Below are 71,695 nucleotides of genomic sequence, written 5' to 3'. Positions count from 1 at the left end.
GGTTTATGTTTTATAAGCATTTTTAATTTTATTGCTTAAATCGCATTTTCTCGGCGAGCTGAGCGCTTTTTGTGAATTGTGCCGCTCCCGTCACTCTGGTTTGGTTGGCATCGAAAAAAACGCTCTCGGGTGCTTTAGAGTGCCGAGTTATTCACTGCGCATGAAGAAATGACCACCTCCAACGTTTGGTTTATGTTTAATAAGCATTTTTAATTTTATTGCTTAAATCGCATTTTCTCGGCGAGCTGAGCACTTTTTCTGAATTGTGCCGCTCCCGTCACTCTGGTTAGGTTGGCATCGAAAAAAACGCTCTCGGGTGCTTTAGAGTGCCGAGTTTATTACTGCGCATTAAGAAATGACCACCTCCAACGTTTGGTTTATGTTTTATAAGCATTTTTAATTTTATTGCTTAAATCGCATTTTCTCGGCGAGCTGAGCACTTTTTCTGAATTGTGCCGCTCCCGTCACTCTGGTTAGGTTGGCATCGAAAAAAACGCTCTCGGGTGCTTTAGAGTGCCGAGTTTATCACTGCGCATGAAGAAATGACCACCTCCAACGTTTGGTTCATGTTTAATAAGCATTTTTAATTTTATTGCTTAAATCGCATTTTCTCGGCGAGCTGAGCACTTTTTCTGAATTGTGCCGCTCCCGTCACTCTGGTTAGGTTGGCATCGAAAAAAACGCTCTCGGGTGCTTTAGAGTGCCGACTTTATCACTGCGCATGAAGAAATGACCACCTCCAACGTTTGGTTTATGTTTTATAAGCATTTTTAATTTTATTGCTTAAATCGCATTTTCTCGGCGAGCTGAGCACTTTTTCTGAATTGTGCCGCTCCCGTCACTCTGGTTAGGTTGGCATCGAAAAAAACGCTCACGGGTGCTTTAGAGTGCCGAGTTTATTACTGCGCATTAAGGAATGACCACCTCCAACGTTTGGTTTATGTTTTATAAGCATTTTTAATTTTATTGCTTAAATCGCATTTTCTCGGCGAGCTGAGCACTTTTTCTGAATTGTGCCGCTCCCATCACTCTGGTTAGGTTGGCATCGAAAAAAACGCTCTCGGGTGCTTTAGAGTGCCGAGTTTATCACTGCGCATGAAGAAATGACCACCTCCAACGTTTGGTTTATGTTTTATAAGCATTTTTAATTTTATTGCTTAAATCGCATTTTCTCGGCGAGCTGAGCGCTTTTTCTGAATTGTGCCGCTCCCGTCACTCTGGTTAGGTTGGCATCGAAAAAAACGCTCTCGGGTGCTTTAGAGTGCCGAGTTATTCACTGCGCATGAAGAAATGACCACCTCCAATGTTTGGTTTATGTTTAATAAGCATTTTTAATTTTATTGCTTAAATCGCATTTTCTCGGCGAGCTGAGCGCTTTTTCTGAATTGTGCCGCTCCCGTCACTCTGGTTAGGTTGGCATCGAAAAAAACGCTCTCGGGTGCTTTAGAGTGCCGAGTTATTCACTGCGCATGAAGAAATGACCACCTCCAACGTTTGGTTTATGTTTAATAAGCATTTTTAATTTTATTGCTTAAATCGCATTTTCTCGGCGAGCTGAGCACTTTTTCTGAATTGTGCCGCTCCCGTCACTCTGGTTAGGTTGGCATCGAAAAAAACGCTCTCGGGTGCTTTAGAGTGCCGAGTTTATTACTGCGCATTAAGAAATGACCACCTCCAACGTTTGGTTTATGTTTTATAAGCATTTTTAATTTTATTGCTTAAATCGCATTTTCTCGGCGAGCTGAGCACTTTTTCTGAATTGTGCCGCTCCCGTCACTCTGGTTAGGTTGGCATCGAAAAAAACGCTCTCGGGTGCTTTAGAGTGCCGAGTTTATTACTGCGCATTAAGAAATGACCACCTCCAACGTTTGGTTTATGTTTTATAAGCATTTTTAATTTTATTGCTTAAATCGCATTTTCTCGGCGAGCTGAGCACTTTTTCTGAATTGTGCCGCTCCCGTCACTCTGGTTAGGTTGGCATCGAAAAAAACGCTCTCGGGTGCTTTAGAGTGCCGAGTTTATTACTGCGCATTAAGAAATGACCACCTCCAACGTTTGGTTTATGTTTTATAAGCAATTTTAATTTTATTGCTAAAATCGCATTTTCTCGGCGAGCTGAGCGCTTTTTCTGAATTGTGCCGCTCCCGTCACTCTGGTTAGGTTGGCATCGAAAAAAACGCTCTCGGGTGCTTTAGAGTGCCGAGTTATTCACTGCGCATGAAGAAATGACCACCTCCAACGTTTGGTTTATGTTTAATAAGCATTTTTAATTTTATTGCTTAAATCGCATTTTCTCGGCGAGCTGAGCACTTTTTCTGAATTGTGCCGCTCCCGTCACTCTGGTTAGGTTGGCATCGAAAAAAACGCTCTCGGGTGCTTTAGAGTGCCGAGTTTATTACTGCGCATTAAGAAATGACCACCTCCAACGTTTGGTTTATGTTTTATAAGCATTTTTAATTTTATTGCTTAAATCGCATTTTCTCGGCGAGCTGAGCGCTTTTTCTGAATTGTGCCGCTCCCGTCACTCTGGTTAGGTTGGCATCGAAAAAAACGCTCTCGGGTGCATTAGAGTGCCGAGTTATTCACTGCGCATGAAGAAATGACCACCTCCAACGTTTGGTTTATGTTTAATAAGCATTTTTAATTTTATTGCTTAAATCGCATTTTCTCGGCGAGCTGAGCACTTTTTCTGAATTGTGCCGCTCCCGTCACTCTGGTTAGGTTGGCATCGAAAAAAACGCTCTCGGGTGCTTTAGAGTGCCGAGTTTATTACTGCGCATTAAGAAATGACCACCTCCAACGTTTGGTTTATGTTTTATAAGCATTTTTAATTTTATTGCTTAAATCGCATTTTCTCGGCGAGCTGAGCACTTTTTCTGAATTGTGCCGCTCCCGTCACTCTGGTTAGGTTGGCATCGAAAAAAACGCTCTCGGGTGCTTTAGAGTGCCGAGTTTATCACTGCGCATGAAGAAATGACCACCTCCAACGTTTGGTTTATGTTTAATAAGCATTTTTAATTTTATTGCTTAAATCGCATTTTCTCGGCGAGCTGAGCACTTTTTCTGAATTGTGCCGCTCCCGTCACTCTGGTTAGGTTGGCATCGAAAAAAACGATCTCGGGTGCTTTAGAGTGCCGACTTTATCACTGCGCATGAAGAAATGACCACCTCCAACGTTTGGTTTATGTTTTATAAGCATTTTTAATTTTATTGCTTAAATCGCATTTTCTCGGCGAGCGGAGCACTTTTTCTGAATTGTGCCGCTCCCGTCACTCTGGTTAGGTTGGCATCGAAAAAAACGCTCACGGGTGCTTTGGAGTGCCGAGTTTATTACTGCGCATTAAGAAATGACCACCTCCAACGTTTTGTTTATGTTTTATAAGCATTTTTAATTTTATTGCTTAAATCGCATTTTCTCGGCGAGCTGAGCACTTTTTCTGAATTGTGCCGCTCCCGTCACTCTGGTTAGGTTGGCATCGAAAAAAACGCTCTCGGGTGCTTTAGAGTGCCGAGTTATTCACTGCGCATGAAGAAATGACCACCTCCAACGTTTGGTTTATGTTTAATAAGCATTTTTAATTTTATTGCTTAAATCGCATTTTCTCGGCGAGCTGAGCACTTTTTCTGAATTGTGCCGCTCCCGTCACTCTGGTTAGGTTGGCATCGAAAAAAACGCTCTCGGGTGCTTTAGAGTGCCGAGTTTATTACTGCGCATTAAGAAATAACCACCTCCAACGTTTGGTTTATGTTTTATAAGCATTTTTAATTTTATTGCTTAAATCGCATTTTCTCGGCGAGCTGAGCACTTTTTCTGAATTGTGCCGCTCCCGTCACTCTGGTTAGGTTGGCATCGAAAAAAACGCTCACGGGTGCTTTAGAGTGCCGAGTTTATTACTGCGCATTAAGAAATGACCACCTCCAACGTTTGGTTTATGTTTTATAAGCATTTTTAATTTTATTGCTTAAATCGCATTTTCTCGGCGAGCTGAGCACTTTTTCTGAATTGTGCCGCTCCCGTCACTCTGGTTAGGTTGGCATCGAAAAAAACGCTCTCGGGTGCTTTAGAGTGCCGAGTTATTCACTGCGCATGGAGAAATGACCACCTCCAACGTTTGGTTTATGTTTTATAAGCATTTTTAATTTTATTGCTTAAATCGCATTTTCTCGGCGAGCTGAGCACTTTTTCTGAATTGTGCCGCTCCCGTCACTCTGGTTAGGTTGGCATCGAAAAAAACGCTCTCGGGTGCTTTAGAGTGCCGAGTTTATCACTGCGCATGAAGAAATAACCACCTCCAACGTTTGGTTTATGTTTTATAAGCATTTTTAATTTTATTGCTTAAATCGCATTTTCTCGGCGAGCTGAGCGCTTTTTCTGAATTGTGCCGCTCCCGTCACTCTGGTTAGGTTGGCATCGAAAAAAACGCTCTCGGGTGCTTTAGAGTGCCGAGTTTATCACTGCGCATGAAGAAATGACCACCTCCAACGTTTGGTTTATGTTTTATAAGCATTTTTAATTTTATTGCTTAAATCGCATTTTCTCGGCGAGCTGAGCGCTTTTTCTGAATTGTGCCGCTCCCGTCACTCTGGTTAGGTTGGCATCGAAAAAAACGCTCTCGGGTGCTTTAGAGTGCCGAGTTTATCACTGCGCATGAAGAAATGACCACCTCCAACGTTTGGTTTATGTTTTATAAGCATTTTTAATTTTATTGCTTAAATCGCATTTTCTCGGCGAGCTGAGCGTTTTTTCTGAATTGTGCCGCTCCCGTCACTCTGGTTAGGTTGGCATCGAAAAAAACGCTCTCGGGTGCTTTAGAGTGCCGAGTTATTCACTGCGCATGAAGAAATGACCACCTCCAATGTTTGGTTTATGTTTAATAAGCATTTTTAATTTTATTGCTTAAATCGCATTTTCTCGGCGAGCTGAGCGCTTTTTCTGAATTGTGCCGCTCCCGTCACTCTGGTTAGGTTGGCATCGAAAAAAACGCTCTCGGGTGCTTTAGAGTGCCGAGTTATTCACTGCGCATGAAGAAATGACCACCTCCAACGTTTGGTTTATGTTTAATAAGCATTTTTAATTTTATTGCTTAAATCGCATTTTCTCGGCGAGCTGAGCACTTTTTCTGAATTGTGCCGCTCCCGTCACTCTGGTTAGGTTGGCATCGAAAAAAACGCTCTCGGGTGCTTTAGAGTGCCGAGTTTATTACTGCGCATTAGGAAATGACCACCTCCAACGTTTGGTTTATGTTTTATAAGCATTTTTAATTTTATTGCTTAAATCGCATTTTCTCGGCGAGCTGAGCGCTTTTTCTGAATTGTGCCGCTCCCGTCACTCTGGTTAGGTTGGCATCGAAAAAAACGCTCTCGGGTGCTTTAGAGTGCCGAGTTTATTACTGCGCATTAAGAAATGACCACCTCCAACGTTTGGTTTATGTTTTATAAGCATTTTTAATTTTATTGCTTAAATCGCATTTTCTCGGCGAGCTGAGCACTTTTTCTGAATTGTGCCGCTCCCGTCACTCTGGTTAGGTTGGCATCGAAAAAAACGCTCTCGGGTGCTTTAGAGTGCCGAGTTTATTACTGCGCATTGAGAAATGACCACCTCCAACGTTTGGTTTATGTTTTATAAGCATTTTTAATTTTATTGCTTAAATCGCATTTTCTCGGCGAGCTGAGCACTTTTTCTGAATTGTGCCGCTCCCGTCACTCTGGTTAGGTTGGCATCGAAAAAAACGCTCTCGGGTGCTTTAGAGTGCCGAGTTTATTACTGCGCATTAAGAAATGACCACCTCCAACGTTTGGTTTATGTTTTATAAGCATTTTTAATTTTATTGCTTAAATCGCATTTTCTCGGCGAGCTGAGCGCTTTTTCTGAATTGTGCCGCTCCCGTCACTCTGGTTAGGTTGGCATCGAAAAAAACGCTCTCGGGTGCTTTAGAGTGCCGAGTTATTCACTGCGCATGAAGAAATGACCACCTCCAACGTTTGGTTTATGTTTAATAAGCATTTTTAATTTTATTGCTTGAATCGCATTTTCTCGGCGAGCTGAGCACTTTTTCTGAATTGTGCCGTCCCGTCACTCTGGTTAGGTTGGCATCGAAAAAAACGCTCACGGGTGCTTTAGAGTGCCGAGTTTATTACTGCGCATTAAGAAATGACCACCTCCAACGTTTGGTTTATGTTTTATAAGCATTTTTAATTTTATTGCTTAAATCGCATTTTCTCGGCGAGCTGAGCACTTTTTCTGAATTGTGCCGCTCCCGTCACTCTGGTTAGGTTGGCATCGAAAAAAACGCTCTCGGGTGCTTTAGAGTGCCGAGTTTATTACTGCGCATTAAGAAATGACCACCTCCAACGTTTGGTTTATGTTTTATAAGCATTTTTAATTTTATTGCTTAAATCGCATTTTCTCGGCGAGCTGAGCACTTTTTCTGAATTGTGCCGCTCCCGTCACTCTGGTTAGGTTGGCATCGAAAAAAACGCTCTCGGGTGCTTTAGAGTGCCGAGTTATTCACTGCGCATGAAGAAATGACCACCTCCAACGTTTGGTTTATGTTTTATAAGCATTTTTAATTTTATTGCTTAAATCGCATTTTCTCGGCGAGCTGAGCACTTTTTCTGAATTGTGCCGCTCCCGTCACTCTGGTTAGGTTGGCATCGAAAAAAACGCTCTCGGGTGCTTTAGAGTGCCGAGTTTATCACTGCGCATGAAGAAATGACCACCTCCAACGTTTGGTTTATGTTTTATAAGCATTTTTAATTTTATTGCTTAAATCGCATTTTCTCGGCGAGCTGAGCGCTTTTTCTGAATTGTGCCGCTCCCGTCACTCTGGTTAGGTTGGCATCGAAAAAAACGCTCTCGGGTGCTTTAGAGTGCCGAGTTATTCACTGCGCATGAAGAAATGACCACCTCCAATGTTTGGTTTATGTTTAATAAGCATTTTTAATTGTATTGCTTAAATCGCATTTTCTCGGCGAGCTGAGCGCTTTTTCTGAATTGTGCCGCTCCCGTCACTCTGGTTAGGTTGGCATCGAAAAAAACGCTCTCAGGTGCTCTAGAGTGCCGAGTTTTTCACTGCGCATGAAGTAATGACCACCTCCAACGTTTGGTTTATGTTTAATAAGCATTTTTAATTTTATTGCTTAAATCGCATTTTCTCGGCGAGCTGAGCACTTTTTCTGAATTGTGCCGCTCCCGTCACTCTGGTTAGGTTGGCATCGAAAAAAACGCTCTCGGGTGCTTTAGAGTGCCGAGTTTATTACTGCGCATTAGGAAATGACCACCTCCAACGTTTGGTTTATGTTTTATAAGCATTTTTAATTTTATTGCTTAAATCGCATTTTCTCGGCGAGCTGAGCGCTTTTTCTGAATTGTGCCGCTCCCGTCACTCTGGTTAGGTTGGCTTTGAAAAAAACGCTCTCGGGTGCTTTAGAGTGCCGAGTTTATTACTGCGCATTAAGAAATGACCACCTCCAACGTTTGGTCTATGTTTTATAAGCATTTTTAATTTTATTGCTTAAATCGCATTTTCTCGGCGAGCTGAGCACTTTTTCTGAATTGTGCCGCTCCCGTCACTCTGGTTAGGTTGGCATCGAAAAAAACGCTCTCGGGTGCTTTAGAGTGCCGAGTTTATTACTGCGCATTAAGAAATGACCACCTCCAACGTTTGGTTTATGTTTTATAAGCATTTTTAATTTTATTGCTTAAATCGCATTTTCTCGGCGAGCTGAGCACTTTTTCTGAATTGTGCCGCTCCCGTCACTCTGGTTAGGTTGGCATCGAAAAAAACGCTCTCGGGTGCTTTAGAGTGCCGAGTTTATTACTGCGCATTAAGAAATGACCACCTCCAACGTTTGGTTTATGTTTTATAAGCATTTTTAATTTTATTGCTTAAATCGCATTTTCTCGGCGAGCTGAGCGCTTTTTCTGAATTGTGCCGCTCCCGTCACTCTGGTTAGGTTGGCATCGAAAAAAACGCTCTCGGGTGCTTTAGAGTGCCGAGTTTATTACTGCGCATTAAGAAATGACCACCTCCAACGTTTGGTTTATGTTTTATAAGCATTTTTAATTTTATTGCTTAAATCGCATTTTCTCGGCGAGCTGAGCACTTTTTCTGAATTGTGCCGTCCCGTCACTCTGGTTAGGTTGGCATCGAAAAAAACGCTCACGGGTGCTTTAGAGTGCCGAGTTTATTACTGCGCATTAAGAAATGACCACCTCCAACGTTTGGTTTATGTTTTATAAGCATTTTTAATTTTATTGCTTAAATCGCATTTTCTCGGCGAGCTGAGCACTTTTTCTGAATTGTGCCGCTCCCGTCACTCTGGTTAGGTTGGCATCGAAAAAAACGCTCTCGGGTGCTTTAGAGTGCCGAGTTATTTACTGCGCATTAAGAAATGACCACCTCCAACGTTTGGTTTATGTTTTATAAGCATTTTTAATTTTATTGCTTAAATCGCATTTTCTCGGCGAGCTGAGCACTTTTTCTGAATTGTGCCGCTCCCGTCACTCTGGTTAGGTTGGCATCGAAAAAAACGCTCTCGGGTGCTTTAGAGTGCCGAGTTATTCACTGCGCATGAAGAAATGACCACCTCCAACGTTTGCTTTATGTTTTATAAGCATTTTTAATTTTATTGCTTAAATCGCATTTTCTCGGCGAGCTGAGCACTTTTTCTGAATTGTGCCGCTCCCGTCACTCTGGTTAGGTTGGCATCGAAAAAAACGCTCTCGGGTGCTTTAGAGTGCCGAGTTTATCACTGCGCATAAAGAAATGACCACCTCCAACGTTTGGTTTATGTTTTATAAGCATTTTTAATTTTATTGCTTAAATCGCATTTTCTCGGCGAGCTGAGCGCTTTTTCTGAATTGTGCCGCTCCCGTCACTCTGGTTAGGTTGGCATCGAAAAAAACGCTCTCGGGTGCTTTAGAGTGCCGAGTTATTCACTGCGCATGAAGAAATGACCACCTCCAATGTTTGGTTTATGTTTAATAAGCATTTTTAATTGTATTGCTTAAATCGCATTTTCTCGGCGAGCTGAGCGCTTTTTCTGAATTGTGCCGCTCCCGTCACTCTGGTTAGGTTGGCATCGAAAAAAACGCTCTCGGGTGCTTTAGAGTGCCGAGTTATTCACTGCGCATGAAGTAATGACCACCTCCAACGTTTGGTTTATGTTTAATAAGCATTTTTAATTTTATTGCTTAAATCGCATTTTCTCGGCGAGCTGAGCACTTTTTCTGAATTGTGCCGCTCCCGTCACTCTGGTTAGGTTGGCATCGAAAAAAACGCTCTCGGGTGCTTTAGAGTGCCGAGTTTATTACTGCGCATTAGGAAATGAGCACCTCCAACGTTTGGTTTATGTTTTATAAGCATTTTTAATTTTATTGCTTAAATCGCATTTTCTCGGCGAGCTGAGCGCTTTTTCTGAATTGTGCCGCTCCCGTCACTCTGGTTAGGTTGGCTTTGAAAAAAACGCTCTCGGGTGCTTTAGAGTGCCGAGTTTATTACTGCGCATTAAGAAATGACCACCTCCAACGTTTGGTCTATGTTTTATAAGCATTTTTAATTTTATTGCTTAAATCGCATTTTCTCGGCGAGCTGAGCACTTTTTCTGAATTGTGCCGCTCCCGTCACTCTGGTTAGGTTGGCATCGAAAAAAACGCTCTCGGGTGCTTTAGAGTGCCGAGTTGATTACTGCGCATTAAGAAATGACCACCTCCAACGTTTGGTTTATGTTTTATAAGCATTTTTAATTTTATTGCTTAAATCGCATTTTCTCGGCGAGCTGAGCACTTTTTCTGAATTGTGCCGCTCCCGTCACTCTGGTTAGGTTGGTATCGAAAAAAACGCTCTCGGGTGCTTTAGAGTGCCGAGTTTATTACTGCGCATTAAGAAATGACCACCTCCAACGTTTGGTTTATGTTTTATAAGCATTTTTAATTTTATTGCTTAAATCGCATTTTCTCGGCGAGCTGAGCACTTTTTCTGAATTGTGCCGCTCCCGTCACTCTGGTTAGGTTGGCATCGAAAAAAACGCTCTCGGGTGCTTTAGAGTGCCGAGTTATTCACTGCGCATGAAGAAATGACCACCTCCAACGTTTGGTTTATGTTTAATAAGCATTTTTAATTTTATTGCTTGAATCGCATTTTCTCGGCGAGCTGAGCACTTTTTCTGAATTGTGCCGCTCCCGTCACTCTGGTTAGGTTGGCATCGAAAAAAACGCTCTCGGGTGCTTTAGAGTGCCGAGTTTATCACTGCGCATGAAGAAATGACCACTTCCAACGTTTGGTTTATGTTTTATAAGCATTTTTAATTTTATTGCTTAAATCGCATTTTCTCGGCGAACTGAGCGCTTTTTCTGAATTGTGCCGCTCCCGTAACTCTGGTTAGGTTGGCATCGAAAAACACGCTCTCGGGTGCTTTAGAGTGCCGAGTTTATCACTGCGCATGAAGAAATGACCACTTCCAACGTTTGGTTTATGTTTTATAAGCATTTTTAATTTTATTGCTTAAATCGCATTTTCTCGGCGAGCTGAGCACTTTTTCTGAATTGTGCCGCTCCCGTCACTCTGGTTAGGTTGGCATCGAAAAAAACGCTCTCGGGTGCTCTAGAGTGCCGAGTTTATTACTGCGCATTAAGAAATGACCACCTCCAACGTTTGGTTTATGTTTTATAAGCATTTTTAATTTTATTGCTTAAATCGAATTTTCTCGGCGAGCTGAGCACTTTTTCTGAATTGTGCCGCTCCCGTCACTCTGGTTAGGTTGGCATCGAAAAAAACGCTCTCGGGTGCTTTAGAGTGCCGAGTTATTCACTGCGCATGAAGAAATGACCACCTCCAACGTTTGGTTTATGTTTTATAAGCATTTTTAATTTTATTGCTTAAATCGCATTTTCTCGGCGAGCTGAGCACTTTTTCTGAATTGTGCCGCTCCCGTCACTCTGGTTAGGTTGGCATCGAAAAAAACGCTCTCGGGTGCTTTAGAGTGCCGAGTTTATCACTGCGCATGAAGAAATGACCACCTCCAACGTTTGGTTTATGTTTTATAAGCATTTATAATTTTATTGCTTAAATCGCATTTTCTCGGCGAGCTGAGCGCTTTTTCTGAATTGTGCCGCTCCCGTCACTCTGGTTAGGTTGGCATCGAAAAAAACGCTCTCGGGTGCTTTAGAGTGCCGAGTTATTCACTGCGCATGAAGAAATGACCACCTCCAACGTTTGGTTTATGTTTAATAAGCATTTTTAATTTTATTGCTTAAATCGCATTTTCTCGGCGAGCTGAGCGCTTTTTCTGAATTGTGCCGCTCCCGTAACTCTGGTTAGGTTGGCATCGAAAAAAACGCTCTCGGGTGCTTTAGAGTGCCGAGTTTATCACTGCGCATGAAGAAATGACCACTTCCAACGTTTGGTTTATGTTTTATAAGCATTTTTAATTTTATTGCTTAAATCGCATTTTCTCGGCGAACTGAGCGCTTTTTCTGAATTGTGCCGCTCCCGTAACTCTGGTTAGGTTGGCATCGAAAAAAACGCTCTCGGGTGCTTTAGAGTGCCGAGTTTATCACTGCGCATGAAGAAATGACCACTTCCAACGTTTGGTTTATGTTTTATAAGCATTTTTAATTTTATTGCTTAAATCGCATTTTCTCGGCGAGCTGAGCACTTTTTCTGAATTGTGCCGCTCCCGTCACTCTGGTTAGGTTGGCATCGAAAAAAACGCTCTCGGGTGCTCTAGAGTGCCGAGTTTATTACTGCGCATTAAGAAATGACCACCTCCAACGTTTGGTTTATGTTTTATAAGCATTTTTAATTTTATTGCTTAAATCGAATTTTCTCGGCGAGCTGAGCACTTTTTCTGAATTGTGCCGCTCCCGTCACTCTGGTTAGGTTGGCATCGAAAAAAACGCTCTCGGGTGCTTTAGAGTGCCGAGTTATTCACTGCGCATGAAGAAATGACCACCTCCAACGTTTGGTTTATGTTTTATAAGCATTTTTAATTTTATTGCTTAAATCGCATTTTCTCGGCGAGCTGAGCACTTTTTCTGAATTGTGCCGCTCCCGTCACTCTGGTTAGGTTGGCATCGAAAAAAACGCTCTCGGGTGCTTTAGAGTGCCGAGTTTATCACTGCGCATGAAGAAATGACCACCTCCAACGTTTGGTTTATGTTTTATAAGCATTTATAATTTTATTGCTTAAATCGCATTTTCTCGGCGAGCTGAGCGCTTTTTCTGAATTGTGCCGCTCCCGTCACTCTGGTTAGGTTGGCATCGAAAAAAACGCTCTCGGGTGCTTTAGAGTGCCGAGTTATTCACTGCGCATGAAGAAATGACCACCTCCAACGTTTGGTTTATGTTTAATAAGCATTTTTAATTTTATTGCTTAAATCGCATTTTCTCGGCGAGCTGAGCGCTTTTTCTGAATTGTGCCGCTCCCGTAACTCTGGTTAGGTTGGCATCGAAAAAAACGCTCTCGGGTGCTTTAGAGTGCCGAGTTTATCACTGCGCATGAAGAAATGACCACTTCCAACGTTTGGTTTATGTTTTATAAGCATTTTTAATTTTATTGCTTAAATCGCATTTTCTCGGCGAGCTGAGCGCTTTTTCTGAATTGTGCCGCTCCCGTAACTCTGGTTAGGTTGGCATCGAAAAAAACGCTCTCGGGTGCTTTAGAGTGCCGAGTTTATCACTGCGCATGAAGAAATGACCACTTCCAACGTTTGGTTTATGTTTTATAAGCATTTTTAATTTTATTGCTTAAATCGCATTTTCTCGGCGAGCTGAGCACTTTTTCTGAATTGTGCCGCTCCCGTCACTCTGGTTAGGTTGGCATCGAAAAAAACGCTCTCGGGTGCTCTAGAGTGCCGAGTTTATTACTGCGCATTAAGAAATGACCACCTCCAACGTTTGGTTTATGTTTTATAAGCATTTTTAATTTTATTGCTTAAATCGCATTTTCTCGGCGAGCTGAGCACTTTTTCTGAATTGTGCCGCTCCCGTCACTCTGGTTAGGTTGGCATCGAAAAAAACGCTCTCGGGTGCTTTAGAGTGCCGAGTTATTCACTGCGCATGAAGAAATGACCACCTCCAACGTTTGGTTTATGTTTTATAAGCATTTTTAATTTTATTGCTTAAATCGCATTTTCTCGGCGAGCTGAGCACTTTTTCTGAATTGTGCCGCTCCCGTCACTCTGGTTAGGTTGGCATCGAAAAAAACGCTCTCGGGTGCTTTAGAGTGCCGAGTTTATCACTGCGCATGAAGAAATGACCACCTCCAACGTTTGGTTTATGTTTTATAAGCATTTTTAATTTTATTGCTTAAATCGCATTTTCTCGGCGAGCTGAGCGCTTTTTCTGAATTGTGCCGCTCCCGTCACTCTGGTTAGATTGGCATCGAAAAAAACGCTCTCGGGTGCTTTAGAGTGCCGAGTTATTCACTGCGCATGAAGAAATGACCACCTCCAACGTTTGGTTTATGTTTAATAAGCATTTTTAATTTTATTGCTTAAATCGCATTTTCTCGGCGAGCTGAGCGCTTTTTCTGAATTGTGCCGCTCCCGTCACTCTGGTTAGGTTGGCATCGAAAAAAACGCTCTCGGGTGCTTTAGAGTGCCGAGTTATTCACTGCGCATGAAGAAATGACCACCTCCACCGTTTGGTTTATGTTTAATAAGCATTTTTAATTTTATTGCTTAAATCGCATTTTCTCGGCGAGCTGAGCACTTTTTCTGAATTGTGCCGCTCCCGTCACTCTGGTTAGGTTGGCATCGAAAAAAACGCTCTCGGGTGCTTTAGAGTGCCGAGTTTATTACTGCGCATTAAGAAATGACCACCTCCAACGTTTGGTTTATGTTTTATAAGCATTTTTAATTTTATTGCTTAAATCGCATTTTCTCGGCGAGCTGAGCACTTTTTCTGAATTGTGCCGCTCCCGTCACTCTGGTTAGGTTGGCATCGAAAAAAACGCTCTCGGGTGCTTTAGAGTGCCGAGTTATTCACTGCGCACGAAGAAATGACCACCTCCAACGTTTGGTTTATGTTTTATAAGCATTTTTAATTTTATTGCTTAAATCGCATTTTCTCGGCGAGCTGAGCGCTTTTTCTGAATTGTGCCGCTCCCGTCACTCTGGTTGGTTGGCATCGAAAAAAACGCTCTCGGGTGCTTTAGAGTGCCGAGTTTATTACTGCGCATTAAGAAATGACCACCTCCAACGTTTGGTTTATGTTTTATAAGCATTTTTAATTTTATTGCTTAAATCGCATTTTCTCGGCGAGCTGAGCACTTTTTCTGAATTGTGCCGCTCCCGTCACTCTGGTTAGGTTGGCATCGAAAAAAACGCTCTCGGGTGCTTTAGAGTGGCGAGTTTATTACTGTGCATTAAGAAATGACCACCTCCAACGTTTGGTTTATGTTTTATAAGCATTTTTAATTTTATTGCTTAAATCGCATTTTCTCGGCGAGCTGAGCACTTTTTCTGAATTGTGCCGCTCCCGTCACTCTGGTTAGGTTGGCATCGAAAAAAACGCTATCGGGTGCTTTAGAGTGCCGAGTTATTCACTGCGCATGAAGAAATGACCACCTCCAACGTTTGGTTTATGTTTAATAAGCATTTTTAATTTTATTGCTTAAATCGCATTTTCTCGGCGAGCTGAGCACTTTTTCTGAATTGTGCCGCTCCCGTCACTCTGGTTAGGTTGGCATCGAAAAAAACGCTCTCGGGTGCTTTAGAGTGCCGAGTTTATTACTGCGCATTAAGAAATGACCACCTCCAACGTTTGGTTTATGTTTTATAAGCATTTTTAATTTTATTGCTTAAATCGCATTTTCTCGGCGAGCTGAGCACTTTTTCTGAATTGTGCCGCTCCCGTCACTCTGGTTAGGTTGGCATCGAAAAAAACGCTCTCGGGTGCTTTAGAGTGCCGAGTTTATTACTGCGCATTAAGAAATGACCACCTCCAACGTTTGGTTTATGTTTTATAAGCATTTTTAATTTTATTGCTTAAATCGCATTTTCTCGGCGAGCTGAGCGCTTTTTCTGAATTGTGCCGCTCCCGTCACTCTGGTTAGGTTGGCATCGAAAAAAACGCTCTCGGGTGCTTTAGAGTGCCGAGTTATTCACTGCGCATGAAGAAATGACCACCTCCAACGTTTGGTTTATGTTTAATAAGCATTTTTAATTTTATTGCTTAAATCGCATTTTCTCGGCGAGCTGAGCACTTTTTCTGAATTGTGTCGCTCCCGTCACTCTGGTTAGGTTGGCATCGAAAAAAACGCTCTCGGGTGCTTTAGAGTGCCGAGTTTATTACTGCGCATTAAGAAATGACCACCTCCAACGTTTGGTTTATGTTTTATAAGCATTTTTAATTTTATTGCTTAAATCGCATTTTCTCGGCGAGCTGAGCGCTTTTTCTGAATTGTGCCGCTCCCGTCACTCTGGTTAGGTTGGCATCGAAAAAAACGCTCTCGGGTGCTTTAGAGTGCCGAGTTATTCACTGCGCATGAAGAAATGACCACCTCCAACGTTTGGTTTATGTTTAATAAGCATTTTTAATTTTATTGCTTAAATCGCATTTTCTCGGCGAGCTGAGCACTTTTTCTGAATTGTGCCGCTCCCGTCACTCTGGTTAGGTTGGCATCGAAAAAAACGCTCTCGGGTGCTTTAGAGTGCCGAGTTTATTACTGCGCATTAAGAAATGACCACCTCCAACGTTTGGTTTATGTTTTATAAGCATTTTTAATTTTATTGCTTAAATCGCATTTTCTCGGCGAGCTGAGCACTTTTTCTGAATTGTGCCGCTCCCGTCACTCTGGTTAGGTTGGCATCGAAAAAAACGCTCTCGGGTGCTTTAGAGTGCCGAGTTTATCACTGCGCATGAAGAAATGACCACCTCCAACGTTTGGTTTATGTTTAATAAGCATTTTTAATTTTATTGCTTAAATCGCATTTTCTCGGCGAGCTGAGCACTTTTTCTGAATTGTGCCGCTCCCGTCACTCTGGTTAGGTTGGCATCGAAAAAAACGCTCTCGGGTGCTTTAGAGTGCCGACTTTATCACTGCGCATGAAGAAATGACCACCTCCAACGTTTGGTTTATGTTTAATAAGCATTTTTAATTTTATTGCTTAAATCGCATTTTCTCGGCGAGCTGAGCACTTTTTCTGAATTGTGCCGCTCCCGTCACTCTGGTTAGGTTGGCATCGAAAAAAACGCTCTCGGGTGCTTTAGAGTGCCGAGTTTATTACTGCGCATTAAGAAATGACCACCTCCAACGTTTGGTTTATGTTTTATAAGCATTTTTAATTTTATTGCTTAAATCGCATTTTCTCGGCGAGCTGAGCACTTTTTCTGAATTGTGCCGCTCCCGTCACTCTGGTTAGGTTGGCATCGAAAAAAACGCTCTCGGGTGCTTTAGAGTGCCGAGTTATTCACTGCGCACGAAGAAATGACCACCTCCAACGTTTGGTTTATGTTTTATAAGCATTTTTAATTTTATTGCTTAAATCGCATTTTCTCGGCGAGCTGAGCGCTTTTTCTGAATTGTGCCGCTCCCGTCACTCTGGTTAGGTTGGCATCGAAAAAAACGCTCTCGGGTGCTTTAGAGTGCCGAGTTTATTACTGCGCATTAAGAAATGACCACCTCCAACGTTTGGTTTATGTTTTATAAGCATTTTTAATTTTATTGCTTAAATCGCATTTTCTCGGCGAGCTGAGCACTTTTTCTGAATTGTGCCGCTCCCGTCACTCTGGTTAGGTTGGCATCGAAAAAAACGCTCTCGGGTGCTTTAGAGTGCCGAGTTTATTACTGCGCATTAAGAAATGACCACCTCCAACGTTTGGTTTATGTTTTATAAGCATTTTTAATTTTATTGCTTAAATCGCATTTTCTCGGCGAGCTGAGCACTTTTTCTGAATTGTGCCGCTCCCGTCACTCTGGTTAGGTTGGCATCGAAAAAAACGCTATCGGGTGCTTTAGAGTGCCGAGTTATTCACTGCGCATGAAGAAATGACCACCTCCAACGTTTGGTTTATGTTTAATAAGCATTTTTAATTTTATTGCTTAAATCGCATTTTCTCGGCGAGCTGAGCACTTTTTCTGAATTGTGCCGCTCCCGTCACTCTGGTTAGGTTGGCATCGAAAAAAACGCTCTCGGGTGCTTTAGAGTGCCGAGTTTATTACTGCGCATTAAGAAATGACCACCTCCAACGTTTGGTTTATGTTTTATAAGCATTTTTAATTTTATTGCTTAAATCGCATTTTCTCGGCGAGCTGAGCACTTTTTCTGAATTGTGCCGCTCCCGTCACTCTGGTTAGGTTGGCATCGAAAAAAACGCTCTCGGGTGCTTTAGAGTGCCGAGTTTATTACTGCGCATTAAGAAATGACCACCTCCAACGTTTGGTTTATGTTTTATAAGCATTTTTAATTTTATTGCTTAAATCGCATTTTCTCGGCGAGCTGAGCACTTTTTCTGAATTGTGCCGCTCCCGTCACTTGGCATCGAAAAAAACGCTCTCGGGTGCTTTAGAGTGCCGAGTTATTCACTGCGCATGAAGAAATGACCACCTCCAACGTTTGGTTTATGTTTTATAAGCATTTTTAATTTTATTGCTTAAATCGCATTTTCTCGGCGAGCTGAGCGCTTTTTCTGAATTGTGCCGCTCCCGTCACTCTGGTTAGGTTGGCATCGAAAAAAACGCTCTCGGGTGCTTTAGAGTGCCGAGTTATTCACTGCGCATGAAGAAATGACAACCTCCAACGTTTGGTTTATGTTTAATAAGCATTTTTAATTTTATTGCTTAAATCGCATTTTCTCGGCGAGCTGAGCACTTTTTCTGAATTGTGCCGCTCCCGTCACTCTGGTTAGGTTGGCATCGAAAAAAACGCTCTCGGGTGCTTTAGAGTGCCGAGTTTATTACTGCGCATTAAGAAATGACCACCTCCAACGTTTGGTTTATGTTTTATAAGCATTTTTAATTTTATTGCTTAAATCGCATTTTCTCGGCGAGCTGAGCGCTTTTTCTGAATTGTGCCGCTCCCGTCACTCTGGTTAGGTTGGCATCGAAAAAAACGCTCTCGGGTGCTTTAGAGTGCCGAGTTTATTACTGCGCATTAAGAAATGACCACCTCCAACGTTTGGTTTATGTTTTATAAGCATTTTTAATTTTATTGCTTAAATCGCATTTTCTCGGCGAGCTGAGCACTTTTTCTGAATTGTGCCGTCCCGTCACTCTGGTTAGGTTGGCATCGAAAAAAACGCTCACGGGTGCTTTAGAGTGCCGAGTTTATTACTGCGCATTAAGAAATGACCACCTCCAACGTTTGGTTTATGTTTTATAAGCATTTTTAATTTTATTGCTTAAATCGCATTTTCTCGGCGAGCTGAGCACTTTTTCTGAATTGTGCCGCTCCCGTCACTCTGGTTAGGTTGGCATCGAAAAAAACGCTCTCGGGTGCTTTAGAGTGCCGAGTTATTCACTGCGCATGGAGAAATGACCACCTCCAACGTTTGGTTTATGTTTTATAAGCATTTTTAATTTTATTGCTTAAATCGCATTTTCTCGGCGAGCTGAGCACTTTTTCTGAATTGTGCCGCTCCCGTCACTCTGGTTAGGTTGGCATCGAAAAAAACGCTCTCGGGTGCTTTAGAGTGCCGAGTTTATCACTGCGCATGAAGAAATGACCACCTCCAACGTTTGGTTTATGTTTTATAAGCATTTTTAATTTTATTGCTTAAATCGCATTTTCTCGGCGAGCTGAGCGCTTTTTCTGAATTGTGCCGCTCCCGTAACTCTGGTTAGGTTGGCATCGAAAAAAACGCTCTCGGGTGCTTTAGAGTGCCGAGTTTATTACTGCGCATTAGGAAATGACCACCTCCAACGTTTGGTTTATGTTTTATAAGCATTTTTAATTTTATTGCTTAAATCGCATTTTCTCGGCGAGCTGAGCGCTTTTTCTGAATTGTGCCGCTCCCGTCACTCTGGTTAGGTTGGCATCGAAAAAAACGCTCTCGGGTGCTTTAGAGTGCCGAGTTTATTACTGTGCATTAAGAAATGACCACCTCCAACGTTTGGTTTATGTTTTATAAGCATTTTTAATTTTATTGCTTAAATCGCATTTTCTCGGCGAGCTGAGCACTTTTTCTGAATTGTGCCGCTCCCGTCACTCTGGTTAGGTTGGCATCGAAAAAAACGCTCTCGGGTGCTTTAGAGTGCCGAGTTTATTACTGCGCATTAAGAAATGACCACCTCCAACGTTTGGTTTATGTTTTATAAGCATTTTAATTTTATTGCTTAAATCGCATTTTCTCGGCGAGCTGAGCACTTTTTCTGAATTGTGCCGCTCCCGTCACTCTGGTTAGGTTGGCATCGAAAAAAACGCTCTCGGGTGCTTTAGAGTGCCGAGTTTATTACTGCGCATTAAGAAATGACCACCTCCAACGTTTGGTTTATGTTTTATAAGCATTTTTAATTTTATTGCTTAAATCGCATTTTCTCGGCGAGCTGAGCACTTTTTCTGAATTGTGCCGCTCCCGTCACTCTGGTTAGGTTGGCATCGAAAAAAACGCTCTCGGGTGCTTTAGAGTGCCGAGTTATTCACTGCGCATGAAGAAATGACCACCTCCAACGTTTGGTTTATGTTTAATAAGCATTTTTAATTTTATTGCTTGAATCGCATTTTCTCGGCGAGCTGAGCACTTTTTCTGAATTGTGCCGCTCCCGTCACTCTGGTTAGGTTGGCATCGAAAAAAACGCTCTCGGGTGCTTTAGAGTGCCGAGTTTATCACTGCGCATGAAGAAATGACCACCTCCAACGTTTGGTTTATGTTTTATAAGCATTTTTAATTTTATTGCTTAAATCGCATTTTCTCGGCGAGCTGAGCGCTTTTTCTGAATTGTGCCGCTCCCGTCACTCTGGTTAGGTTGGCATCGAAAAAAACGCTCTCGGGTGCTTTAGAGTGCCGAGTTTATCACTGCGCATGAAGAAATGACCACCTCCAACGTTTGGTTTATGTTTTATAAGCATTTTTAATTTTATTTCTTAAATCGCATTTTCTCGGCGAGCTGAGCACTTTTTCTGAATTGTGCCGCTCCCGTCACTCTGGTTAGGTTGGCATCGAAAAAAACGCTCTCGGGTGCTTTAGAGTGCCGAGTTTATCACTGCGCATGAAGAAATGACCACCTCCAACGTTTGGTTTATGTTTAATAAGCATTTTTAATTTTATTGCTTAAATCGCATTTTCTCGGCGAGCTGAGCGCTTTTTCTGAATTGTGCCGCTCCCGTCACTCTGGTTAGGTTGGCATCGAAAAAAACGCTCTCGGGTGCTTTAGAGTGCCGAGTTATTCACTGCGCATGAAGAAATGACAACCTCCAACGTTTGGTTTATGTTTAATAAGCATTTTTAATTTTATTGCTTAAATCGCATTTTCTCGGCGAGCTGAGCACTTTTTCTGAATTGTGCCGCTCCCGTCACTCTGGTTAGGTTGGCATCGAAAAAAACGCTCTCGGGTGCTTTAGAGTGCCGAGTTTATTACTGCGCATTAAGAAATGACCACCTCCAACGTTTTGTTTATGTTTTATAAGCATTTTTAGTTTTATTGCTTAAATCGCATTTTCTCGGCGAGCTGAGCACTTTTTCTGAATTGTGCCGCTCCCGTTACTCTGGTTAGGTTGGCATCGAAAAAAACGCTCTCGGGTGCTTTAGAGTGCCGAGTTATTCACTGCGCATGGAGAAATGACCACCTCCAACGTTTGGTTTATGTTTTATAAGCATTTTTAATTTTATTGCTTAAATCGCATTTTCTCGGCGAGCTGAGCGCTTTTTCTGAATTGTGCCGCTCCCGTAACTCTGGTTAGGTTGGCATCGAAAAAAACGCTCTCGGGTGCTTTAGAGTGCCGAGTTTATCACTGCGCATGAAGAAATGACCACTTCCAACGTTTGGTTTATGTTTTATAAGCATTTTTAATTTTATTGCTTAAATCGCATTTTCTCGGCGAGCTGAGCACTTTTTCTGAATTGTGCCGCTCCCGTCACTCTGGTTAGGTTGGCATCGAAAAAAACGCTCTCGGGTGCTCTAGAGTGCCGAGTTTATTACTGCGCATTAAGAAATGACCACCGCCAACGTTTGGTTTATGTTTTATAAGCATTTTTAATTTCATTGCTTAAATCGCATTTTCTCGGCGAGCTGAGCACTTTTTCTGAATTGTGCCGCTCCCGTCACTCTGGTTAGGTTGGCATCGAAAAAAACGCTCTCGGGTGCTTTAGAGTGCCGAGTTATTCACTGCGCATGAAGAAATGACCACCTCCAACGTTTGGTTTATGTTTTATAAGCATTTTTAATTTTATTGCCTCAATCGCATTTTCTCGGCGAGCTGAGCACTTTTTCTGAATTGTGCCGCTCCCGTCACTCTGGTTAGGTTGGCATCGAAAAAAACGCTCTCGGGTGCTTTAGAGTGCCGAGTTTATCACTGCGCATGAAGAAATGACCACCTCCAACGTTTGGTTTATGTTTTATAAGCATTTATAATTTTATTGCTTAAATCGCATTTTCTCGGCGAGCTGAGCGCTTTTTCTGAATTGTGCCGCTCCCGTCACTCTGGTTAGGTTGGCATCGAAAAAAACGCTCTCGGGTGCTTTAGAGTGCCGAGTTATTCACTGCGCATGAAGAAATGACCACCTCCAACGTTTGGTTTATGTTTAATAAGCATTTTTAATTTTATTGCTTAAATCGCATTTTCTCGGCGAGCTGAGCGCTTTTTCTGAATTGTTCCGCTCCCGTAACTCTGGTTAGGTTGGCATCGAAAAAAACGCTCTCGGGTGCTTTAGAGTGCCGAGTTTATCACTGCGCATGAAGAAATGACCACTTCCAACGTTTGGTTTATGTTTTATAAGCATTTTTAATTTTATTGCTTAAATCGCATTTTCTCGGCGAGCTGAGCGCTTTTTCTGAATTGTGCCGCTCCCGTAACTCTGGTTAGGTTGGCATCGAAAAAAACGCTCTCGGGTGCTTTAGAGTGCCGAGTTTATCACTGCGCATGAAGAAATGACCACTTCCAACGTTTGGTTTATGTTTTATAAGCATTTTTAATTTTATTGCTTAAATCGCATTTTCTCGGCGAGCTGAGCACTTTTTCTGAATTGTGCCGCTCCCGTCACTCTGGTTAGGTTGGCATCGAAAAAAACGCTCTCGGGTGCTCTAGAGTGCCGAGTTTATTACTGCGCATTAAGAAATGACCACCTCCAACGTTTGGTTTATGTTTTATAAGCATTTTTAATTTTATTGCTTAAATCGCATTTTCTCGGCGAGCTGAGCACTTTTTCTGAATTGTGCCGCTCCCGTCACTCTGGTTAGGTTGGCATCGAAAAAAACGCTCTCGGGTGCTTTAGAGTGCCGAGTTATTCACTGCGCATGAAGAAATGACCACCTCCAACGTTTGGTTTATGTTTTATAAGCATTTTTGATTTTATTGCTTAAATCGCATTTTCTCGGCGAGCTGAGCACTTTTTCTGAATTGTGCCGCTCCCGTCACTCTGGTTAGGTTGGCATCGAAAAAAACGCTCTCGGGTGCTTTAGAGTGCCGAGTTTATCACTGCGCATGAAGAAATGACCACCTCCAACGTTTGGTTTATGTTTTATAAGCATTTTTAATTTTATTGCTTAAATCGCATTTTCTCGGCGAGCTGAGCGCTTTTTCTGAATTGTGCCGCTCCCGTCACTCTGGTTAGATTGGCATCGAAAAAAACGCTCTCGGGTGCTTTAGAGTGCCGAGTTATTCACTGCGCATGAAGAAATGACCACCTCCAACGTTTGGTTTATGTTTAATAAGCATTTTTAATTTTATTGCTTAAATCGCATTTTCTCGGCGAGCTGAGCGCTTTTTCTGAATTGTGCCGCTCCCGTCACTCTGGTTAGGTTGGCATCGAAAAAAACGCTCTCGGGTGCTTTAGAGTGGCGAGTTTATTACTGCGCATTAAGAAATGACCACCTCCAACGTTTGGTTTATGTTTTATAAGCATTTTTAATTTTATTGCTTAAATCGCATTTTCTCGGCGAGCTGAGCACTTTTTCTGAAATGTGCCGCTCCCGTCACTCTGGTTAGGTTGGCATCGAAAAAAACGCTATCGGGTGCTTTAGAGTGCCGAGTTATTCACTGCGCATGAAGAAATGACCACCTCCAACGTTTGGTTTATGTTTAATAAGCATTTTTAATTTTATTGCTTAAATCGCATTTTCTCGGCGAGCTGAGCACTTTTTCTGAATTGTGCCGCTCCCGTCACTCTGGTTAGGTTGGCATCGAAAAAAACGCTCTCGGGTGCTTTAGAGTGCCGAGTTTATTACTGCGCATTAAGAAATGACCACCTCCAACGTTTGGTTTATGTTTTATAAGCATTTTTAATTTTATTGCTTAAATCGCATTTTCTCGGCGAGCTGAGCACTTTTTCTGAATTGTGCCGCTCCCGTCACTCTGGTTAGGTTGGCATCGAAAAAAACGCTCTCGGGTGCTTTAGAGTGCCGAGTTTATTACTGCGCATTAAGAAATGACCACCTCCAACGTTTGGTTTATGTTTTATAAGCATTTTTAATTTTATTGCTTAAATCGCATTTTCTCGGCGAGCTGAGCGCTTTTTCTGAATTGTGCCGCTCCCGTCACTCTGGTTAGGTTGGCATCGAAGAAAACGCTCTCGGGTGCTTTAGAGTGCCGAGTTATTCACTGCGCATGAAGAAATGACCACCTCCAACGTTTGGTTTATGTTTAATAAGCATTTTTAATTTTATTGCTTAAATCGCATTTTCTCGGCGAGCTGAGCACTTTTTCTGAATTGTGCCGCTCCCGTCACTCTGGTTAGGTTGGCATCGAAAAAAACGCTCTCGGGTGCTTTAGAGTGCCGAGTTTATTACTGCGCATTAAGAAATGACCACCTCCAACGTTTGGTTTATGTTTTATAAGCATTTTTAATTTTATTGCTTAAATCGCATTTTCTCGGCGAGCTGAGCGCTTTTTCTGAATTGTGCCGCTCCCGTCACTCTGGTTAGGTTGGCATCGAAAAAAACGCTCTCGGGTGCTTTAGAGTGCCGAGTTATTCACTGCGCATGAAGAAATGACCACCTCCAACGTTTGGTTTATGTTTAATAAGCATTTTTAATTTTATTGCTTAAATCGCATTTTCTCGGCGAGCTGAGCACTTTTTCTGAATTGTGCCGCTCCCGTCACTCTGGTTAGGTTGGCATCGAAAAAAACGCTCTCGGGTGCTTTAGAGTGCCGAGTTTATTACTGCGCATTAAGAAATGACCACCTCCAACGTTTGGTTTATGTTTTATAAGCATTTTTAATTTTATTGCTTAAATCGCATTTTCTCGGCGAGCTGAGCACTTTTTCTGAATTGTGCCGCTCCCGTCACTCTGGTTAGGTTGGCATCGAAAAAAACGCTCACGGGTGCTTTAGAGTGCCGAGTTTATTACTGCGCATTAAGAAATGACCACCTCCAACGTTTGGTTTATGTTTTATAAGCATTTTTAATTTTATTGCTTAAATCGCATTTTCTCGGCGAGCTGAGCACTTTTTCTGAATTGTGCCGCTCCCGTCACTCTGGTTAGGTTGGCATCGAAAAAAACGCTCTCGGGTGCTTTAGAGTGCCGAGTTATTCACTGCGCATGAAGAAATGACCACCTCCAACGTTTGGTTTATGTTTTATAAGCATTTTTAATTTTATTGCTTAAATCGCATTTTCTCGGCGAGCTGAGCGCTTTTTCTGAATTGTGCCGCTCCCGTAACTCTGGTTAGGTTGGCATCGAAAAAAACGCTCTCGGGTGCTTTAGAGTGCCGAGTTTATTACTGCGCATTAAGAAATGACCACCTCCAACGTTTGGTTTATGTTTTATAAGCATTTTTAATTTTATTGCTTAAATCGCATTTTCTCGGCGAGCTGAGCACTTTTTCTGAATTGTGCCGCTCCCGTCACTCTGGTTAGGTTGGCATCGAAAAAAACGCTCTCGGGTGCTTTAGAGTGCCGAGTTTATTACTGCGCATTAAGAAATGACCACCTCCAACGTTTGGTTTATGTTTTATAAGCATTTTTAATTTTATTGCTTAAATCGCATTTTCTCGGCGAGCTGAGCACTTTTTCTGAATTGTGCCGCTCCCGTCACTCTGGTTAGGTTGGCATCGAAAAAAACGCTATCGGGTGCTTTAGAGTGCCGAGTTATTCACTGCGCATGAAGAAATGACCACCTCCAACGTTTGGTTTATGTTTAATAAGCATTTTTAATTTTATTGCTTAAATCGCATTTTCTCGGCGAGCTGAGCACTTTTTCTGAATTGTGCCGCTCCCGTCACTCTGGTTAGGTTGGCATCGAAAAAAACGCTCTCGGGTGCTTTAGAGTGCCGAGTTTATTTCTGCGCATTAAGAAATGACCACCTCCAACGTTTGGTTTATGTTTTATAAGCATTTTTAATTTTATTGCTTAAATCGCATTTTCTCGGCGAGCTGAGCACTTTTTCTGAATTGTGCCGCTCCCGTCACTCTGGTTAGGTTGGCATCGAAAAAAACGCTCTCGGGTGCTTTAGAGTGCCGAGTTTATTACTGCGCATTAAGAAATGACCACCTCCAACGTTTGGTTTATGTTTTATAAGCATTTTTAATTTTATTGCTTAAATCGCATTTTCTCGGCGAGCTGAGCACTTTTTCTGAATTGTGCCGCTCCCGTCACTCTGGTTAGGTTGGCATCGAAAAAAACGCTCTCGGGTGCTTTAGAGTGCCGAGTTTATTACTGCGCATTAAGAAATGACCACCTCCAACGTTTGGTTTATGTTTTATAAGCATTTTTAATTTTATTGCTTAAATCGCATTTTCTCGGCGAGCTGAGCACTTTTTCTGAATTGTGCCGCTCCCGTCACTTGGCATCGAAAAAAACGCTCTCGGGTGCTTTAGAGTGCCGACTTATTCACTGCGCATGAAGAAATGACCACCTCCAACGTTTGGTTTATGTTTTATAAGCATTTTTAATTTTATTGCTTAAATCGCATTTTCTCGGCGAGCTGAGCGCTTTTTCTGAATTGTGCCGCTCCCGTCACTCTGGTTAGGTTGGCATCGAAAAAAACGCTCTCGGGTGCTTTAGAGTGCCGAGTTTATTACTGCGCATTAAGAAATGACCACCTCCAACGTTTGGTTTATGTTTTATAAGCATTTTTAATTTTATTGCCTAAATCGCATTTTCTCGGCGAGCTGAGCACTTTTTCTGAATTGTGCCGCTCCCGTCACTCTGGTTAGGTTGGCATCGAAAAAAACGCTCTCGGGTGCTTTAGAGTGCCGAGTTATTCACTGCGCATGAAGAAATGACCACCTCCAACGTTTGGTTTATGTTTAATAAGCATTTTTAATTTTATTGCTTAAATCGCATTTTCTCGGCGAGCTGAGCACTTTTTCTGAATTGTGCCGCTCCCGTCACTCTGGTTAGGTTGGCATCGAAAAAAACGCTCTCGGGTGCTTTAGAGTGCCGACTTTATCACTGCGCATGAAGAAATGACCACCTCCAACGTTTGGTTTATGTTTTATAAGCATTTTTAATTTTATTGCTTAAATCGCATTTTCTCGGCGAGCTGAGCACTTTTTCTGAATTGTGCCGCTCCCGTCACTCTGGTTAGGTTGGCATCGAAAAAAACGCTCACGGGTGCTTTAGAGTGCCGAGTTTATTACTGCGCATTAAGAAATGACCACCTCCAACGTTTGGTTTATGTTTTATAAGCATTTTTAATTTTATTGCTTAAATCGCATTTTCTCGGCGAGCTGAGCACTTTTTCTGAATTGTGCCGCTCCCGTCACTCTGGTTAGGTTGGCATCGAAAAAAACGCTCTCGGGTGCTTTAGAGTGCCGAGTTATTCACTGCGCATGAAGAAATGACCACCTCCAACGTTTGGTTTATGTTTTATAAGCATTTTTAATTTTATTGCTTAAATCGCATTTTCTCGGCGAGCTGAGCGCTTTTTCTGAATTGTGCCGCTCCCGTAACTCTGGTTAGGTTGGCATCGAAAAAAACGCTCTCGGGTGCTTTAGAGTGCCGAGTTTATTACTGCGCATTAAGAAATGACCACCTCCAACGTTTGGTTTATGTTTTATAAGCATTTTTAATTTTATTGCTTAAATCGCATTTTCTCGGCGAGCTGAGCACTTTTTCTGAATTGTGCCGCTCCCGTCACTCTGGTTAGGTTGGCATCGAAAAAAACGCTCTCGGGTGCTTTAGAGTGCCGAGTTTATTACTGCGCATTAAGAAATGACCACCTCCAACGTTTGGTTTATGTTTTATAAGCATTTTTAATTTTATTGCTTAAATCGCATTTTCTCGGCGAGCTGAGCACTTTTTCTGAATTGTGCCGCTCCCGTCACTCTGGTTAGGTTGGCATCGAAAAAAACGCTATCGGGTGCTTTAGAGTGCCGAGTTATTCACTGCGCATGAAGAAATGACCACCTCCAACGTTTGGTTTATGTTTAATAAGCATTTTTAATTTTATTGCTTAAATCGCATTTTCTCGGCGAGCTGAGCACTTTTTCTGAATTGTGCCGCTCCCGTCACTCTGGTTAGGTTGGCATCGAAAAAAACGCTCTCGGGTGCTTTAGAGTGCCGAGTTTATTTCTGCGCATTAAGAAATGACCACCTCCAACGTTTGGTTTATGTTTTATAAGCATTTTTAATTTTATTGCTTAAATCGCATTTTCTCGGCGAGCTGAGCACTTTGTCTGAATTGTGCCGCTCCCGTCACTCTGGTTAGGTTGGCATCGAAAAAAACGCTCTCGGGTGCTTTAGAGTGCCGAGTTTATTACTGCGCATTAAGAAATGACCACCTCCAACGTTTGGTTTATGTTTTATAAGCATTTTTAATTTTATTGCTTAAATCGCATTTTCTCGGCGAGCTGAGCACTTTTTCTGAATTGTGCCGCTCCCGTCACTTGGCATCGAAAAAAACGCTCTCGGGTGCTTTAGAGTGCCGACTTATTCACTGCGCATGAAGAAATGACCACCTCCAACGTTTGGTTTATGTTTTATAAGCATTTTTAATTTTATTGCTTAAATCGCATTTTCTCGGCGAGCTGAGCGCTTTTTCTGAATTGTGCCGCTCCCGTCACTCTGGTTAGGTTGGCATCGAAAAAAACGCTCTCGGGTGCTTTAGAGTGCCGAGTTTATTACTGCGCATTAAGAAATGACCACCTCCAACGTTTGGTTTATGTTTTATAAGCATTTTTAATTTTATTGCCTAAATCGCATTTTCTCGGCGAGCTGAGCGCTTTTTCTGAATTGTGCCGCTCCCGTCACTCTGGTTAGGTTGGCATCGAAAAAAACGCTCTCGGGTGCTTTAGAGTGCCGAGTTTATTACTGCGCATTAAGAAATGACCACCTCCAACGTTTGGTTTATGTTTTATAAGCATTTTTAATTTTATTGCTTAAATCGCATTTTCTCGGCGAGCTGAGCACTTTTTCTGAATTGTGCCGCTCCCGTCACTCTGGTTAGGTTGGCATCGAAAAAAACGCTCTCGGGTGCTTTAGAGTGCCGAGTTTATTACTGCGCATTAAGAAATGACCACCTCCAACGTTTGGTTTATGTTTTATAAGCATTTTTAATTTTATTGCTTAAATCGCATTTTCTCGGCGAGCTGAGCACTTTTTCTGAATTGTGCCGCTCCCGTCACTTGGCATCGAAAAAAACGCTCTCGGGTGCTTTAGAGTGCCGACTTATTCACTGCGCATGAAGAAATGACCACCTCCAACGTTTGGTTTATGTTTTATAAGCATTTTTAATTTTATTGCTTAAATCGCATTTTCTCGGCGAGCTGAGCGCTTTTTCTGAATTGTGCGGCTCCCGTCACTCTGGTTAGGTTGGCATCGAAAAAAACGCTCTCGGGTGCTTTAGAGTGCCGAGTTTATTACTGCGCATTAAGAAATGACCACCTCCAACGTTTGGTTTATGTTTTATAAGCATTTTTAATTTTATTGCCTAAATCGCATTTTCTCGGCGAGCTGAGCACTTTTTCTGAATTGTGCCGCTCCCGTCACTCTGGTTAGGTTGGCATCGAAAAAAACGCTCTCGGGTGCTTTAGAGTGCCGAGTTTATTACTGCGCATTAAGAAATGACCACCTCCAACGTTTGGTTTATGTTTTATAAGCATTTTTAATTTTATTGCTTAAATCGCATTTTCTCGGCGAGCTGAACACTTTTTCTGAATTGTGCCGCTCCCGTCACTCTGGTTAGGTTGGCATCGAAAAAAACGCTCTCGGGTGCTTTAGAGTGCCGAGTTATTCACTGCGAACGAAGAAATGACCACCTCCAACGTTTGGTTTATGTTTTATAAGCATTTTTAATTTTATTGCTTAAATCGCATTTTCTCGGCGAGCTGAGCGCTTTTTCTGAATTGTGCCGCTCCCGTCACTCTGGTTAGGTTGGCATCGAAAAAAACGCTCTCGGGTGCTTTAGAGTGCCGAGTTTATTACTGCGCATTAAGAAATGACCACCTCCAACGTTTGGTTTATGTTTTATAAGCATTTTTAATTTTATTGCTTAAATCGCATTTTCTCGGCGAGCTGAGCACTTTTTCTGAATTGTGCCGCTCCCGTCACTCTGGTTAGGTTGGCATCGAAAAAAAACGCTCTCGGGTGCTTTAGAGTGCCGAGTTTATTACTGCGCATTAAGAAATGACCACCTCCAACGTTTGGTTTATGTTTTATAAGCATTTTTAATTTTATTGCTTAAATCGCATTTTCTCGGCGAGCTGAGCACTTTTTCTGAATTGTGCCGCTCCCGTCACTCTGGTTAGGTTGGCATCGAAAAAAACGCTATCGGGTGCTTTAGAGTGCCGAGTTATTCACTGCGCATGAAGAAATGACCACCTCCAACGTTTGGTTTATGTTTAATAAGCATTTTTAATTTTATTGCTTAAATCGCATTTTCTCGGCGAGCTGAGCACTTTTTCTGAATTGTGCCGCTCCCGTCACTCTGGTTAGGTTGGCATCGAAAAAAACGCTCTCGGGTGCTTTAGAGTGCCGAGTTTATTACTGCGCATTAAGAAATGACCACCTCCAACGTTTGGTTTATGTTTTATAAGCATTTTTAATTTTATTGCTTAAATCGCATTTTCTCGGCGAGCTGAGCACTTTTTCTGAATTGTGCCGCTCCGGTCACTCTGGTTAGGTTGGCATCGAAAAAAACGCTCTCGGGTGCTTTAGAGTGCCGAGTTTATTACTGCGCATTAAGAAATGACCACCTCCAACGTTTGGTTTATGTTTTATAAGCATTTTTAATTTTATTGCTTAAATCGCATTTTCTCGGCGAGCTGAGCGCTTTTTCTGAATTGTGCCGCTCCCGTAACTCTGGTTAGGTTGGCATCGAAAAAAACGCTATCGGGTGCTTTAGAGTGCCGAGTTATTCACTGCGCATGAAGAAATGACCACCTCCAACGTTTGGTTTATGTTTAATAAGCATTTTTAATTTTATTGCTTAAATCGCATTTTCTCGGCGAGCTGAGCACTTTTTCTGAATTGTGCCGCTCCCGTCACTCTGGTTAGGTTGGCATCGAAAAAAACGCTCTCGGGTGCTTTAGAGTGCCGAGTTTATTACTGCGCATTAAGAAATGACCACCTCCAACGTTTGGTTTATGTTTTATAAGCATTTTTAATTTTATTGCTTAAATCGCATTTTCTCGGCGAGCTGAGCACTTTTTCTGAATTGTGCCGCTCCGGTCACTCTGGTTAGGTTGGCATCGAAAAAAACGCTCTCGGGTGCTTTAGAGTGCCGAGTTTATTACTGCGCATTAAGAAATGACCACCTCCAACGTTTGGTTTATGTTTTATAAGAATTTTTAATTTTATTGCTTAAATCGCATTTTCTCGGCGAGCTGAGCGCTTTTTCTGAATTGTGCCGCTCCCGTCACTCTGGTTAGGTTGGCATCGAAAAAAACGCTCTCGGGTGCTTTAGAGTGCCGAGTTATTCACTGCGCATGAAGAAATGACCACCTCCAACGTTTGGTTTATGTTTAATAAGCATTTTTAATTTTATTGCTTAAATCGCATTTTCTCGGCGAGCTGAGCACTTTTTCTGAATTGTGCCGCTCCCGTCACTCTGGTTAGGTTGGCATCGAAAAAAACGCTCTCGGGTGCTTTAGAGTGCCGAGTTTATTACTGCGCATTAAGAAATGACCACCTCCAACGTTTGGTTTATGTTTTATAAGCATTTTTAATTTTATTGCTTAAATCGCATTTTCTCGGCGAGCTGAGCGGTTTTTCTGAATTGTGCCGCTCCCGTCACTCTGGTTAGGTTGGCATCGAAAAAAACGCTCACGGGTGCTTTAGAGTGCCGAGTTTATTACTGCGCATTAAGAAATGACCACCTCCAACGTTTGGTTTATGTTTTATAAGCATTTTTAATTTTATTGCTTAAATCGCATTTTCTCGGCGAGCTGAGCACTTTTTCTGAATTGTGCCGCTCCCGTCACTCTGGTTAGGTTGGCATCGAAAAAAACGCTCTCGGGTGCTTTAGAGTGCCGAGTTATTCACTGCGCATGAAGAAATGACCACCTCCAACGTTTGGTTTATGTTTTATAAGCATTTTTAATTTTATTGCTTAAATCGCATTTTCTCGGCGAGCTGAGCACTTTTTCTGAATTGTGCCGCTCCCGTCACTCTGGTTAGGTTGGCATCGAAAAAAACGCTCTCGGGTGCTTTAGAGTGCCGAGTTTATCACTGCGCATGAAGAAATGACCACCTCCAACGTTTGGTTTATGTTTTATAAGCATTTTTAATTTTATTGCTTAAATCGCATTTTCTCGGCGAGCTGAGCGCTTTTTCTGAATTGTGCCGCTCCCGTCACTCTGGTTAGGTTGGCATCGAAAAAAACGCTCTCGGGTGCTTTAGAGTGCCGAGTTTATCACTGCGCATGAAGAAATGACCACCTCCAACGTTTGGTTTATGTTTTATAAGCATTTTTAATTTTATTGCTTAAATCGCATTTTCTCGGCGAGCTGAGCGCTTTTTCTGAATTGTGCCGCTCCCGTAACTCTGGTTAGGTTGGCATCGAAAAAAACGCTCTCGGGTGCTTTAGAGTGCCGAGTTTATCACTGCGCATGAAGAAATGACCACTTCCAACGTTTGGCTTATGTTTTATAAGCATTTTTAATTTTATTGCTTAAATCGCATTTTCTCGGCGAGCTGAGCACTTTTTCTGAATTGTGCCGCTCCCGTCACTCTGGTTAGGTTGGCATCGAAAAAAACGCTCTCGGGTGCTCTAGAGTGCCGAGTTTATTACTGCGCATTAAGAAATGACCACCTCCAACGTTTGGTTTATGTTTTATAAGCATTTTTAATTTTATTGCTTAAATCGCATTTTCTCGGCGAGCTGAGCACTTTTTCTGAATTGTGCCGCTCCCGTCACTCTGGTTAGGTTGGCATCGAAAAAAACGCTCTCGGGTGCTTTAGAGTGCCGAGTTTATTACTGCGCATGAAGAAATGACCACCTCCAATGTTTGGTTTATGTTAAATAAGCATTTTTAATTTTATTGCTTAAATCGCATTTTCTCGGCGAGCTGAGCGCTTTTTCTGAATTGTGCCGCTCCCGTCACTCTGGTTAGGTTGGCATCGAAAAAAACGCTCTCGGGTGCTTTAGAGTGCCGAGTTATTCACTGCGCATGAAGAAATGACCACCTCCAACGTTTGGTTTATGTTTAATAAGCATTTTTAATTTTATTGCTTAAATCGCATTTTCTCGGCGAGCTGAGCACTTTTTCTGAATTGTGCCGCTCCCGTCACTCTGGTTAGGTTGGCATCGAAAAAAACGCTCTCGGGTGCTTTAGAGTGCCGAGTTTATTACTGCGCATTAGGAAATGACCACCTCCAACGTTTGGTTTATGTTTTATAAGCATTTTTAATTTTATTGCTTAAATCGCATTTTCTTGGCGAGCTGAGCGCTTTTTCTGAATTGTGCCGCTCCCGTCACTCTGGTTAGGTTGGCATCGAAAAAAACGCTCTCGGGTGCTTTAGAGTGCCGAGTTTATTACTGCGCATTAAGAAATGACCACCTCCAACGTTTGGTTTATGTTTTATAAGCATTTTTAATTTTATTGCTTAAATCGCATTTTCTCGGCGAGCTGAGCACTTTTTCTGAATTGTGCCGCTCCCGTCACTCTGGTTAGGTTGGCATCGAAAAAAACGCTCTCGGGTGCTTTAGAGTGCCGAGTTTATCACTGCGCATGAAGAAATGACCACCTCCAACGTTTGGTTTATGTTTTATAAGCATTTTTAATTTTATTGCTTAAATCGCATTTTCTCGGCGAGCTGAGCGCTTTTTCTGAATTGTGCCGCTCCCGTAACTCTGGTTAGGTTGGCATCGAAAAAAACGCTCTCGGGTGCTTTAGAGTGCCGAGTTTATTACTGCGCATTAGGAAATGACCACCTCCAACGTTTGGTTTATGTTTTATAAGCATTTTTAATTTTATTGCTTAAATCGCATTTTCTCGGCGAGCTGAGCGCTTTTTCTGAATTGTGCCGCTCCCGTCACTCTGGTTAGGTTGGCATCGAAAAAAACGCTCTCGGGTGCTTTAGAGTGCCGAGTTTATTACTGCGCATTAAGAAATGACCACCTCCAACGTTTGGTTTATGTTTTATAAGCATTTTTAATTTTATTGCTTAAATCGCATTTTCTCGGCGAGCTGAGCGCTTTTTCTGAATTGTGCCGCTCCCGTCACTCTGGTTAGGTTGGCATCGAAAAAAACGCTCTCGGGTGCTTTAGAGTGCCGACTTTATCACTGCGCATGAAGAAATGACCACCTCCAACGTTTGGTTTATGTTTTATAAGCATTTTCAATTTTATTGCTTAAATCGCATTTTCTCGGCGAGCTGAGCACTTTTTCTGAATTGTGCCGCTCCCGTCACTCTGGTTAGGTTGGCATCGAAAAAAACGCTCACGGGTGCTTTAGAGTGCCGAGTTTATTACTGCGCATTAAGAAATGACCACCTCCAACGTTTGGTTTATGTTTTATAAGCATTTTTAATTTTATTGCTTAAATCGCATTTTCTCGGCGAGCTGAGCACTTTTTCTGAATTGTGCCGCTCCCGTCACTCTGGTTAGGTTGGCATCGAAAAAAACGCTCTCGGGTGCTTTAGAGTGCCGAGTTATTCACTGCGCATGAAGAAATGACCACCTCCAACGTTTGGTTTATGTTTTATAAGCATTTTTAATTTTATTGCTTAAATCGCATTTTCTCGGCGAGCTGAGCGCTTTTTCTGAATTGTGCCGCTCCCGTAACTCTGGTTAGGTTGGCATCGAAAAAAACGCTCTCGGGTGCTTTAGAGTGCCGAGTTTATTACTGCGCATTAAGAAATGACCACCTCCAACGTTTGGTTTATGTTTTATAAGCATTTTTAATTTTATTGCTTAAATCGCATTTTCTCGGCGAGCTGAGCACTTTTTCTGAATTGTGCCGCTCCCGTCACTCTGGTTAGGTTGGCATCGAAAAAAACGCTCTCGGGTGCTTTAGAGTGCCGAGTTTATTACTGCGCATTAAGAAATGACCACCTCCAACGTTTGGTTTATGTTTTATAAGCATTTTTAATTTTATTGCTTAAATCGCATTTTCTCGGCGAGCTGAGCACTTTTTCTGAATTGTGCCGCTCCCGTCACTCTGGTTAGGTTGGCATCGAAAAAAACGCTATCGGGTGCTTTAGAGTGCCGAGTTATTCACTGCGCATGAAGAAATGACCACCTCCAACGTTTGGTTTATGTTTAATAAGCATTTTTAATTTTATTGCTTAAATCGCATTTTCTCGGCGAGCTGAGCACTTTTTCTGAATTGTGCCGCTCCCGTCACTCTGGTTAGGTTGGCATCGAAAAAAACGCTCTCGGGTGCTTTAGAGTGCCGAGTTTATTACTGCGCATTAAGAAATGACCACCTCCAACGTTTGGTTTATGTTTTATAAGCATTTTTAATTTTATTGCTTAAATCGCATTTTCTCGGCGAGCTGAGCACTTTTTCTGAATTGTGCCGCTCCCGTCACTCTGGTTAGGTTGGCATCGAAAAAAACGCTCTCGGGTGCTTTAGAGTGCCGAGTTTATTACTGCGCATTAAGAAATGACCACCTCCAACGTTTGGTTTATGTTTTATAAGCATTTTGAATTTTATTGCTTAAATCGCATTTTCTCGGCGAGCTGAGCACTTTTTCTGAATTGTGCCGCTCCCGTCACTTGGCATCGAAAAAAACGCTCTCGGGTGCTTTAGAGTGCCGACTTATTCACTGCGCATGAAGAAATGACCACCTCCAACGTTTGGTTTATGTTTTATAAGCATTTTTAATTTTATTGCTTAAATCGCATTTTCTCGGCGAGCTGAGCGCTTTTTCTGAATTGTGCCGCTCCCGTCACTCTGGTTAGGTTGGCATCGAAAAAAACGCTCTCGGGTGCTTTAGAGTGCCGAGTTTATTACTGCGCATTAAGAAATGACCACCTCCAACGTTTGGTTTATGTTTTATAAGCATTTTTAATTTTATTGCCTAAATCGCATTTTCTCGGCGAGCTGAGCACTTTTTCTGAATTGTGCCGCTCCCGTCACTCTGGTTAGGTTGGCATCGAAAAAAACGCTCTCGGGTGCTTTAGAGTGCCGAGTTTATTACTGCGCATTAAGAAATGACCACCTCCAACGTTTGGTTTATGTTTTATAAGCATTTTTAATTTTATTGCTTAAATCGCATTTTCTCGGCGAGCTGAACACTTTTTCTGAATTGTGCCGCTCCCGTCACTCTGGTTAGGTTGGCATCGAAAAAAACGCTCTCGGGTGCTTTAGAGTGCCGAGTTATTCACTGCGAACGAAGAAATGACCACCTCCAACGTTTGGTTTATGTTTTATAAGCATTTTTAATTTTATTGCTTAAATCGCATTTTCTCGGCGAGCTGAGCGCTTTTTCTGAATTGTGCCGCTCCCGTCACTCTGGTTAGGTTGGCATCGAAAAAAACGCTCTCGGGTGCTTTAGAGTGCCGAGTTTATTACTGCGCATTAAGAAATGACCACCTCCAACGTTTGGTTTATGTTTTATAAGCATTTTTAATTTTATTGCTTAAATCGCATTTTCTCGGCGAGCTGAGCACTTTTTCTGAATTGTGCCGCTCCCGTCACTCTGGTTAGGTTGGCATCGAAAAAAAACGCTCTCGGGTGCTTTAGAGTGCCGAGTTTATTACTGCGCATTAAGAAATGACCACCTCCAACGTTTGGTTTATGTTTTATAAGCATTTTTAATTTTATTGCTTAAATCGCATTTTCTCGGCGAGCTGAGCACTTTTTCTGAATTGTGCCGCTCCCGTAACTCTGGTTAGGTTGGCATCGAAAAAAACGCTATCGGGTGCTTTAGAGTGCCGAGTTATTCACTGCGCATGAAGAAATGACCACCTCCAACGTTTGGTTTATGTTTAATAAGCATTTTTAATTTTATTGCTTAAATCGCATTTTCTCGGCGAGCTGAGCACTTTTTCTGAATTGTGCCGCTCCCGTCACTCTGGTTAGGTTGGCATCGAAAAAAACGCTCTCGGGTGCTTTAGAGTGCCGAGTTTATTACTGCGCATTAAGAAATGACCACCTCCAACGTTTGGTTTATGTTTTATAAGCATTTTTAATTTTATTGCTTAAATCGCATTTTCTCGGCGAGCTGAGCGCTTTTTCTGAATTGTGCCGCTCCCGTCACTCTGGTTAGGTTGGCATCGAAAAAAACGCTCACGGGTGCTTTAGAGTGCCGAGTTTATTACTGCGCATTAAGAAATGACCACCTCCAACGTTTGGTTTATGTTTTATAAGCATTTTTAATTTTATTGCTTAAATCGCATTTTCTCGGCGAGCTGAGCACTTTTTCTGAATTGTGCCGCTCCCGTCACTCTGGTTAGGTTGGCATCGAAAAAAACGCTCTCGGGTGCTTTAGAGTGCCGAGTTATTCACTGCGCATGAAGAAATGACCACCTCCAACGTTTGGTTTATGTTTTATAAGCATTTTTAATTTTATTGCTTAAATCGCATTTTCTCGGCGAGCTGAGCACTTTTTCTGAATTGTGCCGCTCCCGTCACTCTGGTTAGGTTGGCATCGAAAAAAACGCTCTCGGGTGCTTTAGAGTGCCGAGTTTATCACTGCGCATGAAGAAATGACCACCTCCAACGTTTGGTTTATGTTTTATAAGCATTTTTAATTTTATTGCTTAAATCGCATTTTCTCGGCGAGCTGAGCGCTTTTTCTGAATTGTGCCGCTCCCGTCACTCTGGTTAGGTTGGCATCGAAAAAAACGCTCTCGGGTGCTTTAGAGTGCCGAGTTTATCACTGCGCATGAAGAAATGACCACCTCCAACCTTTGGTTTATGTTTTATAAGCATTTTTAATTTTATTGCTTAAATCGCATTTTCTCGGCGAGCTGAGCGCTTTTTCTGAATTGTGCCGCTCCCGTAACTCTGGTTAGGTTGGCATCGAAAAAAACGCTCTCGGGTGCTTTAGAGTGCCGAGTTTATCACTGCGCATGAAGAAATGACCACTTCCAACGTTTGGTTTATGTTTTATAAGCATTTTTAATTTTATTGCTTAAATCGCATTTTCTCGGCGAGCTGAGCACTTTTTCTGAATTGTGCCGCTCCCATCACTCTGGTTAGGTTGGCATCGAAAAAAACGCTCTCGGGTGCTCTAGAGTGCCGAGTTTATTACTGCGCATTAAGAAATGACCACCTCCAACGTTTGGTTTATGTTTTATAAGCATTTTTAATTTTATTGCTTAAATCGCATTTTCTCGGCGAGCTGAGCACTTTTTCTGAATTGTGCCGCTCCCGTCACTCTGGTTAGGTTGGCATCGAAAAAAACGCTCTCGGGTGCTTTAGAGTGCCGAGTTTATTACTGCGCATTAAGAAATGACCACCTCCAACGTTTGGTTTATGTTTTATAAGCATTTTTAATTTTATTGCTTAAATCGCATTTTCTCGGCGAGCTGAGCACTTTTTCTGAATTGTGCCGCTCCCGTCACTCTGGTTAGGTTGGCATCGAAAAAAACGCTCTCGGGTGCTTTAGAGTGCCGAGTTATTCACTGCGCACGAAGAAATGACCACCTCCAACGTTTGGTTTGTGTTTTATAAGCATTTTTAATTTTATTGCTTAAATCGCATTTTCTCGGCGAGCTGAGCGCTTTTTCTGAATTGTGCCGCTCCCGTCACTCTGGTTAGGTTGGCATCGAAAAAAACGCTCTCGGGTGCTTTAGAGTGCCGAGTTTATTACTGCGCATTAAGAAATGACCACCTCCAACGTTTGGTTTATGTTTTATAAGCATTTTTAATTTTATTGCTTAAATCGCATTTTCTCGGCGAGCTGAGCACTTTTTCTGAATTGTGCCGCTCCCGTCACTCTGGTTAGGTTGGCATCGAAAAAAACGCTATCGGGTGCTTTAGAGTGCCGAGTTATTCACTGCGCATGAAGAAATGACCACCTCCAACGTTTGGTTTATGTTTAATAAGCATTTTTAATTTTATTGCTTAAATCGCATTTTCTCGGCGAGCTGAGCACTTTTTCTGAATTGTGCCGCTCCCGTCACTCTGGTTAGGTTGGCATCGAAAAAAACGCTCTCGGGTGCTTTAGAGTGCCGAGTTTATTACTGCGCATTAAGAAATGACCACCTCCAACGTTTGGTTTATGTTTTATAAGCATTTTTAATTTTATTGCTTAAATCGCATTTTCTCGGCGAGCTGAGCACTTTTTCTGAATTGTGCCGCTCCCGTCACTCTGGTTAGGTTGGCATCGAAAAAAACGCTCTCGGGTGCTTTAGAGTGCCGAGTTTATTACTGCGCATTAAGAAATGACCACCTCCAACGTTTGGTTTATGTTTTATAAGCATTTTTAATTTTATTGCTTAAATCGCATTTTCTCGGCGAGCTGAGCACTTTTTCTGAATTGTGCCGCTCCCGTCACTCTGGTTAGGTTGGCATCGAAAAAAACGCTCTCGGGTGCTTTAGAGTGCCGAGTTATTCACTGCGCATGAAGAAATGACCACCTCCAACGTTTGGTTTATGTTTAATAAGCATTTTTAATTTTATTGCTTGAATCGCATTTTCTCGGCGAGCTGAGCACTTTTTCTGAATTGTGCCGCTCCCGTCACTCTGGTTAGGTTGGCATCGAAAAAAACGCTCTCGGGTGCTTTAGAGTGCCGAGTTTATCACTGCGCATGAAGAAATGACCACCTCCAACGTTTGGTTTATGTTTTATAAGCATTTTTAATTTTATTGCTTAAATCGCATTTTCTCGGCGAGCTGAGCGCTTTTTCTGAATTGTGCCGCTCCCGTCACTCTGGTTAGGTTGGCATCGAAAAAAACGCTATCGGGTGCTTTAGAGTGCCGAGTTTATTACTGCGCATTAAGAAATGACCACCTCCAACGTTTGGTTTATGTTTTATAAGCATTTTTAATTTTATTGCTTAAATCGCATTTTCTCGGCGAGCTGAGCACTTTTTCTTAATTGTGCCGCTCCCGTCACTCTGGTTAGGTTGGCATCGAAAAAAACGCTATCGGGTGCTTTAGAGTGCCGAGTTATTCACTGCGCATGAAGAAATGACCACCTCCAACGTTTGGTTTATGTTTAATAAGCATTTTTAATTTTATTGCTTAAATCGCATTTTCTCGGCGAGCTGAGCACTTTTTCTGAATTGTGCCGCTCCCGTCACTCTGGTTAGGTTGGCATCGAAAAAAACGCTCTCGGGTGCTTTAGAGTGCCGAGTTTATTACTGCGCATTAAGAAATGACCACCTCCAACGTTTGGTTTATGTTTTATAAGCATTTTTAATTTTATTGCTTAAATCGCATTTTCTCGGCGAGCTGAGCACTTTTTCTGAATTGTGCCGCTCCCGTCACTCTGGTTAGGTTGGCATCGAAAAAAACGCTCTCGGGTGCTTCAGAGTGCCGAGTTTATTACTGCGCATTAAGAAATGACCACCTCCAACGTTTGGTTTATGTTTTATAAGCATTTTTAATTTTATTGCTTAAATCGCATTTTCTCAGCGAGCTGAGCACTTTTTCTGAATTGTGCCGCTCCCGTCACTCTGGTTAGGTTGGCATCGAAAAAAACGCTCTCGGGTGCTTTAGAGTGCCGAGTTATTCACTGCGCATGAAGAAATGACCACCTCCAACGTTTGGTTCATGTTTTATAAGCATTTTTAATTTTATTGCTTAAATCGCATTTTCTCGGCGAGCTGAGCACTTTTTCTGAATTGTGCCGCTCCCGTCACTCTGGTTAGGTTGGCATCGAAAAAAACGCTCTCGGGGGCTTTAGAGTGCCGAGTTTATCACTGCGCATGAAGAAATGACCACCTCCAACGTTTGGTTTATGTTTTATAAGCATTTTTAATTTTATTGCTTAAATCGCATTTTCTCGGCGAGCTGAGCGCTTTTTCTGAATTGTGCCGCTCCCGTCACTCTGGTTAGGTTGGCATCGAAAAAAACGCTCTCGGGTGCTTTAGAGTGCCGAGTTTATCACTGCGCATGAAGAAATGACCACCTCCAACGTTTGGTTTATGTTTTATAAGCATTTTTAAATTTATTGCTTAAATCACATTTTCTCGGCGAGCTGAGCGCTTTTTCTGAATTGTGCCGCTCCCGTCACTCTGGTTAGGTTGGCATCGAAAAAAACGCTCTCGGGTGCTTTAGAGTGCCGAGTTATTCACTGCGCATGAAGAAATGACCACCTCCAACGTTTGGTTTATGTTTTATAAGCATTTTTAGTTTTATTGCTTAAATCGCATTTTCTCGGCGAGCTGAGCACTTTTTCTGAATTGTGCCGCTCCCGTCACTCTGGTTAGGTTGGCATCGAAAAAAACGCTCTCGGGTGCTTTAGAGTGCCGAGTTTATCACTGCGCATGAAGAAATGACCACCTCCAACGTTTGGTTTATGTTTAATAAGCATTTTTAATTTTATTGCTTAAATCGCATTTTCTCGGCGAGCTGAGCACTTTTTCTGAATTGTGCCGCTCCCGTCACTCTGGTTAGGTTGGCATCGAAAAAAACGCTCTCGGGTGCTTTAGAGTGCCGACTTTATCACTGCGCATGAAGAAATGACCACCTCCAACGTTTGGTTTATGTTTTATAAGCATTTTTAATTTTATTGCTTAAATCGCATTTTCTCGGCGAGCTGAGCACTTTTTCTGAATTGTGCCGCTCCCGTCACTCTGGTTAGGTTGGCATCGAAAAAAACAGTCACGGGTGCTTTAGAGTGCCGAGTTTATTACTGCGCATTAAGAAATGACCACCTCCAACGTTTGGTTTATGTTTTATAAGCATTTTTAATTTTATTGCTTAAATCGCATTTTCTCGGCGAGCTGAGCACTTTTTCTGAATTGTGCCGCTCCCGTAACTCTGGTTAGGTTGGCATCGAAAAAAACGCTCTCGGGTGCTTTAGAGTGCCGAGTTTATCACGGCGCATGAAGAAATGACCACTTCCAACGTTTGGTTTATGTTTTATAAGCATTTTTAATTTTATTGCTTAAATCGCATTTTCTCGGCGAGCTGAGCACTTTTTCTGAATTGTGCCGCTCCCGTCACTCTGGTTAGGTTGGCATCGAAAAAAACGCTCTCGGGTGCTTTAGAGTGCCGAGTTTATTACTGCGCATTAAGAAATGACCACCTCCAACGTTTGGTTTATGTTTTATAAGCATTTTTAATTTTATTGCTTAAATCGCATTTTCTCGGTGAGCTGAGCACTTTTTCTGAATTGTGCCGCTCCCGTCACTCTGGTTAGGTTGGCATCGAAAAAAACGCTCTCGGGTGCTTTAGAGTGCCGAGTTATTCACTGCGCATGAAGAAATGACCACCTCCAACGTTTGGTTTATGTTTTATAAGCATTTTTAATTTTATTGCTTAAATCGCATTTTCTCGGCGAGCTGAGCACTTTTTCTGAATTGTGCCGCTCCCGTCACTCTGGTTAGGTTGGCATCGAAAAAAACGCTCTCGGGTGCTTTAGAGTGCCGAGTTTATCACTGCGCATGAAGAAATGACCACCTCCAACGTTTGGTTTATGTTTTATAAGCATTTTTAATTTTATTGCTTAAATCGCATTTTCTCGGCGAGCTGAGCGCTTTTTCTGAATTGTGCCGCTCCCGTCACTCTGGTTAGGTTGGCATCGAAAAAAACGCTCTCGGGTGCTTTAGAGTGCCGAGTTATTCACTGCGCATGAAGAAATGACCACCTCCAACGTTTGGTTTATGTTTAATAAGCATTTTTAATTTTATTGCTTAAATCGCATTTTCTCGGCGAGCTGAGCGCTTTTTCTGAATTGTGCCGCTCCCGTCACTCTGGTTAGGTTGGCATCGAAAAAAACGCTCTCGGGTGCTTTAGAGTGCCGAGTTATTCACTGCGCATGAAGAAATGACCACCTCCAACGTTTGGTTTATGTTTAATAAGCATTTTTAATTTTATTGCTTAAATCGCATTTTCTCGGCGAGCTGAGCACTTTTTCTGAATTGTGCCGCTCCCGTCATTCTGGTTAGGTTGGCATCGAAAAAAACGCTCTCGGGTGCTTTAGAGTGCCGAGTTTATTACTGCGCATTAAGAAATGACCACCTCCAACGTTTGGTTTATGTTTTATAAGCATTTTTAATTTTATTGCTTAAATCGCATTTTCTCGGCGAGCTGAGCACTTTTTCTGAATTGTGCCGCTCCCGTCACTCTGGTTAGGTTGGCATCGAAAAAAACGCTCTCGGGTGCTTTAGAGTGCCGAGTTATTCACTGCGCACGAAGAAATGACCACCTCCAACGTTTGGTTTATGTTTTATAAGCATTTTTAATTTTATTGCTTAAATCGCATTTTCTCGGCGAGCTGAGCGCTTTTTCTGAAATGTGCCGCTCCCGTCACTCTGGTTAGGTTGGCATCGAAAAAAACGCTCTCGGGTGCTTTAGAGTGCCGAGTTTATTACTGCGCATTAAGAAATGACCACCTCCAACGTTTGGTTTATGTTTTATAAGCATTTTTAATTTTATTGCTTAAATCGCATTTTCTCGGCGAGCTGAGCACTTTTTCTGAATTGTGCCGCTCCCGTCACTCTGGTTAGGTTGGCATCGAAAAAAACGCTATCGGGTGCTTTAGAGTGCCGAGTTATTCACTGCGCATGAAGAAATGACCACCTCCAACGTTTGGTTTATGTTTAATAAGCATTTTTAATTTTATTGCTTAAATCGCATTTTCTCGGCGAGCTGAGCACTTTTTCTGAATTGTGCCGCTCCCGTCACTCTGGTTAGGTTGGCATCGAAAAAAACGCTCTCGGGTGCTTTAGAGTGCCGAGTTTATTACTGCGCATTAAGAAATGACCACCTCCAACGTTTGGTTTATGTTTTATAAGCATTTTTAATTTTATTGCTTAAATCGCATTTTCTCGGCGAGCTGAGCACTTTTTCTGAATTGTGCCGCTCCCGTCACTCTGGTTAGGTTGGCATCGAAAAAAACGCTCTCGGGTGCTTTAGAGTGCCGAGTTTATTACTGCGCATTAAGAAATGACCACCTCCAACGTTTGGTTTATGTTTTATAAGCATTTTTAATTTTATTGCTTAAATCGCATTTTCTCGGCGAGCTGAGCACTTTTTCTGAATTGTGCCGCTCCCGTCACTCTGGTTAGGTTGGCATCGAAAAAAACGCTCTCGGGTGCTTTAGAGTGCCGAGTTATTCACTGCGCACGAAGAAATGACCACCTCCAACGTTTGGTTTATGTTTTATAAGCATTTTTAATTTTATTGCTTAAATCGCATTTTCTCGGCGAGCTGAGCGCTTTTTCTGAATTGTGCCGCTCCCGTCACTCTGGTTAGGTTAGCATCGAAAAAAACGCTCTCGGGTGCTTTAGAGTGCCGAGTTATTCACTGCGCATGAAGAAATGACCACCTCCAACGTTTGGTTTATGTTTAATAAGCATTTTTAATTTTATTGCTTAAATCGCATTTTCTCGGCGAGCTGAGCGCTTTTTCTGAATTGTGCCGCTCCCGTCACTCTGGTTAGGTTGGCATCGAAAAAAACGCTCTCGGGTGTTTTAGAGTGCCGAGTTATTCACTGCGCATGAAGAAATGACCACCTCCAACGTTAGATTTATGTTTAATAAGCATTTTTAATTTTATTGCTTAAATCGCATTTTCTCGGCGAGCTGAGCACTCTTTCTGAATTGTGCCGCTCCCGTCACTCTGGTTAGGTTGGCATCGAAAAAAACGCTCTCGGGTGCTTTAGAGTGCCGAGTTTATTACTGCGCATTAAGAAATGACCACCTCCAACGTTTGGTTTATGTTTTATAAGCATTTTTAATTTTATTGCTTAAATCGCATTTTCTCGGCGAGCTGAGCACTTTTTCTGAATTGTGCCGCTCCCGTCACTCTGGTTAGGTTGGCATCGAAAAAAACGCTCTCGGGTGCTTTAGAGTGCCGAGTTTATCACTGCGCATGAAGAAATGACCACCTCCAACGTTTGGTTTATGTTTTATAAGCATTTTTAATTTTATTGCTTGAATCGCATTTTCTCGGCGAGCTGAGCACTTTTTCTGAATTGTGCCGCTCCCGTCACTCTGGTTAGGTTGGCATCGAAAAAAACGCTCTCGGGTGCTTTAGAGTGCCGAGTTTATCACTGCGCATGAAGAAATTACCACCTCCAACGTTTGGTTTATGTTTTATAAGCATTTTTAATTTTATTGCTTAAATCGCATTTTCTCGGCGAGCTGAGCGCTTTTTCTGAATTGTGCCGCTCCCGTCACTCTGGTTAGGTTGGCATCGAAAAAAACGCTCTCGGGTGCTTTAGAGTGCCGAGTTATTCACTGCGCATGAAGAAATGACCACCTCCAACGTTTGGTTTATGTTTAATAAGCATTTTTAATTTTATTGCTTAAATCGCATTTTCTCGGCGAGCTGAGCGCTTTTTCTGAATTGTGCCGCTCCCGTCACTCTGGTTAGGTTGGCATCGAAAAAAACGCTCTCGGGTGCTTTAGAGTGCCGAGTTATTCACTGCGCATGAAGAAATTACCACCTCCAACGTTTGGTTTATGTTTAATAAGCATTTTTAATTTTATTGCTTAAATCGCATTTTCTCGGCGAGCTGAGCACTTTTTCTGAATTGTGCCGCTCCCGTCACTCTGGTTAGGTTGGCATCGAAAAAAACGCTCTCGGGTGCTTTAGAGTGCCGAGTTTATTACTGCGCATTAAGAAATGACCACCTCCAACGTTTGGTTTATGTTTTATAAGCATTTTTAATTTTATTGCTTAAATCGCATTTTCTCGGCGAGCTGAGCACTTTTTCTGAGTTGTGCCGCTCCCGTCACTCTGGTTAGGTTGGCATCGAAAAAAACGCTATCGGGTGCTTTAGAGTGCCGAGTTATTCACTGCGCATGAAGAAATGACCACCTCCAACGTTTGGTTTATGTTTAATAAGCATTTTTAATTTTATTGCTTAAATCGCATTTTCTCGGCGAGCTGAGCACTTTTTCTGAATTGTGCCGCTCCCGTCACTCTGGTTAGGTTGGCATCGAAAAAAACGCTCTCGGGTGCTTTAGAGTGCCGAGTTTATTACTGCGCATTAAGAAATGACCACCTCCAACGTTTGGTTTATGTTTTATAAGCATTTTTAATTTTATTGCTTAAATCGCATTTTCTCGGCGAGCTGAGCACTTTTTCTGAATTGTGCCGCTCCCGTCACTCTGGTTAGGTTGGCATCGAAAAAAACGCTCTCGGGTGCTTTAGAGTGCCGAGTTATTCACTGCGCACGAAGAAATGACCACCTCCAACGTTTGGTTTATGTTTTATAAGCATTTTTAATTTTATTGCTTAAATCGCATTTTCTCGGCGAGCTGAGCACTTTTTCTGAATTGTGCCGCTCCCGTCACTCTGGTTAGGTTGGCATCGAAAAAAACGCTCTCGGGTGCTTTAGAGTGCCGAGTTTATCACTGCGCATGAAGAAATGACCACCTCCAACGTTTGGTTTATGTTTTATAAGCATTTTTAATTTTATTGCTTAAATCGCATTTTCTCGGCGAGCTGAGCGCTTTTTCTGAATTGTGCCGCTCCCGTCACTCTGGTTAGGTTGGCATCGAAAAAAACGCTCTCGGGTGCTTTAGAGTGCCGAGTTTATCACTGCGCATGAAGAAATGACCACCTCCAACGTTTGGTTTATGTTTTATAAGCATTTTTAATTTTATTGCTTAATTCGCATTTTCTCGGCGAGCTGAGCGCTTTTTCTGAATTGTGCCGCTCCCGTAACTCTGGTTAGGTTGGCATCGAAAAAAACGCTCTCGGGTGCTTTAGAGTGCCGAGTTTATCACTGCGCATGAAGAAATGACCACTTCCAACGTTTGGTTTATGTTTTATAAGCATTTTTAATTTTATTGCTTAAATCGCATTTTCTCGGCGAGCTGAGCGCTTTTTCTGAATTGTGTCGCTCCCGTCACTCTGGTTAGGTTGGCATCGAAAAAAACGCTCTCGGGTGCTTTAGAGTGCCGAGTTATTCACTGCGCATGAAGAAATGACCACCTCCAACGTTTGGTTTATGTTTAATAAGCATTTTTAATTTTATTGCTTAAATCGCATTTTCTCGGCGAGCTGAGCGCTTTTTCTGAATTGTGCCGCTCCCGTCACTCTGGTTAGGTTGGCATCGAAAAAAACGCTCTCGGGTGCTTTAGAGTGCCGAGTTATTCACTGCGCATGAAGAAATGACCACCTCCAACGTTTGGTTTATGTTTAATAAGCATTTTTAATTTTATTGCTTAAATCGCATTTTCTCGGCGAGCTGAGCACTTTTTCTGAATTGTGCCGCTCCCGTCACTCTGGTTAGGTTGGCATCGAAAAAAACGCTCTCGGGTGCTTTAGAGTGCCGAGTTTATTACTGCGCATTAGGAAATGACCACCTCCAACGTTTGGTTTATGTTTTATAAGCATTTTTAATTTTATTGCTTAAATCGCATTTTCTCGGCGAGCTGAGCGCTTTTTCTGAATTGTGCCGCTCCCGTCACTCTGGTTAGGTTGGCATCGAAAAAAACGCTCTCGGGTGCTTTAGAGTGCCGAGTTTCTTACTGCGCATTAAGAAATGACCACCTCCAACGTTTGGTTTATGTTTTATAAGCATTTTTAATTTTATTGCTTAAATCGCATTTTCTCGGCGAGCTGAGCACTTTTTCTGAATTGTGCCGCTCCCGTCACTCTGGTTAGGTTGGCATCGAAAAAAACGCTCTCGGGTGCTTTAGAGTGCCGAGTTTATTACTGCGCATTAAGAAATGACCACCTCCAACGTTTGGTTTATGTTTTATAAGCATTTTTAATTTTATTGCTTAAATCGCATTTTCTCGGCGAGCTGAGCACTTTTTCTGAATTGTGCCGCTCCCGTCACTCTGGTTAGGTTGGCATCGAAAAAAACGCTATCGGGTGCTTTAGAGTGCCGAGTTATTCACTGCGCATGAAGAAATGACCACCTCCAACGTTTGGTTTATTTTTAATAAGCATTTTTAATTTTATTGCTTAAATCGCATTTTCTCGGCGAGCTGAGCACTTTTTCTGAATTGTGCCGCTCCCGTCACTCTGGTTATGTTGGCATCGAAAAAAACGCTCTCGGGTGCTTTAGAGTGCCGAGTTTATTACTGCGCATTAAGAAATGACCACCTCCAACGTTTGGTTTATGTTTTATAAGCATTTTTAATTTTATTGCTTAAATCGCATTTTCTCGGCGAGCTGAGCACTTTTTCTGAATTGTGCCGCTCCCGTCACTCTGGTTAGGTTGGCATTGAAAAAAACGCTCTCGGGTGCTTTAGAGTGCCGAGTTTATTACTGCGCATTAAGAAATGACCACCTCCAACGTTTGGTTTATGTTTTATAAGCATTTTTAATTTTATTGCTTAAATCGCATTTTCTCGGCGAGCTGAGCACTTTTTCTGAATTGTGCCGCTCCCGTCACTCTGGTTAGGTTGGCATCGAAAAAAACGCTCTCGGGTGCTTTAGAGTGCCAAGTTATTCACTGCGCATGAAGAAATGACCACCTCCAACGTTTGGTTTATGTTTTATAAGCATTTTTAATTTTATTGCTTAAATCGCATTTTCTCGGCGAGCTGAGCGCTTTTTCTGAATTGTGCCGCTCCCGTAACTCTGGTTAGGTTGGCATCGAAAAAAACGCTCTCGGGTGCTTTAGAGTGCCGAGTTTATCACTGCGCATGAAGAAATGACCACTTCCAACGTTTGGTTTATGTTTTATAAGCATTTTTAATTTTATTGCTTAAATCGCATTTTCTCGGCGAGCTGAGCACTTTTTCTGAATTGTGCCGCTCCCGTCACTCTGGTTAGGTTGGCATCGAAAAAAACGCTCTCGGGTGCTTTAGAGTGCCGAGTTTATTACTGCGCATTAAGAAATGACCACCTCCAACGTTTGGTTTATGTTTTATAAGCATTTTTAATTTTATTGCTTAAATCGCATTTTCTCGGCGAGCTGAGCACTTTTTCTGAATTGTGCCGCTCCCGTCACTCTGGTTAGGTTGGCATAAAAAAAACCGCTCTCGGGTGCTTTAGAGTGCCGAGTTATTCACTGCGCATGAAGAAATGACCACCTCCAACGTTTGGTTTATGTTTTATAAGCATTTTTAATTTTATTGCTTAAATCGCATTTTCTCGGCGAGCTGAGCACTTTTTCTGAATTGTGCCGCTCCCGTCACTCTGGTTAGGTTGGCATCGAAAAAAACGCTCTCGGGTGCTTTAGAGTGCCGACTTTATCACTGCGCATGAAGAAATGACCACCTCCAACGTTTGGTTTATGTTTTATAAGCATTTTTAATTTTATTGCTTAAATTGCATTTTCTCGGCGAGCTGAGCACTTTTTCTGAATTGTGCCGCTCCCGTCACTCTGGTTAGGTTGGCATTGAAAAAAACGCTCTCGGGTGCTTTAGAGTGCCGAGTTTATTACTGCGCATTAAGAAATGACCACCTCCAACGTTTGGTTTATGTTTTATAAGCATTTTTAATTTTATTGCTTAAATCGCATTTTCTCGGCGAGCTGAGCACTTTTTCTGAATTGTGCCGCTCCCGTCACTCTGGTTAGGTTGGCATCGAAAAAAACGCTCTCGGGTGCTTTAGAGTGCCGAGTTATTCACTGCGCATGAAGAAATGACCACCTCCAACGTTTGGTTTATGTTTTATAAGCATTTTTAATTTTATTGCTTAAATCGCATTTTCTCGGCGAGCTGAGCACTTTTTCTGAATTGTGCCGCTCCCGTCACTCTGGTTAGGTTGGCATCGAAAAAAACGCTCTCGGGTGCTTTAGAGTGCCGAGTTTATTACTGCGCATGAAGAAATGACCACCTCCAACGTTTGGTTTATGTTTAATAAGCATTTTTAATTTTATTGCTTGAATCGCATTTTCTCGGCGAGCAGAGCACTTTTTCTGAATTGTGCCGCTCCCGTCACTCTGGTTAGGTTGGCATCGAAAAAAACGCTCTCGGGTGCTTTAGAGTGCCGAGTTTATCACTGCGCATGAAGAAATGACCACCTCCAACGTTTGGTTTATGTTTTATAAGCATTTTTAATTTTATTGCTTAAATCGCATTTTCTCGGCGAGCTGAGCGCTTTTTCTGAATTGTGCCGCTCCCGTCACTCTGGTTAGGTTGGCATCGAAAAAAACGCTCTCGGGTGCTTTAGAGTGCCGAGTTTATCACTGCGCATGAAGAAATGACCACCTCCAACGTTTGGTTTATGTTTTATAAGCATTTTTAAATTTATTGCTTAAATCGCATTTTCTCGGCGAGCTGAGCGCTTTTTCTGAATTGTGCCGCTCCCGTCACTCTGGTTAGGTTGGCATCGAAAAAAACGCTCTCGGGTGCTTTAGAGTGCCGAGTTATTCACTGCGCATGAAGAAATGACCACCTCCAACGTTTGGTTTATGTTTTATAAGCATTTTTAGTTTTATTGCTTAAATCGCATTTTCTCGGCGAGCTGAGCACTTTTTCTGAATTGTGCCGCTCCCGTCACTCTGGTTAGGTTGGCATCGAAAAAAACGCTCTCGGGTGCTTTAGAGTGCCGAGTTTATCACTGCGCATGAAGAAATGACCACCTCCAACGTTTGGTTTATGTTTAATAAGCATTTTTAATTTTATTGCTTAAATCGCATTTTCTCGGCGAGCTGAGCACTTTTTCTGAATTGTGCCGCTCCCGTCACTCTGGTTAGGTTGGCATCGAAAAAAACGCTCTCGGGTGCTTTAGAGTGCCGACTTTATCACTGCGCATGAAGAAATGACCACCTCCAACGTTTGGTTTATGTTTTATAAGCATTTTTAATTTTATTGCTTAAATCGCATTTTCTCGGCGAGCTGAGCACTTTTTCTGAATTGTGCCGCTCCCGTCACTCTGGTTAGGTTGGCATCGAAAAAAACAGTCACGGGTGCTTTAGAGTGCCGAGTTTATTACTGCGCATTAAGAAATGACCACCTCCAACGTTTGGTTTATGTTTTATAAGCATTTTTAATTTTATTGCTTAAATCGCATTTTCTCGGCGAGCTGAGCACTTTTTCTGAATTGTGCCGCTCCCGTAACTCTGGTTAGGTTGGCATCGAAAAAAACGCTCTCGGGTGCTTTAGAGTGCCGAGTTTATCACGGCGCATGAAGAAATGACCACTTCCAACGTTTGGTTTATGTTTTATAAGCATTTTTAATTTTATTGCTTAAATCGCATTTTCTCGGCGAGCTGAGCACTTTTTCTGAATTGTGCCGCTCCCGTCACTCTGGTTAGGTTGGCATCGAAAAAAACGCTCTCGGGTGCTTTAGAGTGCCGAGTTTATTACTGCGCATTAAGAAATGACCACCTCCAACGTTTGGTTTATGTTTTATAAGCATTTTTAATTTTATTGCTTAAATCGCATTTTCTCGGTGAGCTGAGCACTTTTTCTGAATTGTGCCGCTCCCGTCACTCTGGTTAGGTTGGCATCGAAAAAAACGCTCTCGGGTGCTTTAGAGTGCCGAGTTATTCACTGCGCATGAAGAAATGACCACCTCCAACGTTTGGTTTATGTTTTATAAGCATTTTTAATTTTATTGCTTAAATCGCATTTTCTCGGCGAGCTGAGCACTTTTTCTGAATTGTGCCGCTCCCGTCACTCTGGTTAGGTTGGCATCGAAAAAAACGCTCTCGGGTGCTTTAGAGTGCCGAGTTTATCACTGCGCATGAAGAAATGACCACCTCCAACGTTTGGTTTATGTTTTATAAGCATTTTTAATTTTATTGCTTAAATCGCATTTTCTCGGCGAGCTGAGCGCTTTTTCTGAATTGTGCGGCTCCCGTCACTCTGGTTAGGTTGGCATCGAAAAAAACGCTCTCGGGTGCTTTAGAGTGCCGAGTTATTCACTGCGCATGAAGAAATGACCACCTCCAACGTTTGGTTTATGTTTAATAAGCATTTTTAATTTTATTGCTTAAATCGCATTTTCTCGGCGAGCTGAGCGCTTTTTCTGAATTGTGCCGCTCCCGTCACTCTGGTTAGGTTGGCATCGAAAAAAACGCTCTCGGGTGCTTTAGAGTGCCGAGTTATTCACTGCGCATGAAGAAATGACCACCTCCAACGTTTGGTTTATGTTTAATAAGCATTTTTAATTTTATTGCTTAAATCGCATTTTCTCGGCGAGCTGAGCACTTTTTCTGAATTGTGCCGCTCCCGTCATTCTGGTTAGGTTGGCATCGAAAAAAACGCTCTCGGGTGCTTTAGAGTGCCGAGTTTATTACTGCGCATTAAGAAATGACCACCTCCAACGTTTGGTTTATGTTTTATAAGCATTTTTAATTTTATTGCTTAAATCGCATTTTCTCGGCGAGCTGAGCACTTTTTCTGAATTGTGCCGCTCCCGTCACTCTGGTTAGGTTGGCATCGAAAAAAACGCTCTCGGGTGCTTTAGAGTGCCGAGTTATTCACTGCGCACGAAGAAATGACCACCTCCAACGTTTGGTTTATGTTTTATAAGCATTTTTAATTTTATTGCTTAAATCGCATTTTCTCGGCGAGCTGAGCGCTTTTTCTGAAATGTGCCGCTCCCGTCACTCTGGTTAGGTTGGCATCGAAAAAAACGCTCTCGGGTGCTTTAGAGTGCCGAGTTTATTACTGCGCATTAAGAAATGACCACCTCCAACGTTTGGTTTATGTTTTATAAGCATTTTTAATTTTATTGCTTAAATCGCATTTTCTCGGCGAGCTGAGCACTTTTTCTGAATTGTGCCGCTCCCGTCACTCTGGTTAGGTTGGCATCGAAAAAAACGCTATCGGGTGCTTTAGAGTGCCGAGTTATTCACTGCGCATGAAGAAATGACCACCTCCAACGTTTGGTTTATGTTTAATAAGCATTTTTAATTTTATTGCTTAAATCGCATTTTCTCGGCGAGCTGAGCACTTTTTCTGAATTGTGCCGCTCCCGTCACTCTGGTTAGGTTGGCATCGAAAAAAACGCTCTCGGGTGCTTTAGAGTGCCGAGTTTATTACTGCGCATTAAGAAATGACCACCTCCAACGTTTGGTTTATGTTTTATAAGCATTTTTAATTTTATTGCTTAAATCGCATTTTCTCGGCGAGCTGAGCACTTTTTCTGAATTGTGCCGCTCCCGTCACTCTGGTTAGGTTGGCATCGAAAAAAACGCTCTCGGGTGCTTTAGAGTGCCGAGTTTATTACTGCGCATTAAGAAATGACCACCTCCAACGTTTGGTTTATGTTTTATAAGCATTTTTAATTTTATTGCTTAAATCGCATTTTCTCGGCGAGCTGAGCACTTTTTCTGAATTGTGCCGCTCCCGTCACTCTGGTTAGGTTGGCATCGAAAAAAACGCTCTCGGGTGCTTTAGAGTGCCGAGTTATTCACTGCGCATGAAGAAATGACCACCTCCAACGTTTGGTTTATGTTTAATAAGCATTTTTAATTTTATTGCTTGAATCGCATTTTCTCGGCGAGCTGAGCACTTTTTCTGAATTGTGCCGCTCCCATCACTCTGGTTAGGTTGGCATCGAAAAAAACGCTCTCGGGTGCTTTAGAGTGCCGAGTTTATCACTGCGCATGAAGAAATGACCACCTCCAACGTTTGGTTTATGTTTTATAAGCATTTTTAATTTTATTGCTTAAATCGCATTTTCTCGGCGAGCTGAGCGCTTTTTCTGAATTGTGCCGCTCCCGTCACTCTGGTTAGGTTGGCATCGAAAAAAACGCTCTCGGGTGCTTTAGAGTGCCGAGTTATTCACTGCGCATGAAGAAATGACCACCTCCAACGTTTGGTTTATGTTTAATAAGCATTTTTAATTTTATTGCTTAAATCGCATTTTCTCGGCGAGCTGAGCGCTTTTTCTGAATTGTGCCGCTCCCGTCACTCTGGTTAGGTTGGCATCGAAAAAAACGCTCTCGGGTGTTTTAGAGTGCCGAGTTATTCACTGCGCATGAAGAAATGACCACCTCCAACGTTAGATTTATGTTTAATAAGCATTTTTAATTTTATTGCTTAAATCGCATTTTCTCGGCGAGCTGAGCACTTTTTCTGAATTGTGCCGCTCCCGTCACTCTGGTTAGGTTGGCATCGAAAAAAACGCTCTCGGGTGCTTTAGAGTGCCGAGTTTATTACTGCGCATTAAGAAATGACCACCTCCAACGTTTGGTTTATGTTTTATAAGCATTTTTAATTTTATTGCTTAAATCGCATTTTCTCGGCGAGCTGAGCACTTTTTCTGAATTGTGCCGCTCCCGTCACTCTGGTTAGGTTGGCATCGAAAAAAACGCTCTCGGGTGCTTTAGAGTGCCGAGTTTATCACTGCGCATGAAGAAATGACCACCTCCAACGTTTGGTTTATGTTTTATAAGCATTTTTAATTTTATTGCTTAATTCGCATTTTCTCGGCGAGCTGAGCGCTTTTTCTGAATTGTGCCGCTCCCGTAACTCTGGTTAGGTTGGCATCGAAAAAAACGCTCTCGGGTGCTTTAGAGTGCCGAGTTTATCACTGCGCATGAAGAAATGACCACTTCCAACGTTTGGTTTATGTTTTATAAGCATTTTTAATTTTATTGCTTAAATCGCATTTTCTCGGCGAGCTGAGCGCTTTTTCTGAATTGTGTCGCTCCCGTCACTCTGGTTAGGTTGGCATCGAAAAAAACGCTCTCGGGTGCTTTAGAGTGCCGAGTTATTCACTGCGCATGAAGAAATGACCACCTCCAACGTTTGGTTTATGTTTAATAAGCATTTTTAATTTTATTGCTTAAATCGCATTTTCTCGGCGAGCTGAGCGCTTTTTCTGAATTGTGCCGCTCCCGTCACTCTGGTTAGGTTGGCATCGAAAAAAACGGTCTCGGGTGCTTTAGAGTGCCGAGTTATTCACTGCGCATGAAGAAATGACCACCTCCAACGTTTGGTTTATGTTTAATAAGCATTTTTAATTTTATTGCTTAAATCGCATTTTCTCGGCGAGCTGAGCACTTTTTCTGAATTGTGCCGCTCCCGTCACTCTGGTTAGGTTGGCATTGAAAAAAACGCTCTCGGGTGCTTTAGAGTGCCGAGTTTATTACTGCGCATTAAGAAATGACCACCTCCAACGTTTGGTTTATGTTTTATAAGCATTTTTAATTTTATTGCTTAAATCGCATTTTCTCGGCGAGCTGAGCACTTTTTCTGAATTGTGCCGCTCCCGTCACTCTGGTTAGGTTGGCATCGAAAAAAACGCTCTCGGGTGCTTTAGAGTGCCAAGTTATTCACTGCGCATGAAGAAATGACCACCTCCAACGTTTGGTTTATGTTTTATAAGCATTTTTAATTTTATTGCTTAAATCGCATTTTCTCGGCGAGCTGAGCGCTTTTTCTGAATTGTGCCGCTCCCGTAACTCTGGTTAGGTTGGCATCGAAAAAAACGCTCTCGGGTGCTTTAGAGTGCCGAGTTTATCACTGCGCATGAAGAAATGACCACTTCCAACGTTTGGTTTATGTTTTATAAGCATTTTTAATTTTATTGCGTGAATCGCATTTTCTCGGCGAGCTGAGCACTTTTTCTGAATTGTGCCGCTCCCGTCACTCTGGTTAGGTTGGCATCGAAAAAAACGCTCTCGGGTGCTTTAGAGTGCCGAGTTTATCACTGCGCATGAAGAAATGACCACCTCCAACGTTTGGTTTATGTTTTATAAGCATTTTTAATTTTATTGCTTAAATCGCATTTTCTCGGCGAGCTGAGCGCTTTTTCTGAATTGTGCCGCTCCCGTCACTCTGGTTAGGTTGGCATCGAAAAAAACGCTCTCGGGTGCTTTAGAGTGCCGAGTTATTCACTGCGCATGAAGAAATGACCACCTCCAACGTTTGGTTTATGTTTAATAAGCATTTTTAATTTTATTGCTTAAATCGCATTTTCTCGGCGAGCTGAGCGCTTTTTCTGAATTGTGCCGCTCCCGTCACTCTGGTTAGGTTGGCATCGAAAAAAACGCTCTCGGGTGCTTTAGAGTGCCGAGTTATTCACTGCGCATGAAGAAATGACCACCTCCAACGTTTGGTTTATGTTTAATAAGCATTTTTAATTTTATTGCTTAAATCGCATTTTCTCGGCGAGCTGAGCACTTTTTCTGAATTGTGCCGCTCCCGTCACTCTGGTTAGGTTGGCATCGAAAAAAACGCTCTCGGGTGCTTTAGAGTGCCGAGTTTATTACTGCGCATTAAGAAATGACCACCTCCAACGTTTGGTTTATGTTTTATAAGCATTTTTAATTTTATTGCTTAAATCGCATTTTCTCGGCGAGCTGAGCACTTTTTCTGAGTTGTGCCGCTCCCGTCACTCTGGTTAGGTTGGCATCGAAAAAAACGCTATCGGGTGCTTTAGAGTGCCGAGTTATTCACTGCGCATGAAGAAATGACCACCTCCAACGTTTGGTTTATGTTTAATAAGCATTTTTAATTTTATTGCTTAAATCGCATTTTCTCGGCGAGCTGAGCACTTTTTCTGAATTGTGCCGCTCCCGTCACTCTGGTTAGGTTGGCATCGAAAAAAACGCTCTCGGGTGCTTTAGAGTGCCGAGTTTATTACTGCGCATTAAGAAATGACCACCTCCAACGTTTGGTTTATGTTTTATAAGCATTTTTAATTTTATTGCTTAAATCGCATTTTCTCGGCGAGCTGAGCACTTTTTCTGAATTGTGCCGCTCCCGTCACTCTGGTTAGGTTGGCATCGAAAAAAACGCTCTCGGGTGCTTTAGAGTGCCGAGTTATTCACTGCGCACGAAGAAATGACCACCTCCAACGTTTGGTTTATGTTTTATAAGCATTTTTAATTTTATTGCTTAAATCGCATTTTCTCGGCGAGCTGAGCACTTTTTCTGAATTGTGCCGCTCCCGTCACTCTGGTTAGGTTGGCATCGAAAAAAACGCTCTCGGGTGCTTTAGAGTGCCGAGTTTATCACTGCGCATGAAGAAATGACCACCTCCAACGTTTGGTTTATGTTTTATAAGCATTTTTAATTTTATTGCTTAAATCGCATTTTCTCGGCGAGCTGAGCGCTTTTTCTGAATTGTGCTCCCGTCACTCTGGTTAGGTTGGCATCGAAAAAAACGCTCTCGGGTGCTTTAGAGTGCCGAGTTTATCACTGCGCATGAAGAAATGACCACCTCCAACGTTTGGTTTATGTTTTATAAGCATTTTTAATTTTATTGCTTAATTCGCATTTTCTCGGCGAGCTGAGCGCTTTTTCTGAATTGTGCCGCTCCCGTAACTCTGGTTAGGTTGGCATCGAAAAAAACGCTCTCGGGTGCTTTAGAGTGCCGAGTTTATCACTGCGCATGAAGAAATGACCACTTCCAACGTTTGGTTTATGTTTTATAAGCATTTTTAATTTTATTGCTTAAATCGCATTTTCTCGGCGAGCTGAGCGCTTTTTCTGAATTGTGTCGCTCCCGTCACTCTGGTTAGGTTGGCATCGAAAAAAACGCTCTCGGGTGCTTTAGAGTGCCGAGTTATTCACTGCGCATGAAGAAATGACCACCTCCAACGTTTGGTTTATGTTTAATAAGCATTTTTAATTTTATTGCTTAAATCGCATTTTCTCGGCGAGCTGAGCGCTTTTTCTGAATTGTGCCGCTCCCGTCACTCTGGTTAGGTTGGCATCGAAAAAAACGCTCTCGGGTGCTTTAGAGTGCCGAGTTATTCACTGCGCATGAAGAAATGACCACCTCCAACGTTTGGTTTATGTTTAATAAGCATTTTTAATTTTATTGCTTAAATCGCATTTTCTCGGCGAGCTGAGCACTTTTTCTGAATTGTGCCGCTCCCGTCACTCTGGTTAGGTTGGCATCGAAAAAAACGCTCTCGGGTGCTTTAGAGTGCCGAGTTTATTACTGCGCATTAGGAAATGACCACCTCCAACGTTTGGTTTATGTTTTATAAGCATTTTTAATTTTATTGCTTAAATCGCATTTTCTCGGCGAGCTGAGCGCTTTTTCTGAATTGTGCCGCTCCCGTCACTCTGGTTAGGTTGGCATCGAAAAAAACGCTCTCGGGTGCTTTAGAGTGCCGAGTTTATTACTGCGCATTAAGAAATGACCACCTCCAACGTTTGGTTTATGTTTTATAAGCATTTTTAATTTTATTGCTTAAATCGCATTTTCTCGGCGAGCTGAGCACTTTTTCTGAATTGTGCCGCTCCCGTCACTCTGGTTAGGTTGGCATCGAAAAAAACGCTCTCGGGTGCTTTAGAGTGCCGAGTTTATTACTGCGCATTAAGAAATGACCACCTCCAACGTTTGGTTTATGTTTTATAAGCATTTTTAATTTTATTGCTTAAATCGCATTTTCTCGGCGAGCTGAGCACTTTTTCTGAATTGTGCCGCTCCCGTCACTCTGGTTAGGTTGGCATCGAAAAAAACGCTATCGGGTGCTTTAGAGTGCCGAGTTATTCACTGCGCATGAAGAAATGACCACCTCCAACGTTTGGTTTATGTTTAATAAGCATTTTTAATTTTATTGCTTAAATCGCATTTTCTCGGCGAGCTGAGCACTTTTTCTGAATTGTGCCGCTCCCGTCACTCTGGTTAGGTTGGCATCGAAAAAAACGCTCTCGGGTGCTTTAGAGTGCCGAGTTTATTACTGCGCATTAAGAAATGACCACCTCCAACGTTTGGTTTATGTTTTATAAGCATTTTTAATTTTATTGCTTAAATCGCATTTTCTCGGCGAGCTGAGCACTTTTTCTGAATTGTGCCGCTCCCGTCACTCTGGTTAGGTTGGCATCGAAAAAAACGCTCTCGGGTGCTTTAGAGTGCCGAGTTATTCACTGCGCACGAAGAAATGACCACCTCCAACGTTTGGTTTATGTTTTATAAGCATTTTTAATTTTATTGCTTAAATCGCATTTTCTCGGCGAGCTGAGCACTTTTTCTGAATTGTGCCGCTCCCGTCACTCTGGTTAGGTTGGCATCGAAAAAAACGCTCTCGGGTGCTTTAGAGTGCCGAGTTATTCACTGCGCATGAAGAAATGACCACCTCCAACGTTTGGTTTATGTTTTATAAGCATTTTTAATTTTATTGCTTAAATCGCATTTTCTCGGCGAGCTGAGCGCTTTTTCTGAATTGTGCCGCTCCCGTCACTCTGGTTAGGTTGGCATCGAAAAAAACGCTCTCGGGTGCTTTAGAGTGCCGAGTTTATCACTGCGCATTAAGAAATGACCACCTCCAACGTTTGGTTTATGTTTTATAAGCATTTTTAATTTTATTGCTTAATTCGCATTTTCTCGGCGAGCTGAGCGCTTTTTCTGAATTGTGCCGCTCCCGTAACTCTGGTTAGGTTGGCATCGAAAAAAACGCTCTCGGGTGCTTTAGAGTGCCGAGTTTATCACTGCGCATGAAGAAATGACCACTTCCAACGTTTGGTTTATGTTTTATAAGCATTTTTAATTTTATTGCTTAAATCGCATTTTCTCGGCGAGCTGAGCGCTTTTTCTGAATTGTGTCGCTCCTGTCACTCTGGTTAGGTTGGCATCGAAAAAAACGCTCTCGGGTGCTTTAGAGTGCCGAGTTATTCACTGCGCATGAAGAAATTACCACCTCCAACGTTTGGTTTATGTTTAATAAGCATTTTTAATTTTATTGCTTAAATCGCATTTTCTCGGCGAGCTGAGCGCTTTTTCTGAATTGTGCCGCTCCCGTCACTCTGGTTAGGTTGGCATCGAAAAAAACGCTCTCGGGTGCTTTAGAGTGCCGAGTTATTCACTGCGCATGAAGAAATGACCACCTCCAACGTTTGGTTTATGTTTAATAAGCATTTTTAATTTTATTGCTTAAATCGCATTTTCTCGGCGAGCTGAGCACTTTTTCTGAATTGTGCCGCTCCCGTCACTCTGGTTAGGTTGGCATCGAAAAAAACGCTCTCGGGTGCTTTAGAGTGCCGAGTTTATTACTGCGCATTAAGAAATGACCACCTCCAACGTTTGGTTTATGTTTTATAAGCATTTTTAATTTTATTGCTTAAATCGCATTTTCTCGGCGAGCTGAGCACTTTTTCTGAATTGTGCCGCTCCCGTCACTCTGGTTAGGTTGGCATCGAAAAAAACGCTCTCGGGTGCTTTAGAGTGCCGAGTTTATCACTGCGCATGAAGAAATGACCACCTCCAACGTTTGGTTTATGTTTTATAAGCATTTTTAATTTTATTGCTTAAATCGCATTTTCTCGGCGAGCTGAGCGCTTTTTCTGAATTGTGCCGCTCCCGTCACTCTGGTTAGGTTGGCATCGAAAAAAACGCTCTCGGGTGCTTAAGAGTGCCGAGTTATTCACTGCGCATGAAGAAATGACCACCTCCAACGTTTGGTTTATGTTTAATAAGCATTTTTAATTTTATTGCTTAAATCGCATTTTCTCGGCGAGCTGAGCGCTTTTTCTGAATTGTGCCGCTCCCGTCACTCTGGTTAGGTTGGCATCGAAAAAAACGCTCTCGGGTGCTTTAGAGTGCCGAGTTATTCACTGCGCATGAAGAAATGACCACCTCCAACGTTTGGTTTATGTTTAATAAGCATTTTTAATTTTATTGCTTAAATCGCATTTTCTCGGCGAGCTGAGCACTTTTTCTGAATTGTGCCGCTCCCGTCACTCTGGTTAGGTTGGCATCGAAAAAAACGCTCACGGGTGCTTTAGAGTGCCGAGTTTATTACTGCGCATTAAGAAATGACCACCTCCAACGTTTGGTTTATGTTTTATAAGCATTTTTAATTTTATTGCTTAAATTGCATTTTCTCGGCGAGCTGAGCACTTTTTCTGAATTGTGCCGCTCCCGTCACTCTGGTTAGGTTGGCATCGAAAAAAACGCTCTCGGGTGCTTTAGAGTGCCGAGTTATTCACTGCGCATGAATAAATGACCACCTCCAACGTTTGGTTTATGTTTTATAAGCATTTTTAATTTTATTGCTTAAATCGCATTTTCTCGGCGAGCTGAGCACTTTTTCTGAATTGTGCCGCTCCCGTCACTCTGGTTAGGTTGGCATCGAAAAAAACGCTCTCGGGTGCTTTAGAGTGCCGAGTTTATCACTGCGCATGAAGAAATGACCACCTCCAACGTTTGGTTTATGTTTTATAAGCATTTTTAATTTTATTGCTTAAATCGCATTTTCTCGGCGAGCTGAGCACTTTTTCTGAATTGTGCCGCTCCCGTCACTCTGGTTAGGTTGGCATCGAAAAAAACGCTCTCGGGTGCTTTAGAGTGCCGAGTTTATCACTGCGCATGAAGAAATGACCACCTCCAACGTTTGGTTTATGTTTTATAAGCATTTTTAATTTTATTGCTTAAATCGCATTTTCTCGGCGAGCTGAGCGCTTTTTCTGAATTGTGCCGCTCCCGTCACTCTGGTTAGGTTGGCATCGAAAAAAACGCTCTCGGGTGCTTTAGAGTGCCGAGTTTATTACTGCGCATTAAGAAATGACCACCTCCAACGTTTGGTTTATGTTTTATAAGCATTTTTAATTTTATTGCTTAAATCGCATTTTCTCGGCGAGCTGAGCACTTTTTCTGAATTGTGCCGCTCCCGTCACTCTGGTTAGGTTGGCATCGAAAAAAACGCTATCGGGTGCTTTAGAGTGCCGAGTTATTCACTGCGCATGAAGAAATGACCACCTCCAACGTTTGGTTTATGTTTAATAAGCATTTTTAATTTTATTGCTTAAATCGCATTTTCTCGGCGAGCTGAGCACTTTTTCTGAATTGTGCCGCTCCCGTCACTCTGGTTAGGTTGGCATCGAAAAAAACGCTCTCGGGTGCTTTAGAGTGCCGAGTTATTCACTGCGCATGAAGAAATGACCACCTCCAACGTTTGGTTTATGTTTAATAAGCATTTTTAATTTTATTGCTTGAATCGCATTTTCTCGGCGAGCTGAGCACTTTTTCTGAATTGTGCCGCTCCCGTCACTCTGGTTAGGTTGGCATCGAAAAAAACGCTCTCGGGTGCTTTAGAGTGCCGAGTTTATCACTGCGCATGAAGAAATGACCACCTCCAACGTTTGGTTTATGTTTTATAAGCATTTTTAATTTTATTGCTTAAATCGCATTTTCTCGGCGAGCTGAGCGCTTTTTCTGAATTGTGCCGCTCCCGTCACTCTGGTTAGGTTGGCATCGAAAAAAACGCTCTCGGGTGCTTTAGAGTGCCGAGTTATTCACTGCGCATGAAGAAATGACCACCTCCAACGTTTGGTTTATGTTTAATAAGCATTTTTAATTTTATTGCTTAAATCGCATTTTCTCGGCGAGCTGAGCGCTTTTTCTGAATTGTGCCGCTCCCGTCACTCTGGTTAGGTTGGCATCGAAAAAAACGCTCTCGGGTGCTTTAGAGTGCCGAGTTATTCACTGCGCATGAAGAAATGACCACCTCCAACGTTTGGTTTATGTTTAATAAGCATTTTTAATTTTATTGCTTAAATCGCATTTTCTCGGCGAGCTGAGCACTTTTTCTGAATTGTGCCGCTCCCGTCAGGTTGGCTTCGAAAAAAACGCTCTCGGGTGCTTTAGAGTGCCGAGTTTATTACTGCGCATTAAGAAATGACCACCTCCAACGTTTGGTTTATGTTTTATAAGCATTTTTAATTTTATTGCTTAAATCGCATTTTCTCGGCGAGCTGAGCACTTTTTCTGAATTGTGCCGCTCCCGTCACTCTGGTTAGGTTGGCATCGAAATAAACGCTCTCGGGTGCTTTAGAGTGCCGAGTTATTCACTGCGCACGAAGAAATGACCACCTCCAACGTTTGGTTTATGTTTTATAAGCATTTTTAATTTTATTGCTTAAATCGCATTTTCTCGGCGAGCTGAGCGCTTTTTCTGAATTGTGCCGCTCCCGTCACTCTGGTTAGGTTGGCATCGAAAAAAACGCTCTCGGGTGCTTTAGAGTGCCGAGTTTATTACTGCGCATTAAGAAATGACCACCTCCAACGTTTGGTTTATGTTTTATAAGCATTTTTAATTTTATTGCTTAAATCGCATTTTCTCGGCGAGCTGAGCACTTTTTCTGAATTGTGCCGCTCCCGTCACTCTGGTTAGGTTGGCATCGAAAAAAACGCTATCGGGTGCTTTAGAGTGCCGAGTTATTCACTGCGCATGAAGAAATGACCACCTCCAACGTTTGGTTTATGTTTAATAAGCATTTTTAATTTTATTGCTTAAATCGCATTTTCTCGGCGAGCTGAGCACTTTTTCTGAATTGTGCCGCTCCCGTCACTCTGGTTAGGTTGGCATCGAAAAAAACGCTCTCGGGTGCTTTAGAGTGCCGAGTTTATTACTGCTCATTAAGAAATGACCACCTCCAACGTTTGGTTTATGTTTTATAAGCATTTTTAATTTTATTGCTTAAATCGCATTTTCTCGGCGAGCTGAGCACTTTTTCTGAATTGTGCCGCTCCCGTGACTCTGGTTAGGTTGGCATCGAAAAAAACGCTCTCGGGTGCTTTAGAGTGCCGAGTTATTCACTGCGCACGAAGAAATGACCACCTCCAACGTTTGGTTTATGTTTTATAAGCATTTTTAATTTTATTGCTTAAATCGCATTTTCTCGGCGAGCTGAGCGCTTTTTCTGAATTGTGCCGCTCCCGTCACTCTGGTTAGGTTGGCATCGAAAAAAACGCTCTCGGGTGCTTTAGAGTGCCGAGTTTATTACTGCGCATTAAGAAATGACCACCTCCAACGTTTGGTTTATGTTTTATAAGCATTTTTAATTTTATTGCTTAAATCGCATTTTCTCGGCGAGCTGAGCACTTTTTCTGAATTGTGCCGCTCCCGTCACTCTGGTTAGGTTGGCATCGAAAAAAACGCTCTCGGGTGCTTTAGAGTGCCGAGTTTATTACTGCGCATTAAGAAATGACCACCTCCAACGTTTGGTTTATGTTTTATAAGCATTTTTAATTTTATTGCTTAAATCGCATTTTCTCGGCGAGCTGAGCACTTTTTCTGAATTGTGCCGCTCCCGTCACTCTGGTTAGGTTGGCATCGAAAAAAACGCTATCGGGTGCTTTAGAGTGCCGAGTTATTCACTGCGCATGAAGAAATGACCACCTCCAACGTTTGGTTTATGTTTAATAAGCATTTTTAATTTTATTGCTTAAATCGCATTTTCTCGGCGAGCTGAGCACTTTTTCTGAATTGTGCCGCTCCCGTCACTCTGGTTAGGTTGGCATCGAAAAAAACGCTCTCGGGTGCTTTAGAGTGCCGAGTTTATTACTGCGCATTAAGAAATGACCACCTCCAACGTTTGGTTTATGTTTTATAAGCATTTTTAATTTTATTGCTTAAATCGCATTTTCTCGGCGAGCTGAGCACTTTTTCTGAATTGTGCCGCTCCCGTCACTCTGGTTAGGTTGGCATCGAAAAAAACGCTCTCGGGTGCTTTAGAGTGCCGAGTTATTCACTGCGCATGAAGAAATGACCACCTCCAACGTTTGGTTTATGTTTTATAAGCATTTTTAATTTTATTGCTTAAATCGCATTTTCTCGGCGAGCTGAGCACTTTTTCTGAATTGTGCCGCTCCTGTCACTCTGGTTAGGTTGGCATCGAAAAAAACGCTCTCGGGTGCTTTAGAGTGCCGAGTTTATCACTGCGCATGAAGAAATGACCACCTCCAACGTTTGGTTTATGTTTAATAAGCATTTTTAATTTTATTGCTTAAATCGCATTTTCTCGGCGAGCTGAGCACTTTTTCTGAATTGTGCCGCTCCCGTCACTCTGGTTAGGTTGGCATCGAAAAAAACGCTCTCGGGTGCTTTAGAGTGCCGACTTTATCACTGCGCATGAAGAAATGACCACCTCCAACGTTTGGTTTATGTTTTATAAGCATTTTTAATTTTATTGCTTAAATCGCATTTTCTCGGCGAGCTGAGCACTTTTTCTGAATTGTGCCGCTCCCGTCACTCTGGTTAGGTTGGCATCGAAAAAAAAACGCTCACGGGTGCTTTAGAGTGCCGAGTTTATTACTGCGCATTAAGAAATGACCACCTCCAACGTTTGGTTTATGTTTTATAAGCATTTTTAATTTTATTGCTTAAATCGCATTTTCTCGGCGAGCTGAGCACTTTTTCTGAATTGTGCCGCTCCCGTCACTCTGGTTAGGTTGGCATCGAAAAAAACGCTCTCGGGTGCTTTAGAGTGCCGAGTTATTCACTGCGCATGAAGAAATGACCACCTCCAACGTTTGGTTTATGTTTTATAAGCATTTTTAATTTTATTGCTTAAATCGCATTTTCTCGGCGAGCTGAGCACTTTTTCTGAATTGTGCCGCTCCCGTCACTCTGGTTAGGTTGGCATCGAAAAAAACGCTCTCGGGTGCTTTAGAGTGCCGAGTTTATCACTGCGCATGAAGAAATGACCACCTCCAAGGTTTGGTTTATGTTTTATAAGCATTTTTAATTTTATTGCTTAAATCGCATTTTCTCGGCGAGCTGAGCGCTTTTTCTGAATTGTGCCGCTCCCGTCACTCTGGTTAGGTTGGCATCGAAAAAAACGCTCTCGGGTGCTTTAGAGTGCCGAGTTTATCACTGCGCATGAAGAAATGACCACCTCCAACGTTTGGTTTATGTTTTATAAGCATTTTTAATTTTATTGCTTAAATCGCATTTTCTCGGCGAGCTGAGCGCTTTTTCTGAATTGTGCCGCTCCCGTAACTCTGGTTAGGTTGGCATCGAAAAAAACGCTCTCGGGTGCTTTAGAGTGCCGAGTTTATCACTGCGCATGAAGAAATGACCACTTCCAACGTTTGGTTTATGTTTTATAAGCATTTTTAATTTTATTGCTTAAATCGCATTTTCTCGGCGAGCTGAGCGCTTTTTCTGAATTGTGTCGCTCCCGTCACTCTGGTTAGGTTGGCATCGAAAAAAACGCTCTCGGGTGCTTTAGAGTGCCGAGTTATTCACTGCGCATGAAGAAATGACCACCTCCAACGTTTGGTTTATGTTTAATAAGCATTTTGAATTTTATTGCTTAAATCGCATTTTCTCGGCGAGCTGAGCGCTTTTTCTGAATTGTGCCGCTCCCGTCACTCTGGTTAGGTTGGCATCGAAAAAAACGCTCTCGGGTGCTTTAGAGTGCCGAGTTATTCACTGTGCATGAAGAAATGACCACCTCCAACGTTTGGTTTATGTTTAATAAGCATTTTTAATTTTATTGCTTAAATCGCATTTTCTCGGCGAGCTGAGCACTTTTTCTGAATTGTGCCGCTCCCGTCACTCTGGTTAGGTTGGCATCGAAAAAAACGCTCTCGGGTGCTTTAGAGTGCCGAGTTTATTACTGCGCATTAGGAAATGACCACCTCCAACGTTTGGTTTATGTTTTATAAGCATTTTTAATTTTATTGCTTAAATCGCATTTTCTCGGCGAGCTGAGCGCTTTTTCTGAATTGTGCCGCTCCCGTCACTCTGGTTAGGTTGGCATCGAAAAAAACGCTCTCGGGTGCTTTAGAGTGCCGAGTTTCTTACTGCGCATTAAGAAATGACCACCTCCAACGTTTGGTTTATGTTTTATAAGCATTTTTAATTTTATTGCTTAAATCGCATTTTCTCGGCGAGCTGAGCACTTTTTCTGAATTGTGCCGCTCCCGTCACTCTGGTTAGGTTGGTGTGGTGAATTCTCTTCGATGGTCAGCTGGTCTTCCAACCAAGATGGTGAAAAAGTGGCTGGTTTGGGGAAGGAAAACTTCAGTCACACATGGCTGATTGGGGAAAGATTTTATTCAACCGATGTCAGAGAGAAGTGTCTCGCGCCCTAGCCAAGATGTCGAGTCCCTTTGTCTACTCTCGTCCTAAACCTTATACTCTTGCGCTTCCCTCCACGCGGGAGCGCGCAGATGGGGCTGTTGGCTGACCTATGACCCCGCAGTTGCCTCCCCATCTCTACATCGTGTGTATCTTAGCAGTTGTTAATGGAAGCCATATGTGTCTGGCGCCAATGAGTCTACCTTCCTGGACCAAGCCCCAAACAATACCACACGAACCTGACCCGAACATGCCCTGGTCGTACTTAGGCTTACTAGTGAGATGAACATTGCATGATATCATGATAATAATACACTACATTGGCATCGAAAAAAACGCTCTCGGGTGCTTTAGAGTGCCGAGTTTATTACTGCGCATTAAGAAATGACCACCTCCAACGTTTGGTTTATGTTTTATAAGCATTTTTAATTTTATTGCTTAAATCGCATTTTCTCGGCGAGCTGAGCACTTTTTCTGAATTGTGCCGCTCCCGTCACTCTGGTTAGGTTAGCATCGAAAAAAACGCTATCGGGTGCTTTAGAGTGCCGAGTTATTCACTGCGCATGAAGAAATGACCACCTCCAACGTTTGGTTTATGTTTAATAAGCATTTTTAATTTTATTGCTTAAATCGCATTTTCTCGGCGAGCTGAGCACTTTTTCTGAATTGTGCCGCTCCCGTCACTCTGGTTAGGTTGGCATCGAAAAAAAACGCTCTCGGGTGCTTAAGAGTGCCGAGTTTATCACTGCGCATGAAGAAATGACCACCTCCAACGTTTGGTTTATGTTTTATAAGCATTTTTAATTTTATTGCTTACATCGCATTTTCTCGGCGAGCTGAGCGCTTTTTCTGAATTGTGCCGCTCCCGTCACTCTGGTTAGGTTGGCAGCGAAAAAAACGCTCTCGGGTGCTTTAGAGTGCCGAGTTTATCACTGCGCATGAAGAAATGACCACCTCCAACGTTTGGTTTATGTTTTATAAGCATTTTTAATTTTATTGCTTAAATCGCATTTTCTCGGCGAGCTGAGCGCTTTTTCTGAATTGTGCCGCTCCCGTCACTCTGGTTAGGTTGGCATCGAAAAAAAACGCTCTCGGGTGCTTTAGAGTGCCGAGTTATTCACTGCGCATGAAGAAATGACCACCTCCAACGTTTGGTTTATGTTTAATAAGCATTTTTAATTTTATTGCTTAAATCGCATTTTCTCGGCGAGCTGAGCGCTTTTTCTGAATTGTGCCGCTCCCGTCACTCTGGTTAGGTTGGCATCGAAAAAAACGCTCTCGGGTGCTTTAGAGTGCCGAGTTATTCACTGCGCATGAAGAAATGACCACCTCCAACGTTTGGTTTATGTTTAATAAGCATTTTTAATTTTATTGCTTAAATCGCATTTTCTCGGCGAGCTGAGCACTTTTTCTGAATTGTGCCGCTCCCGTCACTCTGGTTAGGTTGGCATCGAAAAAAACGCTCTCGGGTGCTTTAGAGTGCCGAGTTTATCACTGCGCATGAAGAAATGACCACCTCCAACGTTTGGTTTATGTTTTATAAGCATTTTTAATTTTATTGCTTAAATCGCATTTTCTCGGCGAGCTGAGCGCTTTTTCTGAATTGTGCCGCTCCCGTCACTCTGGTTAGGTTGGCATCGAAAAAAACGCTCTCGGGTGCTTTAGAGTGCCGAGTTATTCACTGCGCATGAAGAAATGACCACCTCCAACGTTTGGTTTATGTTTAATAAGCATTTTTAATTTTATTGCTTAAATCGCATTTTCTCGGCGAGCTGAGCGCTTTTTCTGAATTGTGCCGCTCCCGTCACTCTGGTTAGGTTGGCATCGAAAAAAACGCTCTCGGGTGCTTTAGAGTGCCGAGTTATTCACTGCGCATGAAGAAATGACCACCTCCAACGTTTGGTTTATGTTTAATAAGCATTTTTAATTTTATTGCTTAAATCGCATTTTCTCGGCGAGCTGAGCACTTTTTCTGAATTGTGCCGCTCCCGTCACTCTGGTTAGGTTGGCATCGAAAAAAACGCTCTCGGGTGCTTTAGAGTGCCGAGTTTATTACTGCGCATTAAGAAATGACCACCTCCAACGTTTGGTTTATGTTTTATAAGCATTTTTAATTTTATTGCTTAAATCGCATTTTCTCGGCGAGCTGAGCACTTTTTCTGAATTGTGCCGCTCCCGTCACTCTGGTTAGGTTGGCATCGAAAAAAACGCTCTCGGGTGCTTTAGAGTGCCGAGTTATTCACTGCGCACGAAGAAATGACCACCTCCAACGTTTGGTTTATGTTTTATAAGCATTTTTAATTTTATTGCTTAAATCGCATTTTCTCGGCGAGCTGAGCGCTTTTTCTGAATTGTGCCGCTCCCGTCACTCTGGTTAGGTTGGCATCGAAAAAAACGCTCTCGGGTGCTTTAGAGTGCCGAGTTTATTACTGCGCATTAAGAAATGACCACCTCCAACGTTTGGTTTATGTTTTATAAGCATTTTTAATTTTATTGCTTAAATCGCATTTTCTCGGCGAGCTGAGCACTTTTTCTGAATTGTGCCGCTCCCGTCACTCTGGTTAGGTTGGCATCGAAAAAAACGCTCTCGGGTGCTTTAGAGTGCCGAGTTTATTACTGTGCATTAAGAAATGACCACCTCCAACGTTTGGTTTATGTTTTATAAGCATTTTTAATTTTATTGCTTAAATCGCATTTTCTCGGCGAGCTGAGCACTTTTTCTGAATTGTGCCGCTCCCGTCACTCTGGTTAGGTTGGCATCGAAAAAAACGCTCTCGGGTGCTTTAGAGTGCCGAGTTTATTACTGCGCATTAAGAAATGACCACCTCCAACGTTTGGTTTATGTTTTATAAGCATTTTTAATTTTATTGCTTAAATCGCATTTTCTCGGCGAGCTGAGCACTTTTTCTGAATTGTGCCGCTCCCGTCACTCTGGTTAGGTTGGCATCGAAAAAAACGCTCTCGGGTGCTTTAGAGTGCCGAGTTTATCACTGCGCATGAAGAAATGACCACCTCCAACGTTTGGTTTATGTTTTATAAGCATTTTTAATTTTATTGCTTAAATCGCATTTTCTCGGCGAGCTGAGTGCTTTTTCTGAATTGTGCCGCTCCCGTCACTCTGGTTAGGTTGGCATCGAAAAAAACGCTCTCGGGTGCTTAAGAGTGCCGAGTTATTCACTGCGCATGAAGAAATGACCACCTCCAACGTTTGGTTTATGTTTAATAAGCATTTTTAATTTTATTGCTTAAATCGCATTTTCTCGGCGAGCTGAGCGCTTTTTCTGAATTGTGCCGCTCCCGTCACTCTGGTTAGGTTGGCATCGAAAAAAACGCTCTCGGGTGCTTTAGAGTGCCGAGTTATTCACTGCGCATGAAGAAATGACCACCTCCAACGTTTGGTTTATGTTTAATAAGCATTTTTAATTTTATTGCTTAAATCGCATTTTCTCGGCGAGCTGAGCACTTTTTCTGAATTGTGCCGCTCCCGTCACTCTGGTTAGGTTGGCATCGAAAAAAACGCTCACGGGTGCTTTAGAGTGCCGAGTTTATTACTGCGCATTAAGAAATGACCACCTCCAACGTTTGGTTTATGTTTTATAAGCATTTTTAATTTTATTGCTTAAATTGCATTTTCTCGGCGAGCTGAGCACTTTTTCTGAATTGTGCCGCTCCCGTCACTCTGGTTAGGTTGGCATCGAAAAAAACGCTCTCGGGTGCTTTAGAGTGCCGAGTTATTCACTGCGCATGAATAAATGACCACCTCCAACGTTTGGTTTATGTTTTATAAGCATTTTTAATTTTATTGCTTAAATCGCATTTTCTCGGCGAGCTGAGCACTTTTTCTGAATTGTGCCGCTCCCGTCACTCTGGTTAGGTTGGCATCGAAAAAAACGCTCTCGGGTGCTTTAGAGTGCCGAGTTTATCACTGCGCATGAAGAAATGACCACCTCCAACGTTTGGTTTATGTTTTATAAGCATTTTTAATTTTATTGCTTAAATCGCATTTTCTCGGCGAGCTGAGCACTTTTTCTGAATTGTGCCGCTCCCGTCACTCTGGTTAGGTTGGCATCGAAAAAAACGCTCTCGGGTGCTTTAGAGTGCCGAGTTTATCACTGCGCATGAAGAAATGACCACCTCCAACGTTTGGTTTATGTTTTATAAGCATTTTTAATTTTATTGCTTAAATCGCATTTTCTCGGCGAGCTGAGCACTTTTTCTGAATTGTGCCGCTCCCGTCACTCTGGTTAGGTTGGCATCGAAAAAAACGCTCACGGGTGCTTTAGAGTGCCGAGTTTATTACTGCGCATTAAGAAATGACCACCTCCAACGTTTGGTTTATGTTTTATAAGCATTTTTAATTTTATTGCTTAAATCGCATTTTCTCGGCGAGCTGAGCACTTTTTCTGAATTGTGCCGCTCCCGTCACTCTGGTTAGGTTGGCATCGAAAAAAACGCTATCGGGTGCTTTAGAGTGCCGAGTTATTCACTGCGCATGAAGAAATGACCACCTCCAACGTTTGGTTTATGTTTAATAAGCATTTTTAATTTTATTGCTTAAATCGCATTTTCTCGGCGAGCTGAGCACTTTTTCTGAATTGTGCCGCTCCCGTCACTCTGGTTAGGTTGGCATCGAAAAAAACGCTCTCGGGTGCTTTAGAGTGCCGAGTTTATTACTGCGCATTAAGAAATGACCACCTCCAACGTTTGGTTTATGTTTTATAAGCATTTTTAATTTTATTGCTTAAATCGCATTTTCTCGGCGAGCTGAGCGCTTTTTCTGAATTGTGCCGCTCCCGTCACTCTGGTTAGGTTGGCATCGAAAAAAACGCTCTCGGGTGCTTTAGAGTGCCGAGTTTATCACTGCGCATGAAGAAATGACCACCTCCAACGTTTGGTTTATGTTTTATAAGCATTTTTAATTTTATTGCTTAAATCGCATTTTCTCGGCGAGCTGAGCGCTTTTTCTGAATTGTGCCGCTCCCGTAACTCTGGTTAGGTTGGCATCGAAAAAAACGCTCTCGGGTGCTTTAGAGTGCCGAGTTTATCACTGCGCATGAAGAAATGACCACTTCCAACGTTTGGTTTATGTTTTATAAGCATTTTTAATTTTATTGCTTAAATCGCATTTTCTCGGCGAGCTGAGCGCTTTTTCTGAATTGTGTCGCTCCCGTCACTCTGGTTAGGTTGGCATCGAAAAAAACGCTCTCGGGTGCTTTAGAGTGCCGAGTTATTCACTGCGCATGAAGAAATGACCACCTCCAACGTTTGGTTTATGTTTAATAAGCATTTTTAATTTTATTGCTTAAATCGCATTTTCTCGGCGAGCTGAGCGCTTTTTCTGAATTGTGCCGCTCCCGTCACTCTGGTTAGGTTGGCATCGAAAAAAACGCTCTCGGGTGCTTTAGAGTGCCGAGTTATTCACTGCGCATGAAGAAATGACCACCTCCAACGTTTGGTTTATGTTTAATAAGCATTTTTAATTTTATTGCTTAAATCGCATTTT

The sequence above is a fragment of the Syngnathus typhle genome, unplaced genomic scaffold (genome assembly GCF_033458585.1).
Source record: "Syngnathus typhle isolate RoL2023-S1 ecotype Sweden unplaced genomic scaffold, RoL_Styp_1.0 HiC_scaffold_103, whole genome shotgun sequence".
NCBI lineage: Eukaryota > Metazoa > Chordata > Actinopteri > Syngnathiformes > Syngnathidae > Syngnathus > Syngnathus typhle.
The sequence above is the reverse complement of the archived record's forward strand: the minus strand, read 5'-3'. Positions refer to the sequence as shown.